This window comes from Ylistrum balloti, unplaced genomic scaffold (assembly GCF_031769215.1).
Source record: "Ylistrum balloti isolate Yb309-2 unplaced genomic scaffold, AGI_CSIRO_Ybal_v1 Utg369640, whole genome shotgun sequence".
NCBI classification, from domain to species: Eukaryota; Metazoa; Mollusca; class Bivalvia; order Pectinida; family Pectinidae; genus Ylistrum; species Ylistrum balloti.
In genome coordinates, this window is record NW_026781901.1 from 1,560,304 (window position 1) to 1,616,577 (window position 56,274).

At 35.9% G+C, this 56,274-nt stretch overlaps 1 protein-coding gene across 1 annotated transcript; it reads left to right on the forward strand.

Moving 5' to 3' along the window:
- The first annotated feature begins 2,991 nt into the window (after positions 1 to 2,991).
- Positions 2,992 to 49,853, forward strand: LOC132553597 (lon protease homolog, mitochondrial-like). The gene is made up of 22 exons (XM_060217856.1): positions 2,992 to 3,510; positions 3,938 to 4,026; positions 5,469 to 5,588; positions 6,436 to 6,500; positions 7,191 to 7,573; positions 10,706 to 10,767; positions 11,166 to 11,236; positions 14,858 to 14,916; positions 15,622 to 15,705; positions 17,905 to 18,036; positions 18,352 to 18,452; positions 22,454 to 22,592; positions 23,216 to 23,338; positions 24,742 to 24,797; positions 25,569 to 25,656; positions 26,003 to 26,125; positions 26,564 to 26,680; positions 36,231 to 36,371; positions 36,535 to 36,700; positions 37,133 to 37,356; positions 41,109 to 41,273; positions 47,415 to 49,853. The coding sequence occupies exons 1-22, from the start codon at positions 2,992 to 2,994 to the stop codon at positions 47,589 to 47,591; spliced, it is 3,204 nt and encodes a 1,067-aa protein (XP_060073839.1). The 3' UTR covers positions 47,592 to 49,853.
- Positions 49,854 to 56,274: the final 6,421 nt, after the last annotated feature.

Below are 56,274 nucleotides of genomic sequence, written 5' to 3' on the forward strand. Positions count from 1 at the left end.
GCTATCCTCAACTGTAACACAAATGCTAATTTTGTAGTTGCTCTCTGAATATTTATTAGATGATGCCATTTTGCACAATTAAGTCTTGTCAGTTGTTGTATCGTCTTTGCCTTAATACAACATCAGTGAACTATTTTCGTTGTGACTCTCACTGTATTTATCCAGCAATAAGACCATGTCTGATAATAAGCCCACCCATATATATTGCGAGATGGAATAGGAATTACTGTTCAATAGAATTACAAACAGATGCTATTTCCTTGTCTTGTAATAAGCTCACCCCCAATATTGAGGAAGAATGTTTGCCCCATTGGCTTATATGCAGGATAAGTATGATTGATTATGTCTTTGTCAAAGCCAGTCAAAAAGCTTCTGTGATATGCTAAAACAAACTAGGGATGAAGGTAGATGTGTTAGATTCATGCAGTCATAGGTATCACAGCATGGTAGCTACCTATATCAGTATTATATACAAATGGTGACATGCACAATTTACAGACGTTTTTGACCAAGTCTAAACTGTAGTGATTATATGTTTATATATAGCCAATACAAAATGCTAGCGATACATACCATGTATATCAAGTTGTACTGATAGGTGTAATAACATAATAAAGACCTTGTAAGATATAGCTGCAATAATAAAGAAGTAAAGACTTTGACATATCTTTGAGTTTTTTTCCTTTGTAGAAATATATTATTATACTGCTGAAGGGACTCCGGGACTTTTTTCCCCTTTGCCAGTGCTGTAAAAAGGGATCAGATTACTGCTACTAGAAGGGATCACTTTCCCCTTTGCCAGTGCGGTAAAAAGGGATCAAATTACTGCTACTAGAAGGTATCACTTTCCCCTTTGCCAGTGCTGTAAAAAGGGATCAAATTACTGCTACTAGACGGGATCACTTTCCCCTTTGCCAGTGCGGTAAAAAGGGATCAAATTACTGCTACTAGAAGGGATCACTTTCCCCTTTGCCAGTGCGGTAAAAAGGGATCAAATTACTGCTACTAGAAGGGATCACAAGTTTGTATTTTTCCTGTTCCCATCATTTCATACTGGTATTATCATGGAGTGTCATATTGTGTGTTCCTTCTTACAACCACCACAACCCTTCCCCAATTTATCGTCTTGTATTTATCAGTTATAAATACTAAATTAATTATTTTTCCTGAAATCAAAATTCCAGACAGATTGTCTTCAGAGCTGTAAAGTTGTTTATCGGTACCTATTTAAAACTAAAGAGTACTGTCAGTGAATCTTATAAAAGCCCTCTGATTTAAGGTTTGAAATGTCTTCCAGTCTGTAAGCATACCAAAAAATACAAATCCCCTTATATTTCCATCTACCTGAGTGCAATAAAGTAGACTGACAAGTGAATTTTGACCAAAACCCCCCAATGAACGAAGCCATTAGAGTGCTGACAAATGGTACCACTGACGTTGACTTGACAACCCTGAAACTCCAACTTGTCCCAGATTGGTCCTTCAGAAATATTATGATATTTGATTAATGTTTCCTTCATGAATTCAGCTGCAAAAGTGCTGATAGTGACAGCAAGTCATTTTGACCTTGATCCTACAATGCTGAAACTGTAACTTGTGCGAGATATTATAGTTCTTTTACGAGTGTAAAGGTTGATTAAAATCCCTTCCATGAGGCCAGAAGGGTGGGGCTGCTTAGGGGAAATAGAGTAAAACATGAAATTGTATTCTGTCTTAAATTGGAGCATCCATTGATGATAGGGAATCAATTTGGTTTAAAAGCTGGGTCTCTGTTACTTGTGGCAAGATAAGTATGATCCAATATGTAAAAACAGAGCAAATTCTTTTAATTCATCTTCTGTAGGAATGTCTGGATTCAGCTCTAATTTGGTTTGAAACATTTTTTGGTGAAGGGAAATCAGTTTTGTATAAACTGAAGATCTTGTTCCCCTGGGACACCACCCCTACCCCACCCCAGGCAATGTTTTTGTTATATATGTGTTTATATGATTGAATCAGGATGAATTGCAAAACAATTGGCGAAAAAAAGTTACTTAGTAAGAAAATAGTGTAATGCTTTACTTAACTATGGTGAAGTGAACCCTTGCCCCACCCTAAATTTCCCCACCCTGTTTTTTTTTTTTTTTTTAATGTATTGAGGAACATGATTATGGTGAAATGAACCAAGGTTCACTCTATCATGGGCTTCACTTAACCATACTACACTGGCTATTCTGATAAGCACATTGAAAATTGACTGAAAATGCCAAATCCCTAAGGGTATGCCAATATTGTATGGTCATCCAACCTGACAAATATATTGTCAGCTATATTGTAAAAATATTTATAATCATATACTTTAACTTACTGTTGTTCGCCTCTCTTGGAAGAAGGAAAACTTGACAATGAAGATACACATGTACATGTATAATGTTACATGAACACTTTACAACAATCCATTTCACATGTTGAAGTACTAGACTAGCCAGTTTACACTCTAAAGGTGCTTATAGTTATTACCCACACCGAGGATTGGAGACAAACACAAGTGTACCGATATGAAATTACTTTTCAATATTATTTCGGGACACTGTCTATTTCAATACTGTCTGAAGGTATGCTTCAAGGGACTGCGATAACTCGCTGAGAGAGAGTAGATATGGCACACAAATTCTGGAATTGAAGAGGTGGGAATAATGATGATAAAATGTGGAGAGATCGACTATCTGTCAAACAACACGTGTGTGCAGGTGGGGAGGGGGTTCTTTTCTAGTTATGTGTTGAATATTAAAAAACACAAACAATGTCTTGGGTCATAGGTTATACTTTTTCTTAGCTTGAAATCCCAAAACCAATCAAAACACCTGACAAGTCTCAAGACAATATAAAGAGGTCCAAACATAATCAAATATATCATACTTTTTCTACCAATGTGCCTAGAATTATTACCGGATATTTTATCCGTTGTGTCATTCGAAACTTAAAATTGTACCGGAAGTAGAACAAGTAAAGATGGCTGCATTAGTGAGAAATGTCGGCACGTGTGCTTTAAAACAAACAAATTTAAGGGTTGTTGTAAAATATAGAAACATCCTTACACATTCGATCCATGGAAGGTACAAGAGTTATATTTGCACAAGTAAGTCATTCAGACATATTGGCTTGCAAACGTTATACGAAGGGAAAAACGCCTCCTCATCTCAATGTCGATTACATCATGTCCAGCGACGAAACATTTGTCGGTCAACGGAGACACGGACCTACAGAGATTTAGTGTCATCATACAGAAGTTCAGCTTTGCCTTCAAGTATTGTACGCAATGGGAGAAGAACATCGTGTTTCCAACATAGGCATTTCTGTAGCAGCACGGACCCGGACCCAGACGAAAAGATTTACCAGGACGAAGAAAGCCCCAGCAAACCACCATTACGGGCACTTGCACCAATTGTTATACCAGATGTATATCCGAAAGTTCCTGTCATCGCTGTTAGCCGACAACCGGTGTTTCCACGATTTGTTAAATTGATTGAAGTTAGTATAATGTCATTTCATGCCTGCAGAGGAATCTGGCGTTCTGTCAATTAGAATATAGATGATTAGCCGTTGTACTTTCAGTATAATAAAAAACACCAGGATTGAAATAGTTTGCTGATCGAAACCGTAATCAGTTTTCATGACCAATTCTTTAACATTTGTTCCATTAATGGAAATTGGGCCATGATGAAAAGATAATAATCCTTTTAATTACAAATATAAATCCTGGTTACCTATTTTTCACACATATCAACAAAACTGCATTCTATAAAATATTAAATCCCAGAGTAAATTTGAAAGTTCATTGTTTTCATGGCCATTTTGAAATCCGTGTACATGTATATATGATTTGTCACTTACCATGGATGTGACACCTGGTTTCTTAATGTTGAGATATTGATCAATCTGTATCATTGAATTTCAGATTAAAGATGAAGAGTTGAAAAAAATTATACGAAGAAAACTTAGATTAAATCAACCATATGCTGGAGTTTTTCTGAAAAAGGATGACAGGTGAATGTGAAGTTTTGTCAGATTTTGCCAGGGGAAGTTGCTGGTGGATTATGTAAATCATAGAAAATGTATAGAAAAGTATATTTGTCTGAACAGATTTGTCAGTTTTATCATTATGACTTCTGAAAGTTAAAATGTAACACCTATCAAGAACTGTACATGTTCTTTCATATTTTACTGCATCTAAACCTGTAGATATTAGGTTAAGATACAGATGATGCAATGACTTATGTTAGTAATTTTCTTATTAGTACAATTTTGATTCATATTAAAAAAAGTTCTTACATACAGTCAAACTTCTGTGAATCAAAATTTTATGATTCAAATTTCTCGATACACTTTTTTGTCAAGCCCTGAATTTTATTCCTATATTACTTCTAACTTAACCCCTTATGAATCAAAGTTTTATAAATCAAACTTTTCGATGTACCAAAGATTTTTTCACTGACCGTAAGCTGTGATAACACAGACACTTCCTGATTTGAACAAAATATTTACCTGTGCTGTACAGATATTTTTGTCCTGCGGCAAAATTTGACACATTTCAATGAAGAGTGCTTTGTTTTATGAGGTTATTTAATGACTGGACACAGATTAAAATTTAATTGCTTACTTACAAGCTGTGATATTTAATCAAAGATAATGAGACATTGTGTGATGTTCACCATCGCCATTGCACTAATGGCATTTAATTAGGTCTATGGAATGGAATTTTGAAAACAATGTGAGAAAATCCTATCACTTGTATGATGATTTCACTCATTCCCAAAGTGCCATTTTTCAGTTTTAAGCATGAAGCATGAGGAACATAGTGATTTATCTGTTAATTTTGTGTTCTCTGATTGATTTAGACTAGTCTTTTGTCAGAACATCGACAATTTTTCATGTAATATCTATGACTGAATGTGTGATGTTTTAGTGCTGTCGTTTCTGGACAGAATTTGTTATGATATACATTGAATTTCTTTTAAATTCATTAGTGCCTATAAAGTTTTTTTTTCAAGTCTTGAAATAATAACTGTAACACTTGACACTACTTTAATGCTGCACATTGTTTCATGTAAAATTGATCCGTAAAATACAAATATTGTGTGACATGAAGGCACAAATGTAAACATAAGCATACACTATCAATTTCTCAATGATTTCTATTTAAAGTTAAGTTTTTTTTCATGAATGAAAATGTTCTGTTATTTAAGATAAAATGCATCTTTTTATTTGTTGTGTTTGTTCAGGTTGAAATATTATGTTATCAACTAATTGGAACCATGAACATGAAAATGTCAATAATATACACCACGAATGATTCAAAGTCTTGACGTATCAAAGTTTTTCTGGTTATTTACAACATTACAAAATTGACATCAGCATTATGAAATTTATGTGTTTTTTTATGATCTATTTTTTTTGGTGTTATAAATCATGTTTTTCTACTTTTGCAGCAATGAGGATGATGTTGTAAAAGACCTGGATGACCTGTACTCTATGGGAACCTTTGTACAGATCACAAGTGTTCAAGAGTTTGATGGCAAACTCCGACTTATGCTTCTTGCTCACAGAAGGTACTAATTCTTTCATAGACATTTCTTCAGTGTTCACAGAAAAAGAACATTTGTGGAAGGATAAGAAAATGAAGTAAAAAAATGGTGTAGATTTGGCATTTCCTTGGTATAAATTGATTTGGATTATATGATCATTAGAGGTAAATCAAAGTTTTAACAAACAATTTTGATATCCATTTATCGCTTATTGTACCCAGCATTCGGAATGTCACTCTATACCACAATACACACTGTTCCATAGGTTCATGATTTCAAGCATTTCTATTTTGGAAGATTTTTGATGATAGATTAAAATTACCAAAAATGAATATTTTGAAAATAAAATTGGTACAGGAAACCATAGTCCACTTTATGATTTTCATGAAAAATACATCTAGTGTATTTTAAGTTTCTTATAAAACTGCAAAAATTTCAACTACAAGAAATAACAACTTACAAACAACACTTTGATTGTTAAAGGATTTCTGATACCTAATTATAACTACCCTTAAAGATAACACTGTGGTTGATGTCTGTTTGAAGGATTTCTGATGTTTAAGAACCCCTGTAGATAACGCTGTGATTGTTGTCTGTTTGAAAGATTTCTGATGTCTGGGTATCCCTATAGGCCATGGTTACTTAGGAATGTCTGAAGACTGGAATCCTCAGAATCCTCTTTATGGTTTCCTGTTGGAATTGTAAGGGTTGAGGATCCTGTTTTCATTATATTATAATACTTTTTTGTGTACAGTGTTAAATTATTTCTGAAGACTGAGTCAGACAAATAACAATGTAATACATGTCTCAAAGTCATAGTAAACACCTAGAGAGTCGCTTTATTTTATCTGATTAACTGTTTTATTACCAGGATCAAAATAACAGCATTGGCTTCAGATAGCATTGAGGAAGACACCAAGGAGGCAGAAAACTTTGGTAAGGAATTTGTGTCAGACTGTAAATTGGACAATTTAGATATTAAGGTAAATATAGAGAATGGAATGCTTAAAAGTTAGATCCAATGTAAAACAAAGGTGTTTATTTATTTAGGGGGGGGGGGAGGGGTTGAGGTTGGGAGAGGGGGTGGAAGAGGGAGTTGTATTTGTACTTTTTCATTCCATTTTAGAAAGTTAAAGAGGGGATGACAAGAAACACGATGCTGCGGAATTGATTATGCAAATTTTTTTTACTTTTTTGTATAGATATATTTATGATTAACTATATTTTCCAGAGTTGTTTAGTACAATGACTATACTGCACTTCTTAAATGAATTGATTTCAGAAATTCTTATTTCAATTTCAGAAATTTACGTATTATTAATGTTTCAACATAGGGAGATAGTGTCATTAAAACATTATTTACTTTCTGAGATGCTTAATATGTTTTTGAAATATTGCATTTTTGTATATAGCAATATGAGATACATAGAATCTTTTCTGCAAAGTCAGCAAAATTCACATAGAAAGATTCTGTAAAACTATAAAATATTTCAAGGTAAATGATTTGAAAGCAACATTTGTATATAAAAATACTCAATATCGTATATTTCATCTGTTGGTTTACACAAATATTTCTTTAGAAATAATAGTCTCACTATTTAAGGTTGGTCTATATTTTTGTTACAGAAGTAATAGCCAAAAACAAAAATAACGGGAATAGGAGAAAGGAGCGAAGGAGAAGAAAGAAAGCAGAGAGTGAGACAGAAGAAATAACAGCTGCAGATATAGAGGTTAACACAAATGACATAGATGTAGAACATGCAGAAGAGGCTTCAGTCTTGTCAGAAGAGGCTGCATCATTTGACGGAACACTTCCAATGGCAGATGATGATGTGTCAATTGAAGATGAGGTGTCCACTTCACCTCCCAATATTGTCTCACCAAATACTTTCAATGAACTGAAGGATGAGGATGTGAAAGTAGTAGGGTCTGGGGCTTCAGAACGAGTCATTTTCGTTGAAGTGGAAAATATTGAACATGAACCTTTCTCTCGTAATGATGAAGTCAAAGTAAGTGTATTTCTGAGGGAATGGTGGGAAAATTTCAGTTGCATGTTTTCTCTTTTTCCTAATGGTGTATCTAGCATCTTTTTTGAGTACATATGGATGCTGAATCTTTAGTCTGTCAGCAAAATCCTAGCCTACTTCTGCTGTTTCTTGGTGAAAGTCAACAATATCCCAGCCTTACTCCTTCACTACTTTTTGGTAAACCAGTGATATCACAGTCTTACTCCTTCACTACTTTTTGGTAAACCAGTGATATCACAGCCTTACTCCTTCACTACTTTGTGGTAAACCAGTGATATCACAGCTATACTCCTTCACTACTTTGTGGTAAACTAGTGATATCACAGCCTTACTCCTTCACTACTTTGTGGTAAACCAGTGATATCACAGCCTTACTCCTTCACTACTTTGTGGTAAACCAGTGATATCACAGCCTTATTGCTTCACTACTTTGTGGTAAACCAGTGATATCACAGCCTTACTCCTTCACTACTTTGTGGTAAACCAGTGATATCACAGCCTTACTCCTTCACTACTTTGTGGTAAACCAGTGATATCACAGCCTTACTCCTTCACTACTTTGTGGTAAACCAGTGATATCACAGCCTTACTCCTTCACTACTTTGTGGTAAACCAGTGATATCACAGCCTTATTGCTTCACTACTTTGTGGTAAACCAGTGATATCACAGCCTTACTCCTTCACTACTTTGTGGTAAACCAGTGATATCACAGCCTTACTCCTTCACTACTTTGTGGTAAACCAGTGATATCACAGCCTTACTCCTTCACTACTTTGTGGTAAACCAGTGATATCACAGCCTTATTGCTTCACTAATTTGTGGTAAACCAGTGATATCACAGCCTTACTCCTTCACTACTTTGTGGTAAACCAGTGATATCACAGCCTTATTGCTTCACTACTTTGTGGTAAACCAGTGATATCACAGCCTTACTCCTTCACTAATTTGTGGTAAACTAGTGATATATCAGGCTTATTGCTTCACTAATTTGTGGTAAACTAGTGATATCACAGCCTTACTCCTTCACTACTTTGTGGTAAACCAGTGATATCACAGCCTTACTCCTTCACTAATTTGTGGTAAACCAGTGATATCACAGCCTTATTGCTTCACTACTTTGTGGTAAACCAGTGATATCACAGCCTTACTCCTTCACTACTTTGTGGTAAACCAGTGATATCACAGCCTTACTCCTTCACTACTTTGTGGTAAACCAGTGATATCACAGCCTTACTCCTTCACTACTTTGTGGTAAACCAGTGATATCACAGCCTTATTGCTTCACTACTTTGTGGTAAACCAGTGATATCACAGCCTTACTCCTTCACTACTTTGTGGTAAACCAGTGATATCACAGCCTTACTCCTTCACTACTTTGTGGTAAACCAGTGATATCACAGCCTTACTCCTTCACTACTTTGTGGTAAACCAGTGATATCACAGCCTTATTGCTTCACTACTTTGTGGTAAACCAGTGATATCACAGCCTTACTCCTTCACTACTTTTTGGTAAACCAGTGATATCACAGCCTTACTCCTTCACTACTTTGTGGTAAACCAGTGATATCACAGCCTTATTGCTTCACTACTTTGTGGTAAACCAGTGATATCACAGCCTTACTCCTTCACTACTTTTTGGTAAACCAGTGATATCACAGCCTTACTCCTTCACTACTTTGTGGTAAACCAGTGATATCACAGCCTTACTCCTTCACTACTTTGTGGTAAACCAGTGATATCACAGCCTTATTGCTTCACTAATTTGTGGTAAACCAGTGATATCACAGCCTTATTGCTTCACTACTTTGTGGTAAACCAGTGATATCACAGCCTTATTGCTTCACTACTTTGTGGTAAACCAGTGATATCACAGCCTTACTCCTTCACTACTTTGTGGTAAACCAGTGATATCACAGCCTTACTCCTTCACTAATTTGTGGTAAACTAGTGATATATCAGGCTTATTGCTTCACTAATTTGTGGTAAACTAGTGATATCACAGCCTTACTCCTTCACTAATTTGTGGTAAACCAGTGATATCACAGCCTTACTACTAGTGATATATCAGGCTTATTGCTTCACTACTTTGTGGTAAACCAGTGATATCACAGCCTTACTCCTTCACTACTTTGTGGTAAACCAGTGATATCACAGCCTTACTCCTTCACTAATTTGTGGTAAACTAGTGATATATCAGGCTTATTGCTTCACTAATTTGTGGTAAACTAGTGATATCACAGCCTTACTCCTTCACTAATTTGTGGTAAACTAGTGATATATCAGGCTTATTGCTTCACTAATTTGTGGTAAACCAGTGATATCCAAATCTTGATACAGCCTTTGCAGATGGATATGTGTTTATGAGGTTCTTACCCATACAAGTTCGGGAAGAACAAAAAGAATGCACATAATGTCTTTAAGATTGTAAGGAGTGACCATTTTGAAAACCTCTAGCAGAATGAGGGATTTAATTTCATGCCCTCTAATTGGTTAACATGAGAATGTCCAATTAATTTGCTACACCCACTGATATATTTAGGACCTTTTTGTTTCCTTATTCCTTTTCTTCACAACTCCACACTTTTATGCCTTATTTGAATGTTCTCCTAAATAAGAAAAGATACCAGAATACTGCTTTAAAGCTTCATACCAGGAACTGTGGAACAAGAAACGTTTCCTTAATAGAGTTTGGTTATGTGAAGTGTCCATTTATCCAAAGCTTCCATATCCACAGTGGGTTTTTTCTAGCTGAATTTTATAGCAAGATGTGGCTGTATAAATGGAGAAAATATACATACAAATTTTTCTGTAAAATTGGAAGGATATTCTGGATAGTTCTAGCTTGAGAAACAGTACAGCATTTTTTTTATCATTTACAGTTCATTGATATCACTGCTCCAGGATCCAGGATAATGATATACTTGGCCTTGGTCACAGATTCAATGAGATTAGATTGATTCTGTGGAAATTTAAAAAATATCTTGTTTGTAGTAAAGTACATTTAAACAAGCACTTTGTTAGTGCCCGGAGTAATAGAAATAGAAGTGATAAAAATGACTGTGTTTTAAGTTTCACCTGAATTGTATGAAGAGTTTTTCTTTTTCAATTTCCAGGCAGTCACATCTGAGATTGTGAAGACTATTCAGGACGTCATCAGCATGAACCCTGTGTATAGGTAAGTGTGATTCAGCCGAGTCAAAATGTGTGTACACTCGTTTTTCATCAAGATGACAAATGTTTGCTTCCATGGTGGTCTTGAAGAGATGTAGACTCCCACACTATCCAGGTCAACATTATAAATTATATGCTTTTTAAATTTGTTTAACAATAAAATACAAGAGGATTTTAGTATGTTCACAAACTATAACTAGACATCAATCATTCCCATATCAAATTGTGATATCACAATGGAAACCATAGATACAGAGACAAGAGGTCTTCTTAGTTAATGGGGAAAGGATGTTTTCTTGCAGTGTTTGCAATTAATTGATCATGTGATGAAAATGATATGAAATTATTTTCCACTCAAGGCATCAGTAAAATATTTATTGTATTTTGTTACATAATTTCCAGAGAAGCACTAGCCCAGCTTTTGCAGTCAGACACTCGAGTAATAGACAACCCAGTATACCTGTCAGATTTAGGTAAGTATGATAGACAACCCTGTATACCTGTCAGATCTAGGTAAGTGTGATAGACAACCCTGTATACCTGTCAGATTTAGGTAAGTATGATAGACAACCCTGTATACCTGTCAGATTTAGGTAAGTATGATAGACAACCCTGTTTACCTGTCAGATTTAGGTAAGTATGATAGACAACCCTGTATACCTGTCAGATCTAGGTAAGTATGATAGACAACCCTGTATACCTGTCAGATTTAGGTAAGTATGATAGACAACCCTGTATACCTGTCAGATTTAGGTAAGTATGATAGACAACCATGTATACCTGTCAGATCTAGGTAAGTATGATAGACAACCCTGTATACCTGTCAGATCTAGGTAAGTATGATAGACAACCCTGTATACCTGTCAGATTTAGGTAAGTATGATAGACAACCCTGTATACCTGTCAGATCTAGGTAAGTATGATAGACAACCCTGTATACCTGTCAGATTTAGGTAAGTATGATAGACAACCCTGTATACCTGTCAGATTTAGGTAAGTATGATAGACAACCCTGTATACCTGTCAGATCTAGGTAAGTGTGATAGACAACCCTGTATACCTGTCAGATCTAGGTAAGTATGATAGACAACCCTGTATACCTGTCAGATTTAGGTAAGTATGATAGACAACCCTGTTTACCTGTCAGATTTAGGTAAGTATGATAGACAACCCTGTTTACCTGTCAGATTTAGGTAAGTATGATAGACAACCCTGTTTACCTGTCAGATTTAGGTAAGTATGATAGACAACCCTGTGTACCTGTCAGATCTAGGTAAGTATGATAGACAACCCTGTATACCTGTCAGATATAGGTAAGTATGATAGACAACCCTGTATACCTGTCAGATCTAGGTAAGTATGATAGACAACCCTGTATACCTGTCAGATATAGGTTAATGTGATAGACAACCCAGTATACCTGTCAGATCTAGGTAAGTGTGATAGACAACCCTGTATACCTGTCAGATCTAGGTAAGTATGATAGACAACCCTGTATACCTGTCAGATCTAGGTAAGTATGATAGACAACCCTGTATACCTGTCAGATATAGGTTAATGTGATAGACAACCCAGTATACCTGTCAGATCTAGGTAAGTGTGATAGACAACCCTGTATACCTGTCAGATCTAGGTAAGTATGATAGACAACCCAGTATACCTGTCAGATCTAGGTAAGTATGATAGACAACCCTGTATACCTGTCAGATATAGGTTAATGTGATAGACAACCCAGTATACCTGTCAGATATAGGTTAATGTGATAGACAACCCAGTATACCTGTCAGATCTAGGTAAGTGTGATAGACAACCCTGTATACCTGTCAGATCTAGGTAAGTATGATAGACAACCCTGTATACCTGTCAGATCTAGGTTAATGTGATAGACAACCCTGTATACCTGTCAGATCTAGGTAAGTGTGATAGACAACCCTGTATACCTGTCAGATCTAGGTAAGTATGATAGACAACCCTGTATACCTGTCAGATCTAGGTTAATGTGATAGACAACCCAGTATACCTGTCAGATCTAGGTAAGTATGATAGACAACCCTGTATACCTGTCAGATTTAGGTAAGTATGATAGACAACCCTGTATACCTGTCAGATTTAGGTAAGTATGATAGACAACCCTGTATACCTGTCAGATCTAGGTAAGTGTGATAGACAACCCTGTATACCTGTCAGATCTAGGTAAGTATGATAGACAACCCTGTATACCTGTCAGATTTAGGTAAGTATGATAGACAACCCTGTTTACCTGTCAGATTTAGGTAAGTATGATAGACAACCCTGTTTACCTGTCAGATTTAGGTAAGTATGATAGACAACCCTGTTTACCTGTCAGATTTAGGTAAGTATGATAGACAACCCTGTGTACCTGTCAGATCTAGGTAAGTATGATAGACAACCCTGTATACCTGTCAGATATAGGTAAGTATGATAGACAACCCTGTATACCTGTCAGATCTAGGTAAGTATGATAGACAACCCTGTATACCTGTCAGATATAGGTTAATGTGATAGACAACCCAGTATACCTGTCAGATCTAGGTAAGTGTGATAGACAACCCTGGTATCTAGGTAAGTATGATAGACAACCCTGTATACCTGTCAGATCTAGGTAAGTATGATAGACAACCCTGTATACCTGTCAGATATAGGTTAATGTGATAGACAACCCAGTATACCTGTCAGATCTAGGTAAGTGTGATAGACAACCCTGTATACCTGTCAGATCTAGGTAAGTATGATAGACAACCCAGTATACCTGTCAGATCTAGGTAAGTATGATAGACAACCCTGTATACCTGTCAGATATAGGTTAATGTGATAGACAACCCAGTATACCTGTCAGATATAGGTTAATGTGATAGACAACCCAGTATACCTGTCAGATCTAGGTAAGTGTGATAGACAACCCTGTATACCTGTCAGATCTAGGTAAGTATGATAGACAACCCTGTATACCTGTCAGATCTAGGTTAATGTGATAGACAACCCTGTATACCTGTCAGATCTAGGTAAGTGTGATAGACAACCCTGTATACCTGTCAGATCTAGGTAAGTATGATAGACAACCCTGTATACCTGTCAGATCTAGGTTAATGTGATAGACAACCCAGTATACCTGTCAGATCTAGGTAAGTGTGATAGACAACCCTGTATACCTGTCAGATCTAGGTAAGTGTGATAGACAACACTGTATACCTGTCAGATTTAGGTAAATGTGATAGACAACACTGTATACATGTCAGATCTAGGTAAGTATGATAGACAACCCAGTATACCTGTCAGATCTAGGTAAGTGTGATAGACAACCCTGTATACCTGTCAGACCTAGGTAAGTGTGATAGACAACCCTGTATACCTGTCAGACCTAGGTAAGTATGATAGACAACCCTGTATACCTGTCAGATCTAGGTAAGTGTGATAGACAACCCTGTATACCTGTCAGATCTGGAAGTATGATAGACAATACATTATACCTGTCAGATCTAGGTAAGTGTGATAGACAATACATTATACCTGTCAGATCTAGGTAAGTGTGATAGACAATACATTATACCTTACAGATTTAGGTAAGCATGATAGACAACCCTGTGTACCTGTCAGATCTAGGTAAGTGTGATAGACAACACTGTACCTGTCAGATCTAGGTAAGTGTGATAGACAACCCTGTATACCTGTAAGATCTAGGTAAGTGTGATAGACAACCCTGTGTACCTGTCAGATCTAGGTAAGTATGATAGACAACCCAGTATACCTGTCAGATCTAGGTAAGTGTGATAGACAACCCTGTGTACCTGTCAGATCTAGTTAAGTATGACAGACAACCCATGAAGATGAATAGGGGATGATGAGGATAAGGAAGGCGAGTGGTATTGTTTGGCTAGATTAATTATTTAATGTTCTTATATCACTAATACTGATTTATTTGAAACAATAAATATATAATCTTTGGAACAGGGGCTCTTTAATAAAACTTTTGGAACAGATCTGATGTAAGCTTTAAGGTCATTGATATATAAGTAATTTTATAAAATAATAGATTAATATGTTGTTTAAACCAGCCTTTTGTTTTCTTCATTCAGGATGTGCAATGACTGGTGCTGACTCTAAAGATTTACAGACAGTCATGGAAGAAACTAATGTAGGTATACACACCTTGTTTTGTGGTAAATTCTGTTATTTTGACTCACTTGACCTGAAGATCCTGTTACTGGATCTGATGTCACATGATCATATATATAATATAAGTAATGCCTTCCCAGGTATGACTGAACCAGCGAGTGAAACTAAGATAGTAAGACTCGGTGTGCTGTGGCTGCTAAGTGTTAGTATTGCTGAGTTTTATCAAATTACCTTGTGATCACAGTTAGACACAATTTCATAGGCAAACATTTATCTGATTTGATAAAAATTATCCTACAAGACCATTGATACTATGTAGGTGAATATAAATTTCAAATGGTCATTGTTCTGGCCAGATTTAAACAACTTGACACAATCTGTACCTAGAACTCATACAATACTTAAGAAAAGTACTTTATTGTCCCCTATATTGATATTTTTACTCTTTTTTAACACCTGTATTCTCTTATGGTTTTAAGTCCTCAGTTACGTGGATTTTATTTATGAATATGTTTGTAAATATATAAAACCCTGGTAAATATTAGCTGCAATATACTGCTTGGCTTGAGAGAACTTCTCTTTATCTTGAGCGGTTGAGCGTTAGACTAGTAAGCCAAGGGTCCTAGGTTTGAATCCTAACAGAGGCTTTGAAATAAATAATGACCTATTTTACATATAAATAATGCTTGTAATTTTGTTGATGTTAGCTATTTTGTAATTTTAGATATTAAAACGACTACATTTGACTCTGTCACTGCTAAAGAAGGAATTACAGATGATTAAGTTACAGAAAAGTATCCGTGAGCAGGTGAGAAAACCATTTACTTTTTCAGTCAGTTGACAGTCGCTTTCTGCTTAAAGTACCATCTGCTTCAAAAATCTTTCCCATCTGTGGAATGATTTTTCAATTAATATCCATGAAACTTCATAAGGTCTTTGGGTTCCATTACCTAACGTAGCAGGAAAGGTTTTGGGGTAATTCGGCTGACTGTATGGTCTATCATATCTTCTCTATACTACCCAATTATATAACATTCGCACAGCATAAGTTGCTTCATAACTTAATAAGTAATACAATAATATCTGGAAGAGTTTTGGTTGCCAATGTATTTCTATATATAAAGTTCAAAGATTACATTTCTACTCTCAGAATTTTTCTTGAATTTTTTTGTCAATGTACTTGTTTATGATGAAACAGATTCTGATGAATAATCACGGTAGTTATACTAAATCTAGTACCAAAACAATGCACTGATTGATACCTGTCCTGATTGTCTCTGTACTGATTGATGTCTGTCCTGATTGTCTCTGTACTGATTGATGTCTGTCCTGATTGTCTCTGTCCTGATTGATGTCTGTACTGATTGTCTCTGTCCTGATTGATACCTGTCCTGATTGTCTCTGTACTGATTGATGTCTGTCTTGATTGATATCTGTACTGATTGTCTCTGTCCTGATTGATGTCTGTCCTGATTGTCTCTGTACTGATTGATGTCTGTCCTGATTGTCTCTGTACTGATTGATGTCTGTCCTGATTGATATCTGAACTGATTGATGTCTGTACTGATTGATGTCTGTCCTGATTGATATCTGAACTGATTGATGTCTGTCCTGATTGATCTCTGTCCTGATTGTCTCTGTCCTGATTGATGTCTGTCCTGATTGATATCTGTACTGATTGATGTCTGTCCTGATTGATGTCTGTCCTGATTGTCTCTGTACTGATTGATATCTGTCCTGATTGATATCTGTCCTGATTGATGTCTGTCCTGATTGTCTCTGTCCTGATTGATGTCTGTCCTGATTGATATCTGTACTGATTGATGTCTGTACTGATTGATGTCTGTCCTGATTGATGTCTGTCCTGATTGTCTCTGTACTGATTGATGTCTGTCCTGATTGTCTCTGTCCTGATGGTTGTCTTTCCTGATTGATATCTGTACTGATTGATATCTGTCCTGATTGTCTCCGTCCTGATTGATGTCTGTCCCTCTAGTTTTCTGGACCGCATTGATGTCTGTACTGATTGATGTCTGTCCTGATTGATATTTGTACTGATTGATGTCTGTCCTGATTGATGTCTGTCCTGATTGATGTCTGTCCTGATTGATATCTGTACTGATTGATGTCTGTCCTGATTGATGTCTGCCCTGATAGATATCTGTACCGATTGATATCTGTCCTGATTGATGTCTGTGCTGATTGATGTCTGTACTGATTGATATCTGTGCTGATTGATATCTGAACTGATTGATATCTGTCCTGATTGATGTCTGTCCTGATTGATGTCTTTACTGATTGATATCTGTACTGACTGATGTCTGTCCTGATTGATATTTGTACTGATTGATGTCTGTCCTGGTTGATGTCTGTCCTGATTGATATCTGTACTGATTGATGTCTGTCCTGATTGATATCTGAACTGATTGATGTCTGTACTGATTGATGTCTGTCCTGATTGATATCTGTCCTGATTGATGTCTGTCCTGATTGATATCTGTACTGATTGATGTCTGTTCTGATTGATATCTGAACTGATTGATGTCTGTACTGTTTGATGTCTGTCCTGATTGATATCTGTCCTGATTGATGTTTGTACTCATTGATATCTGATCTCTGTCCTGACTGATTGATGTCTGTCCTGATGTCTGTCCTGATTTGTCTGTCCTTTGATGTCTGTACTGATTGATATCTGTCCTGATTGATATCTGTCCTGATTGTCTCTGTCCTGATTGATGTCTGTTCTAATTGTCTCTGTACTGATTGATATCTGAACTGATTGATGTCTGTCCTGATTGATGTCTTTACTGATTGATATCTGTACTGATTGATGTCTGTCCTGATTGATATCTGTTGATATTTGTACTGATTGTATGTCCTGTCTGAACTGATTGATGTCTGTACTGATTGATATCTGTACTGATTTATGTCTGTACTGATTTATGTCTGTGCTGATTGATATCTGTCCTGATTGATATCTGTCCTGATTGGTATCTGACCTGACTAGGTAGAGGAGAAGGTGAGAAAACAGCACATGGAATACATGCTACGAGAGCAGCTCAAACACATTAAGAAGAGTCTGGGCATGGAGAAGGATGACAAGGATACCATAGAGGAGAAATTCAGGGAGAGGCTAAAGGTCAGTACAAGGTCATCCACCGTCTAAACTAATGTTTATTTTCAAATTTCCAGGGTTATTTTTTTCAAATACCACAACAGAACTTGCAGAATTTTTTCTGAAAAGAGGATACATGCAGTTAATTATAAAGTTGAATTCACTACTTGTACAGTACCCAGTCTTTTAACGCGTTTCCACAAAGCAATATTACTGAAATTATTTGAAGTTCAGTCTGTGTTTCTTGCTACTAAGTTTTATGGTTCATAGTTTCATGCTAGATGCTACCAAGTGAGGTTTTGTTTCCCAATAATTTTACTTGTACTTTTTATGTATCAGGATTTGGTTATACCAGAACATGTGAAGACTCTGATAGATGAAGAAATGGCCAAGTTTCAGTTCACACACAGATTATCAGTCAATCACACACAGAATACACAGTAAGTCTGACACATAATATTCAACAATTACTATCAAAACACACACAGAATATGAATCAGACACAAATATCCAGTCAATCAGACACAGAATAGTCAATCAGACACAGAATATCCAGTAGACACAGAATATCCAGTCGATCAGACACAGAATATCCAGTCGATCACACACAGAATATCCAGTCAATCAGACACAGAATATCCAGTCGATCAGACACAGCAGTCGATCAAACACAGAATATCCAGTCCATCAGACACAGAATATCCAGTCAATCACACACAGAATATCCAGTCAATCAGACACAGAATATCCAGTCCATCAGACACAGAATATCCAGTCAATCAGACACAGAATATCCAGTCGATCAGACACAGAATATCCAGTCAATCACACACAGAATATCCAGTCAATCCGACACAGAATATCCAGTCGATCCGACACAGCAGTCGATCAAACACAGAATATCCAGTCGATCACACACAGAATATCCAGTCAATCAGACACAGAATATCCAGTCAATCAGACACAGAATATCCAGTCAATCACACACAGAATATCCAGTAAATCAGACACAGAATATCTAGTCAATCAGACACAGAATATCCAGTCAATCAGACACAGAATATCTAGTCAATCAGACACAGAATATCCAGTCTATCAGACACAGAATATCCAGTCAATCAGACACAGAATATCCAGTCAATCACACACAGAATATCTAGTCAATCACACACAGAATATCCAGTCAATCAGACATAGAATATCCAGTCCATCAGACACAGTCCATCAGACACAGAATATCCAGTCAATCACACACAGAATATCCAGTCAATCAGACACAGAATATCTAGTCAATCAGACACAGAATATCTAGTCAATCAGACACAGAATATCTAGTCAATCACACACAGAATATCCAGTCAATCAGACACAGAATATCTAGTCAATCAGACACAGAATATCTAGTCAATCAGACACAGAATATCTAGTCAATCAGACACAGAATATCTAGTCAATCACACACAGAATATCCAGTCAATCACACACAGAATATCCAGTCAATCACACACAGAATATCCAGTCCATCAGACACAGAATATCCAGTAAATCACACACAGAATATCCAGTCAATCAGACACAGAATATCCAGTCAATCACACACAGAATATCTAGTCAATCAGACACAGAATATCCAGTCAATCACACACAGAATATACAGTCCATCAGACACAGAATATCCAGTCTATCAGACACAGAATATCCAGTCAATCAGACACAGAATATCCAGTCAATCAGACACAGAATATCCAGTCAATCAGACACAGAATATCTAGTCAATCAGACACAGAATATCCAGTCAATCACACACAGAATATCCAGTCCATCAGACACAGAATCAATCAGACACAGAATATCCAGTCAATCACACACAGAATATCCAGTCAATCACACACAGAATATCCAGTCAATCAGACACAGAATATCCAGTCAATCACACACAGAATATCCAGTCCATCACACACAGAATATCCAGTCAATCAGACACAGCAGTCGATCAAACACAGAATATCCAGTCAATCAGACACAGAATATCCAGTAAATCAGACACAGAATATCCAGTCAATCAGACACAGAATATCCAGTAAATCAGACACAGAATATCCAGTCAATCACACACAGAATATCCAGTCAATCAGACACAGAATATCCAGTCAATCAGACACAGAATATCCAGTCCATCAGACACAGAATATCCAGTCCATCAGACACAGAATATCCAGTCAATCAGACACAGAATATCTAGTCAATCAGACACAGAATATCTAGTCAATCACACACAGAATATCTAGTCAATCAGACACAGAATATCCAGTCAATCAGACACAGAATATCCAGTCAATCACACATAGAATATCCAGTCAATCACACACAATCAGTCAATCAGACACAGAATATCTAGTCAATCAGACACAGAATATCCAGTCAATCACACACAGAATATCTAGTCAATCAGACACAGAATATCTAGTCAATCACACACAGAATATCCAGTCAATCCGACACAGCAGTCAATCAGACACAGCAGTCAATCAGACACAGAATATCCAGTCAATCAGACACAGAATATCCAGTCCATCAGACACAGAATATCCAGTCAATCAGACACAGAATATCTAGTCAATCAGACACAGAATATCTAGTCAATCAGACACAGAATATCCAGTCAATCAGACACAGAATATCCAGTCAATCAGACACAGAATATCCAGTCAATCAGACACAGAATATCCAGTCAATCAGACACAGAATATCCAGTCCATCAGACACAGAATATCCAGTCAATCAGACACAGAATATCCAGTCCATCAGACACAGAATATCCAGTCCATCAGACACAGAATATCCAGTCAATCACACACAGAATATCCAGTCCATCAGACACAGAATATCCAGTCAATCAGACACAGAATATCCAGTCAATCAGACACAGAATATATCAGACACATCAATCACACACAGAATATCCAATCAGACACAGAATATCAGAATACCAGTCCATCAGACACAGAATATCCAGTCAATCAGACACAGAATATCCAGTAAATCAGACACAGAATATCCAGTCAATCACACACAGAATATCCAGTCAATCAGACACAGAATATCCAGTCAATCACACACAGAATATCAGTATCAGACACAGAATATCCAGTCAATCACACACAGAATATCACACACAGAATATCCAGTCAATCACACACAGAATATCCAGTCAATCAGACACAGAATAATATCAGACACAGAATATCCAGTCAATCAGACACAGAATATCAATCAGACACAGAATATCTAGTCAATCACACACAGAATATCCAGTCAATCACACACAGTCAATCACACACAGAATATCCAGTCAATCACACACAGAATATCCAGTCAATCACACACAGAATATCCAGTCAATCAGACACAGAATATCCAGTCAATCACACACAGAATATCCAGTCAATCAGACACAGAATATCTAGTCAATCACACACAGAATATCTAGTCAATCACACACAGAATATCCAGTCAATCAGACACAGAATATCCAGTCAATCACACACAGAATATCTAGTCAATCACACACAGAATATCCAGTCAATCAGACACAGAATATCCAGTCAATCAGACACAGAATATCTAGTCAATCAGACACAGAATATCTAGTCAATCACACACAGAATATCTAGTCAATCACACACAGAATATCCAGTCAATCACACACAGAATATCCAGTCAATCACACACAGAATATCCAGTCCATCAGACACAGAATATCCAGTCAATCAGACACAGAATATCCAGTCAATCAAACACAGAATATCTAGTCAATCACACACAGAATATCCAGTCAATCACACACAGAATATCTAGTCAATCAGACACAGAATATCTAGTCAATCACACACAGAATATCCAGTCAATCACACACAGAATATCTAGTCAATCACACACAGAATATCCAGTCAATCAAACACAGAATATCTAGTCAATCAGACACAGAATATCTAGTCAATCACACACAGAATATCCAGTCAATCACACACAGAATATCCAGTCCATCAGACACAGAATATCCAGTCAATCAGACACAGAATATCCAGTCAATCAGACACAGAATATCCAGTCAATCACACACAGAATATCCAGTCAATCACACACAGAATATCCAGTCCATCAGACACAGAATATCCAGTCAATCAGACACAGAATATCCAGTCAATCACACACAGAATATCCAGTCAATCAGACACAGAATATCTAGTCAATCAGACACAGAATATCCAGTCAATCACACACAGAATATCCAGTCAATCAGACACAGAATATCCAGTCAATCAGACACAGCAGTCGATCAAACACAGAATATCCAGTCCATCAGAATATCCAGTCAATAAGAATATTGAGTTACATTGTATTGATGCTGTAGTTGTAATATTGTATTCGATGTTTACAGTGTTACACGGAACTACCTGGATTGGCTCACATCTTTACCCTGGGGAAAGCATACTAATGAAAATCTAGACCTAACAAGGGCAAAGACCATTTTAGAGGAAGATCATTATGGGATGGATGATGTGAAAAACAGAATTCTGGTGAGATATATAGTTCAACAGAAAATCTAATCATGATGCTTAACACTTAGTAACAAGAGGGGAATATAATGGCATCTTTTTGTACATTCTTACATCTTAGTGGTCATCGTTAACAAAGAGATAAAGATACCATTAGACAATGATGTAGTAAAGCTTATATACCAGGTACTTGATAAACTCCTTATTAGGTTTATTTTACATGTACACAATAATATAGTAACATCAATTGTTACACAGCATTAAATAATATATCAGCATTAAAGGTTTGTCACTCTTGGCCTTTTCTGAAACTTTCTTTGAGCTCTTATAGATAATCACATTACATTTCCTGATAAGGGGATTGGGGGTTTTCCTACGTCAGCCATTACTTACATTCTTGGCAAAGACTTTGTTAATTTGATATTTCATAGTGGAAAAATTTTCTTTGTAAATTGGAGCAGAACTTGTTTCCATTTAGATTCTGTTCAATGATTTGTAACAAGGTTAAGTTGTTGTTCTTTGGGAGTTATTCTGAAAAGCTTCTTCAGAAATATTTGAATATTTAGTATTTTGGGGCATAAATGGGTCCAGGATTGTGAAAAGCATCATAATAGTATGTTTGTTATATATACAATGTGTTACAGGAGTTTATTGCTGTTAGTCAACTTAAGGGTGGTACCCAGGGAAAGATCCTGTGTTTCTATGGTCCACCAGGAGTGGGAAAGACCAGCATAGCCAAATCTATAGCACGGGCATTGAATAGAGAGGTGAGTAAACAGACACTGACAAAGTTTTCTGGGAGAAATGTACCACTGACACATCCTGAATTAGGAAGCTTATTAAGATGACCATAACGTAGACCGTATTTTCCAGGTTATAAGCTGCAGTTTTATCTCATGGGACAGGCATGTGGCTTATATACCAATGCAGCTTATTATATATGGATAACAAAAAGGTGATTGAAAAAAATTCAACACACTATCAAAATTAATTTTTAATAAGTCTGAGGAATGTTTTTATCAAACATTAGTAGCCTCGTGTAACCCTTGTTTACGAGTATTTTGCCCATGCCGTCTTTATGACTGAAAAAAGGTCGTGTAAAACTTTCTCGTCTAACTGTATACAGGATTATTTTAAAATTGCAATAAAGATAAGATTTTCCTGGATTTTAATTAGTCATGCCTTTTAATATGAATCCCAAAAATATCTTCTTTGGATTTATGATTACTTCATAGCAATTACAAAAAGACATTGTGGAAGTTTACAATAGGCTATTGCACCCTGGGATTGATAGATCATTAAGAGACGATGTCAACTTCTAGAACCACCACTTTGTTTGTTTATGGTATAAATAGCTCTGCAGCCTATATACTAGTACAACTTATTACCTGGAAACTAGGGTATATTTATCAGTATGTCCTAACCTGTTTCTGAAGAATTAAACACAAGTATTGAGTACAGAGTCTGTGACATGTGACTGGATTGTAATAATATAGTAACCACATGTGACAGTAAAATGTTTAAGTTGCTGTTCAAACCCTTGATACTGTAAATCTCCTCTGTATTAAAGTTAAACAATTAAATATCTCTTAGCTTTCAAAGAATTAATTTACCTTGGTATGTACATTTGCCAAGTGAATTTATTGTGTTATAATTTAAAAGTAAATGATTGATAATATTGTAATATTAAATTGAAAATAAGATTGTACAGTTAATACTCATTTATTACTTGTATTTTGTTTTAATATACATAAATGAAGATTGAATGAATATGAAATAGTAAAAATATCAATATAGGGATGATAAAGTACTTCAATATAATACAATACAGGTGTTAAAAAATAGTAAAAATATCAATGTAGGGGAGGATAAAGTACTTCAATATAATACAATACAGGGGTTAAAAAATAGTAAAAATATCAATGTAGGGGATGATAAAGTACTTCAACATAATACAATACAGGTGTTAAAAAAAATAGTAAAAATACATAATACAATATAATACAATACAGGTGTTAAAAAAAATAGTAAAAATATCAATATAGGGGATGATAAAGTACTTCAATATAATACAATACAGGTGTTGTTCCATGTTTGATTCAGTACAACAATGATGGCTGATCTGTTTAGCAGAACTAAGACATCCTACTGTATTATATATATTTTATAGTATTTCAGATTTAGTGTTGGAGGAATGACGGATGTGGCTGAGATCAAAGGTCACAGGTAAGTTTTACAAATATATATCCTTTGGCATGATGTCTTATGTTCAAACTGCCTTAAAAATGGATGTCAGGATTTATCAATGATGACTCTGTGCAAGGATGAACCTAAAGGAGGGGCAGTGGATGTCTAGGATCAGATTCATCATGGGAAGAGGAATGGTTCTAGATGACTGAACATCTAGGTCAAAGAGACTGAAAATCTGGGTCAAAGAGAAAGCTGGCCATGTGAATTGGTTGTTGTTTGGTTACCTTCAAAATTGGAAATTTTCTCCTGCTGGCCCACATAACAAGATAAAAATTGAACTGCTGTTCCCAGAGAAACACTGAGTAATACAGGCATCACATTAATGAATTGTCTGTAACTCTTAAATCATCTAGACACATCCAGGATGGTGTAAAAACACAAACGGCTAACAATAAAACTCTTATTACATTGATTGTTGTTGTATTTTTCAGACAGGTCTGAACACCATTTAAAAAATTTTGATGAGTTCCATTACCAAGAGAAATAGTAGGTTCTTGAAATTTGGGCAAGTCCAACAAAAAATGCACAAGCTCAGGACTCAGATATCTAGATGCTGAAAAATCACTGAATTAGGAACATAATTATACCTTGTTGTTTTTCTTTACTGTCTTTAATTAAGTCCAATCAACACATTATCTCCAATTCAAAGGTTAGGGTAGAAGGGTAGATATAGGTTAGCTTATACGGCTGATAGTCAGCTATATACAACAGTATATAGTGTAAAAATGTTTCTGTATTGGGTTGCAGGAGAACCTATGTTGGAGCCATGCCAGGAAAGATGATCCAGTGTCTGAAAACTACCAAGACAGAAAATCCTTTAGTTCTTATTGATGAGGTGTGTAGGATGATGAATAATGAGACATGTAGCATTAATCTTTAAACCAGTCACAAAATTTAGATGTGCTGATGAAATAAATTCAATATTTGATGTTTTATCACTCCACAAAATAAAGTCAGTCTCAGTGCCTTCAGTAACATAGTTAAGACATTGATTTATAAATTTCTGTAGAAGTGTATATACTGTTGGCATGGAGATTGATTAGAATTAAACATTTTTTGACACAATATTCTAAAAATAAAAACAACCAAAACCTTTTTCTGTTTGTTCTAAAGATGACAAGGCGTAAAGCTACCATCTACCATGAAGTCTAATGTTTGTTGTAATTTTTTGTTTTTTATAGGTAGATAAATTAGGTAGAAGTTGGCAGGGTGACCCATCATCTGCATTGCTAGAACTTCTAGACCCTGAACAGAATGCCAATTTCCTTGATCACTACCTAGATGTCACAGTGGACATGTCCAAGGTAACAAAACTTGTACCTGTATAACTGATTCAATCTCTTTACATGACAGACTGTGGACATTGATAATTTGTTTAGTTCATGTTCTCTGGTTCAATGAGTGTCAACTTGCTATTTGCTGGTTTGGTGATAATTTGTCTAATTCAAATTTGCTGGTTCAGTGAATTCTTGATTATGGTTCACAGGTTCTGCATTACAATGTCTGGTTCAGGTTCTCTGGTTCAGTAAATTCTTGATTATGGTTCACTATTTCTGCATTAATCTGTCTGGTTCAGGTTCTCTGGTTCAGTAAATTCTTGATTATGGTTCACTGGTTCTTCATTAATCTGTCTGGTTCAGGTTCTCTGGTTCAGTAAATTCTTGATTATGGTTCACTGGTTCTTCAATAATCTGTCAGGTTCAGGTTCTCTGGTTCACTGGTTCTTGTCATTACTGTTTCAGGTTTTGTTTATCTGTACGGCCAATGTGACAGATACTATACCAGAACCGTTGAAGGACCGGATGGAAATGATTGATGTATCAGGCTATGTGGCAGAGGAAAAGCTGGCCATCGCACAGGTAACCTTAATTTATGTATATGCTGGTCTGACATTATCAAACATTTTATTTTTGAGATAATTAAGGAGCTACTGGCATCCTTATGAGGTTTCGGCTTTAAATAGAAGATGTTGAATAAAGGGGGACTTTGTATTTAGTACTGTTTCTGAAGGAAGGCATTGCATTTTTTCAAATGAATAAAGCTAATAGTTCTCCCCCAGCCCTTCTGACAGGAAGAATTGATATTTTTTGTTGAGTGAAGGGAGACTTTGTACATATTTATCAGCAAATGAACCCCTGCCCACAAAAAGGCCCCTTCTTATTATTTTGTAGAATTATAAATTTTAAAATATTAAGCTACGAGTAGTTCACAAACAAGCCCTCCCCAAACTTTACTAGTAAATTTTTACACTAGGATAAATACAGTAATAATTCCATGTCCCTGAAGGATAAATGAAAAAGAACATTATAAATTAGAGACATTGTAAATGTATCAACTATTTCGAGAAAGGTTTCTACACTCAATACGAAAAAAAAGTTCTGAAAAAAATTTCTCTTGTATTTGTTGTTGTTTTTGTATGTAGAGAACAATACTTAAGATAGTTGTATGTATTCCTTGTCTTCATTGTCTGACTTAACTGGAAACATGACTCAATCAGAGGGATTTGATAAATGTCTATAGGACTAACCAAAAGTTCCAGGGGGTAGAAGCTGTTGTAAGGTATTACTGTGATCTCTCATACTACTCTGATTCTTAAACCTATAATATCTAGAAGTTATATAGGGCAATTCATAGAAAAACATGAGTATCATTATTTTACACTAAATCATAATGCATTCTCCTTTTTATAAAAACAGGGGTTATTTATTCATTAACAATTAAGTATTTTCAAAGCGTCATCTGTGGCATTTCCATCACACTACAATACTGTTGTGTTATATTATCAGAGCATTTAATTCACTCTACAATACCATTTGTTTTATATTTCACACTATAGGTTTGTGTTATATTTATCACACTACAGTTGTACAATAGATTTGTGTTATATTATCAGAGTATTTCCGTCACACTACAATAGGTTTGTTTTATATTATCAGAGCATTATATTATCAGAGCATTTACGTCACACTTCAATACTGTTGTGTTATATTATCAGAGTATTTCCGTCACACTACAATAGGTTTGTGTTATATTATCAGAGCATTTCCGTCACACTACAATAGGTTTGTTTTATATTATCAGAGCATTTATGTCACTCTACAATAGGTTTGTGTTATATTATCAGAGCATTTATGTCACTCTACAATACCATTTGTGTTATATTTTCAGAGTATTTCCGTCACACTACAATACCATTTGTGTTATATTATCAGAGCATTTATGTCACACTACAATAGGTTTGTGTTATATTATCAGAGCATTTATGTCACTCTACAATACCATTTGTGTTATATTATCAGAGCATTTATGTCACTCTACAATACCATTTGTGTTATATTATCAGAGCATTTCCAACACAATAATACCATTTGTGTTATATTATCAGAGCATTTGCTGACAAAAATTGTTTTCATTTTCATGCTGTTAACAAACATTGTACGGTAAAATTTCTGGAAATCTACTGATTGGATTTAGACAAATACATTATGTGATGTGGTCATTTTGTATTTTCCCCTGATCATACAACTTATGAGTACACTTTTGTAATAGTGTAAGAACAACGAAGGTTCAACATTGTAAAGTGTGTTCAGGAAGTGTGTTTAGCCTAGAGGTGAACCACAAAGTCCTATATTTAGATCAGGTTGGTTTATTGTTGCTTCATGTCGTATAAACAGTCAGCATTATTTAAGGATTTGGTGGTGGAGGAAAGCTCCCAGAGAAGAACCATCAACCTGCATTCAGTACCTGTGTGATATCTAGACAGATCAATGTGGGTCTGTATATACACCTGGTATTGAAATATAACTAAACAATAATTCTAGGTTGCCAACACAGCATTCAAAGTCAAGGAATATACTTATTAACAGAACAATGAGTAAACAAGGTAAATGATTATATTGAACAAAAGCATGTTAAGATAAGCTTATTACCAGACATGGAAATGTTGTTGGATATATATGGTATAATTAGATGGGCTTATTACCAGACATGGAAATGTTGTTGGATATATATGGTATAATTAGATGGGTCTATTACCAGACATGGAAATGTTGTTTGATAAATATAGTATATTTAGATGGGCTTATTACCAGACATGGACATTTAAATGGATATATATGGTATAATTAGATGGGCTTATTACCAGACATGGAAATGTTGTTGGATATATATGGTATAATTAGATGGGCTTATTACCAGACATGGAAATGTTGTTGGATATATATGGTATAATTAGATGGGCTTATTACCAGACATGGAAATGTTGTTGGATATATATGGTATAATTAGATGGGCTTATTACCAGACATGGAAATGTTGTTGGATATATATGGTATAATTAGATGGGTCTATTACCAGACATGGAAATGTTGTTTGATAAATATAGTATATTTAGATGGGCTTATTACCAGACATGGACATTTAAATGGATATATATGGTATAATTAGATGGGCTTATTACCAGACATGGAAATGTTGTTGGATATATATGGTATAATTAGATGGGCTTATTATCAGACATGGAAATGTTGTTGGATATATATGGTATAATTAGATGGGCTTATTACCAGACATGGAAATGTTGTTGGATATATATGGTATAATTAGATGGGTCTATTACCAGACATGGAAATGTTGTTTGATAAATATAGTATATTTAGATGGGCTTATTACCAGACATGGACATTTAAATGGATATATATGGTATAATTAGATGGGCTTATTACCAGACATGGAAATGTTGTTGGATATATATGGTATAATTAGATGGGCCTATTACCAGACATGGAAATGTTGTTGGACATATATGGTATAATTAGATGGGCTTATTACCAGACACGGAAATGTTGTTGGATATATATGGTATAATAAGATGGGCTTATTACCAGACATGGAAATGTTATTTGATATATATGGTATAATTAGATAGGCTTATTACCAGACATGGAAATGTTGTTGGATATATATGGTATAATTAGATGGGCTTATTACCAGACATGGAAATGTTGTTGGATATATATGGTATATTTAGATCAGCTTATAAGCAGACATGGACATTTAATTGGATAAATATGGTATAATTAGACAAGCGGCTTAGTATATCTGGATAAATAATGTATATTTAAATGGGATTATTACCATACATGGGCATGCTGTTGGATAGATACATTATCTTTCAGGAGCTTCATAGATTAAATGGAAATGTTGCGAGATAAAGATAGTATATTTAGATTGACTTATTAGCAGACATGGACATGTTGGATAAATATGGTACATTGGACAACAACAACAGCAACTTCTAGCCTTATTAATGCAACAGGTCAATACAGTTTCTATATACATAGTCAGACATATCTATTTTAGTCCTTAGGGGCAATTATACGTCTGCTGAAAGTCTGTAATGGTCATTCAAATGATGTATTTGTTAGTGGTTCTTTCGTCTGTATTGGTCATTAGATTCATGATTTTGTGGGTGATTCTTCAGTCTGTTCTGGTCATTATAATGATGTATTTGTGGGTGGTTCTTGAGTCTGTTCTGGTCATTATAATGATGTATTTGTGGGTGATTCTTGAGTCTGTTCTGGTCATTATAATGATGTATTTGTGGGTGATTGTTCAGTCTGTTCTGGTCATTATAATGATGTATTTGTGGTTGATTGTACAGTCTGTTCTGGTCATTATAATGATGTATTTGTGGGTGATTGTTCAGTCTGTTCTGGTCATTATAATGATGTATTTGTGGGTGATTGTTCAGTCTGTTCTGGTCATTATAATGATGTATTTGTGGGTGATTGTTCAGTCTGTTCTGGTCATTATAATAATGATTTTGTGGGTGATTGTTCAGTCTGTTCTGGTCATTATAATAATGATTTTGTGGGTGATTGTTCAGTCTGTTCTGGTCATTATAATGATGTATTTGTGGGTGATTGTTCAGTCTGTTCTGGTCATTATAATAATGATTTTGTGGGTGGTTCTTGAGTCTGTTCTGGTCATTATAATGATGTATTTGTGGGTGATTATTCAGTCTGTTCTGGTCATTATAATAATGATTTTGTGGGTGGTTCTTGAGTCTGTTCTGGTCATTATAATAATGATTTTGTGGGTGATTGTTCAGTCTGTTCTGGTCATTATAATAATGATTTTGTGGGTGATTGTTCAGTCTGTTCTGGTCATTATAATAATGATTTTGTGGGTGATTCTGCAGTTCGTTCTGGGCATGATAATGATGCACTACCGTTACATGTAGATATATATTTTGTATATAGTAGATCAGCTGATTCCTTCCAAACAGTTCAAGTTCTCTCAGACTAACATAGTCTGCATTTAGCAGCTGATCTAGAAAATTACCTGCCTATAAAATCGATCTTCTTAAGAGACAGACATATCTGTACTGGTAGATTGGGATTTGTGGTGATTGATAGACAGATAGATTCAACTGAATCTATTAGTTATGAAGAATTTTCATGTAAAGAATTTTATTCAATTAAATCAATTGGTTATATAGTAACAATGTCTGCCAGGCTATAGGTTACATGAACTTTTCAATCTATTAGCAAAATAGCGTAACATCAAACTATCTGATGTCAAAGAACGTGATAATATTTCCTGATGATGTGTGTATTGGTCAGTCGTATGATGTTTAGAAAACACACTGACATTACTGAACACAATCAGGTCTCTATAGCCGCTGTCATTGACAGCTTGTATTACTTACTCCCACACTGCCTGCTGTAAACGACATATGGGACTTCAGTTATAATCAATATGCTATCCTATGAAATTTTGCCTCAAAACTAGATATTACTGAGATGGTTTAGATGCAGTTTCACACTTGATTAAAACCACATTGATATGACAATAAGTGCATGAAGGACACATATTTAGAGAGAACAGATTTTCTTCTGATGATGGTTTGGTTCCTAACTCATTCAATAGTTGTCTCCCTTTGTACAAGTTCTTGGTACAATTATTTGTGTCATTCATTGAAGTTTTCCAAGGGTTGACTAACTGGTCAGAAATTCTTCCCTGTGATGATTTTTTGCTAGAAATTATTTCATTGACATCAACAGATAAAGATTCAGTTGCCTGTATTGATATGCCAGGTCATGTTAAAATGTAGTGTTGATACTAAAAGTTACCTTCTTACTGTAACTTAGCATTAAAAAGTAGTAGAAGAATTTGGATGGGGAAACTAGATAGTTTAGATGTTTAGCAGTTTGATGTCTCTGGGGAATGATCAGCGAGGTTGGGGAATGATCAGCGAGGTTGGGGAATGATCAGCGAGGTTTGGGAATGATCAGCGAGGTTGGGGAATGATCAGCGAGGTTGGGGAATGATCAGCGAGGTTGGGGAATGATCACCGAGGTTTGGGAATGATCACCGAGGTTGGGGAATGATCACCGAGGTTGGGGAATGATCAGCGAGGTTGGGGAATGATCACCGAGGTTGGGGAATGATCAGCGAGGTTGGGGAATGATCAACGAGGTTGGGGAATGATCAGCGAGGTTGGGGAATGATCAGCGAGGTTAGGGAATGATCAGCGAGGTTTGGATGTATCATATAATATGCTTATTCAATAAGGTAATTGTCTTTGTATTTTGTTGTCGATATGATGCAGTGGTATTTCAACAAGACCATACAAAGTAAATACATATACAACATTTTCTGATGTTGATAATCAGGCAGTGTCATTCAATATGTTTTGGTTCATGTATGACCTTGGGTAATGACATACTAATTAATTGCAATGTTTGTGTTCTGGTGCCACTTCACTACTTATAGGCAAGGCAATACAAAACAAATGGTATGTTTATTTCATGCCACTTATTAGACAAGACCATACAAAAAATAAATGGTATGTTTTATCTGGTGGCCCAGAAATGATTAAGAATGGCCTTATATCTGGCTGGTTCTGCTGTTCCTGGTTCTAAGCTGTTTCTGACTTGTGGAGATACTTACAGTGGTAGGGATTCAGGGTGATTGTGTGGGTGGGAGCTTAGATGAATGGCATGGCCTGTCTGCTACAATAGAAGAATGTAGTCAGGTCCCCTGGTATTCCTGCAGTCTGTAGCCTTATCACCTACAAAAACAGAGTCTTTAAGCCTAATGCCATTTTCCTATGCTTTATTTTTCCCCCTGTCATTTTATTTTTTTTTTCAGAAAATATGACAAATGTATGCTTTTATATAGAAAGCCAATTAGATGAATCAGTTAGGCTATATTTAAACATTGTCTATCATTGATTCTGTGAGGGATTCTGTGGATGACAGGGGATTGGATTATGTAATAATTTCAGTCTGAAGTTCTGTATAAACTTGATTTCCAGCACATCAGCAGGAAGGTCTACTACCTGTATCATTCTTGGAGGGATCATTTATAGAAATAAGATATGTGGGTGTAACATTACTTCATCCAATACACCATAGGGTTGGAAACTCTTTGAATGGTTTCCTATCAACATGAATGTACATTTCTGCCACACATATATCTGACTCATCCCATTGGATATGAAGAGAGATGTGAAAGATTCCAATATTACCAACCAAGAACCTAAAGTATGATCTTGTCTTTCATATCCCCAAATTGAAGTCCTGCCAAGGTTAAGAGATTTTATGTAACTTACAAATAGCTTGTTATTGACTAGTGGGGACATCAGAAATGTATTTCTGTAAACATAGATATTTTTCATGTGCGCGTCAAAACTTTTTTCAGGACATATTATGGTATTGCGTTCATCCTTCCATCATAACCTTATTTTTCCAGAGATCCTCTTCCACAAATTTCAACCAATCTCTTCCATCTTGGCAGGCTTAATTACCCTGACACAAAGTTGTGTTTTCCTTAACGTCAGTTTGATGTCACCATATCTGGAACAGTTACTGCCCTTGGTCGATTTTATGATGTTAATCTCATTTGGAGATCTCTCTCAAGGCTTAATACCATGACATGAAATTGTATTTTCCTGAATGTCAGTTTGATTTGACTATATGGAAGAATTACTTCCCTTGGTTGTTTCCATAGTGTTAGTCTTGTTCAGAAGACACTTTTCTGTTTTTAAATGATTTCTTTAAAACTTGATAGGTTGAATGATCATGGTCTTACATTTCCCTTGGGGAGAAGGTAAAGTTTACTATAGTTTATATCAGAAAAGTACATTTTTGGAGTAATTTGTTTAATTTCCATTTGAAATCTTTCAGACTTTGTTAGAATTATGAGTCAAGGAGGACAGCTTGATAATATGCTTATATTGATCCTGGCTTACCCTTAAGAGCTGAAGGGAGGGGCCATAATTGACTCAAATATGAAAAATATTCTTCTCAACACCCATATATAGAAGGATAACTTAACATCCTCTTCCTGGATGGGAGAGTCTTAAGGTGCTTAACCAAAGTGAATTTTAACCCCCCAGGGTGTCACATTTGTCTTTGGGGAGGGGGTAAAGTTTATTATAGTTAATATAGGAAAAATAGATTTTTGAGCATAAAAATTTTTTATTATTTATTGGAAAATAAATTTACGAGAACTATTAGTATCGGATGGCAGTTTTGATGGTATGTATGTATTGACACTGGATTGCTATCATCAATGTTGTAGTTTCTTTTTTCATGATACTTGAAAGCTATTTACCCTGTAACTTTATATTTAGTATGGTTTATCTCAGGTGACAGTCATGGCCTCTTGTCTATTTTTCACTCTAGGACAGAGTAAAATCACGAGAAGTAGAATTATTGAAATATAGGATTCTTCCACAAAACCTTAGTCTATTTCATGCCATCGGTGAAATGATGTGATCTTTTCTGCCTCAAGCATTAAGAAAAACTCTGAACATTTTCACCATTGACAAAAAGATGATGTTGACAGTGTGTACTGCATTGTGATAATACTGTTAGTGTTTTACTTTTGGTTTGTATAACTTGATAGAGCAAGTACATGACTCTAGAAATTGTGATTATTTAAACTTTCTTTACTGCATTACATGAAATGTTATAGGTACTTCATATTTTATACATCATTGGAAGTGTAAGGACCTCCGTGGATACCTTTATTCTTTCATTTGAAGTTCTATTTTCGATATTTCCATAGTTTAACATATATACTCATGATAACAACAAACGTTTCTATACAAAGAGTCTTTTTTTTTAAAAGTGATATATAAGGTTTTACAGTGAAGACATGAGCGATATTTTCATCAAGTGAAAGTAACAAGTTTTGATATTTTCACTGCTTTTTATCAACCAATCATAGTATTTAAAGTGAAAATATTGATTTTTCCCAAACTGCTACTTAATTGTGTGAATTTGAATTCAATTATATGTGTTTCATGTGTTGCATTTACTTTATTTGGAATTATTTCAATATTTGTGTCTTAAATAGATAGAAATTACTGTATATTATCTGACCAGATAACAATACCAGAACATGCCTATAGACAATACCGTAAATTCTAACTGGTTTCAATGAAAAGTAAGAAAAAATGCATTAGATAGAATATGCCTTGTTTCTTGACAAGTAACAGTTATATTTCGTCTTACAGGGTGCAAGCTGTCATATTTTCACTTGTGCTGTGAACCCATGAAGTATAAAAATAAGCATGCCACTTGATAAAATGAAGCTGTTATTCAACCAGGAATATTTTCTATTTATGTTTTACAATATCAGAACAAGTGATGATATACGAATACAGAATGGTGGGCACCACTGACATGGTAGAAATAGAGGTCCTTAAATCTGCCAGGAATGTGACAATCGTATATATTCCTTTAGGGCTTTTGTATTTACTTAAGACTACATTTTGTTAGGTCCTCTGATCTGAAGGGTCAGGATGACCTATAACCATCATGTTTCATCTTCTTCTCAATAACCGAAAGACTGAGGAATCTTCTGTTTAGCTACCAAATTTTTTCATATGAATGACCTTCACAGATTTTCAAGGCCACAGGGGTCAAATGTGTTAAAAGCTTTAAAAGACTATTTCTCAATAACCAAAAGGTCCAGGCTGTTGATATTGGTTCTTTAACATACACATCATTGGATGATTGGCTAACAGTTTTATTCAAATGATTGACTTTGACCTGCAGGTACTTTCAAGGTCACAGGGTTAAATATGTTGAGATCTTATTATTTCTTCTTACAACAAGCAATAGATCCAGAGTCATGGTATTTGTATAGTGTATAAAGAACAGGATTTCAAGTTTGCAGAATTTTTTGTGATAAACTGTCAATGTCTTTTTAAGCTGTAGGGAAGTTGAGCAATTTAAGCCCATTTTGCCTCTTTCAATATATAGGTATTTGTAGTCAGATGACTGTTGAGGACCATGGGCCTTTCATTTTTTACAGAGATACCTGCTACTATAAATTCAGAATTGTGTTGATTTATCTCATTCGAATGTTTGTGGTTTATTTTGTTATCAGAAATACCTAGTACCACAGACTCAGAAACAGACTGGAGTGACAGAAGACAAAGTCAATATCACGGATGAGGCTATGACAACGCTGATAAAATCTTACTGTAGGGAGAGTGGGGTTCGAAACCTTCAGAAGCAGATAGAAAAGGTATCATATACTTTCATGTATTGTAAAAATAATTTGATGTTTCACATATTTCTCATTTCTATGAAGTTTTAACATTTTGCAAATATTTCATTTTTCTGTGAAAATTTTGTGACTTTGTTATGTAACGAGAATATATAAAAATTTTTGTCTTGGTAATATGCAGATATATAGGAAAGCTGCCCTGAAGATTATCACAGAGTCTGCTGAACATCTGAAGGTGGATACAGAATCTTTAAAGGATTATGCTGGCAAACCACTGTTTACATCTGACAGAATGTACCAAGTTAACCCTCCAGGAGTTGTTACAGGCCTAGCATGGACAGCTATGGGTAGGTCTACTGGGTTTTTTGTTCATTATATGTCAGTTTATAGTTATGGACAGCTATTGGTAGGTTTGGTAGCTCATTTCAGGTCAATACAGGTCAGTATTAACACTGCTTACTTAACATACTTAAACGTATAGAAATGTTGTGTTGCCTATTGTAAACCAACTTTCTTTGTTATGCTCTTAAACTTTGTGAGCTTCACTGTCATAATTATATAAAAGCTTATCTCTATTAATTAAGACAGATGGTGTACAGCAGTTATGGAATTGCATGATATTGTCTATTTTGCAATGATCATTCCCTGTAAACTTGTTGCAAAGTTGATTTACAGCAATGATTCTAGACTGTCAAAGCCAAGAAGGAATGGAAGTTCAAACTCTAATTTGAATCTGAATATTTTGAAAACTTATAAAAAACTATCCTCTTTAATGTCAGGTGGATCTACCCTGTTTATTGAGACGGTGCTGAAGAGGCCGCTGGACAGCCCCAGTACTGGTGACAAGCCAGAGACTGGCAGTATAGAGGTGACTGGTAACTTGGGCAATGTGATGAAAGAAAGTGTACAACTCGCCTACACTTTCGCCAAGTCTTTCATGGTCAGCGAGCTCTCCAGCAACGACTTTCTTCAGAAAGGTCTAGTTCACCTTCATTTACCTGAGGTAAGTGTTGGATACACCTGTCCAAAATATATATTAATCTACAGTACATTTATTTTTCCTTGATCATGCCCCTCAGCAATTTCATGGGGGGCATATAGTTTAAACCATATTGGTCTGTCCTGTCACGTCCTCCTCTAAATCAATGTCAAGCCATGAAAATCTCTCAACAGATTATGTTCATGTGTACCCCATATGATATCATAGCATCATGTTCTACACCCGATCTGATTCTTATTTGTAAACGAGGGGGCAGTCATTATCACTTTTCATTTGTGTTATCACTACTTGTTACCATGATGATAAATTTCGCCTTTAGAGAAATCGTTTGTTATAGATTCAGGTTTTCTATTGTGTGATCAGCAGAGGTATTTTACTGTGTAGGTGTATATAGTATATAAAGACTTGATTGGCCTAGGATTGTTACATGTTACATCAGGAAGGAGTGCTAGAATGTAATAGAAAAAGGCAAGGTGTGAGTGTATGATCCTGGCAGTACACACAATGCTTTCATTGGGGATTCTTATTAACTGTCATTATGTATAGTCAACAAGACTGATGTGTCTCTAATGAGGGTTACTGTAACCGAGTGGTTACAGTATCTGACCGTCTTTATAACTAGCCCTCCACCTCTGGGTCACAGGATTCCAGGCCTACATGAGGGCAGTCACCAGGTACTGGGCCGATTTCAACCAAATTTTGGCCTGAAAAATCATGGCAGATGACCCTGAGGGACCTGGGGGTGGTCTGAAACATTATTAGGGAGTGGCAATGATACCATACCTGCATGAACTGATCATGATATTGTCCTGACCAAATCTAATATTTAGGTTTGGTCCAAAATCGAGCATAGCTCATCTTGAACAAGAAGTCTGAATTACTTGTCCAATTTCATTCACACATTTGACAAAAGATATTTGTTTAATTTTTTAAGGAAAAGAAACACATGATATGTTGTTATTTTTCAGCTAAGTCAAAGCTTCGAATTGGTAGGCACAGAAGTGAATTTGTAACAAAACAAAACCAACCATTTATGAATTTCTGGATTCTTCTGAAGAATGTTCAAAATATGAACTTGCTAGGCCACCATCATCAATACTCCAGGGGTTATGATCATGTTCACTCTCTGCACTGTGGAATCATGTCATGGCAAAATTGAAGGCACAAGCTAAGTAATTTCAATGGTTCCAGGGAAAAAACTGACCAAATACAAGCTGATACTCACCCAACTTCAAAACCATTACAATATACTGTTAAACGGCCTCAAGATTCATTTGATGATTTCCTGTACATCAAAGACTCCGACTTTCAGTCATGTCCAAAAGGTGTCGCAGATAGAACCTTCAATTTTGCGCTGACATGTTCCAGGGGTGGAGAGAGTGAAAGTGATGATAACCCCTGGAGTATCGAGGATGGTGGTCAGTCTAGCAGTGGATGTCAGATGACTGTGTTAAGGGCCAAGATCTCCTTGTCTCTGGTTTCCCTCAGTCACCGTAACCTGTCACATCCTTAAATGGGCGTGGCTGTTAATAGGATGTAATGTTCAAAAGACAAGTGGTGGCCTTATAACGAAAACACACGCCATTCCATTGCATTTTAACTAACAACAAATTTCATATGTTGGATTTAGGAAATTTAAATAAAATTCAAAAAAAGAATTCGGCCTTTCATTTGTACTTAAGTAAAATACAAAAAAATTTATGATGATATTTATACGGTTTCTTGAATAGCAGTAACAAATTATACAATACAGATATATATATTTAAACTGCAGCAAACTATGTAAGACATGCTCTTGAATAGCAATCACACATTATACAATATAACATATAATAACCGAAAGAAATGCAAGTTTGGTTTTTGTAATAGAACTTTTAAACAGGTGGACAGAATTTAATTAAATTTGACCCTGAGCTACCTCTGTGCACTGTGAAAATGTTCTTGGGTTAAAATTCAGCCGACCTTGACCCTGCTCGACGCTACATGTTTTTAGCAGATTTTTCAAGAAAGCATGCATCTGGGGTACTCCTACACCATATGTTTCATTTAAGGCCATAACGTCCCTATCTTGGTCCACTACATACAAATGGAGACTGACAGATTCAGGGAAAGGTGTGTTATGGTATGGGCAGGGATATCTCAAAGCATGAAAACACCTCTTGTGTTTTTATCCATGGCAGTCTTACAGTAGTAACCTAATGGGATCAGGACTTGACACCACATGTCATTCCTCTTATCCATCAACGTAACCTTACGTTGCAGCAGGACAATGTGAGGCCCCATGTTGCTAGAGTTTGTTGTGACTTTCTGGCTCAAAACAACGTCCCAGTTCTTGATTGGCAACCATACAGTCTGGATTTGTCCCTAATTGAGCATTTGTGGGACAAGCTGGACAGGGTTAGGAAGCGCATCAACATCCCATATAATGCGCTAAACTCACACAGACCCTTACTCAGGAGTGGAATAATATCCCTCAAAGGGCAATAAACACTTTGATTGGGTCAATTGTAAGGAGAGTAAGAGCAGTGACGTAAGTCAAAAATCAGGATAAAATAATCGAGAAACCCAAACATTGAACTAATCATCAATCAGGTAAAATGATAACCATTAAAAATAAACTTTTGTTTCTTTTTTTTGCTAATATATAATTTCATTCTATCACCAGTTTCCCACTTAGTTCTATGTAATCCAGGTGTGTATTACGCTAGGAATGGCGATCTGGTGAAGCGTACCAGTACGCAATCGATGGTCAAGTTGAGATGTCCACCATAAAGTAATCTTGGTGGAAATAAATGTAATAATTACATTCTGTGATGCATTTGCCTAGACATCATTACTCTGCCAAATTGTAGTCTACGAGACTGTATACTATAATTTACTGTGATTTGGTCAGAGTTGAAATTAATAGATCTCGATGTCTCCTTGATAATCAGTAACTTTCACTACGTTATCATTCTACAGTGTACTGATATATATCCGAAGTTGTTAGAATGAGTATTGTTACAAGGATATAAGTTATAACAGAACAAGTTATTGTGAATTGTGAAATTTTGCCACAAAATCATTATTTTCGCAATAACATACTAGATTAACAAGTACGTAAACTTTGTCAGCTAGACATCGATCTGACAGTCCAAATTACAAATGTAGGATCTGTTATAAACAAGATGTCGTCACTTACTGACAGAATTGACTTCCATTGATAATTTCAGTGCTTATTATAATCTGGAAATCACTCCAATCTTCTGAAAGACACAAAAACATAGATAACTCCCGATAAAACACTAGACACATTGTTTCATGAAATCTGGCTGAGAGATGCATCACTTTTTCATGTAATATCATTGGGCAATTTTATTTCAGACAAACAAAAAAAATACATTGTAAAATAGTGCAATTATTCCAAAATTGCTAGAGTTTACACTTTCATATCAATAATGAAATTAAATTTGTGACACTACTACTTCATACAATGGTTGATAATGACGACACACAGAGCTATATTATTACGACTGTTCTCGGCATTGCTGACATCAGTATTTAGTTAAGTGGGAAAGTTAAGCGACCTGTTCTTGGGTTTTGTTTTATTTTTGTTTTTTTTTTTGTAGATATTTGAGAACAGAAATATCAATATATATATATATATATATAGAAGCTGCAGCCGTCTATCAAAGACTTATGTGCAGATAGCTGTTATAATGATAAAAAGAGATTCTTATGACCAAGGTTGATTTAAGGATAATGTATCGTTACAGGGTGCAGTACCTAAAGATGGTCCCAGCGCAGGGTGTACCATTGTGACTGCTCTACTTTCACTTGCCCAAGGAAAGCCTGTCCGACACAACCTGGCCATGACAGGAGAAATCTCCTTAACTGGTAAAATCTTACCTGTGGGAGGCATCAAGGAAAAGACCATAGCAGTAAGTATATCAATGTTAACGGAGGTTGAGAAAAATAAGTTGTGCTTTGTGGTGGACAGATCATTCTCAAATTTTGTACACATGATTCATGTCATGGACCATGTTTTTTGTCTGCTTAAGTGAAGATCATGTGTAATAGGAAGTCATCTTGGTCTTCAGTGTAATTTTAGATATTACTCTCAGGTAGTGGGCTGTTTAAATTGCCCTGCATTAGTCATCCATCCTCAACTTTGTCCTTGTTGTGGCTATATCTATATCAGGTATATCAAAGTTATGGTCATGGTCAGATGATTAAGGTCAAGGTTAAATGATGAAAGTTCAATGTTATGAAGGTCAAATATAGTGTTCTCTTTGTCTTTATGTAAAAATCACACAATGATATCTTTCCTTGTTAAAAAGATCAAATGAATAAATTCAATATTTTCCCTATAGTAATAATATAATTTTACCCAATATTTTGGAATAAACATGGTAAAGATTATAACCAGGTGTATGGTTGATAAATTAGGTCAGTATGAAGGTTACAGAGGTCAGGTATGTGTGTCAGTTACCTGATGATATTAACATGAAGTACTTTAATTGTGATATATGTTTAGTGACTTGTTGATGTAGGATCATAATATTAAGGTCATCATCAGGTTTTCTTGTTTATTGCAGTATTTTAATACAATTTTGTAAAAATGGATCCAAGTGTCCAGTGGTGTATGTTTAAAATCAGACGTTTTGAGGTCTAGCTGATTTCTTTCTAGAGAAACCATTTGGTTCAAAATGAGCGAGATTCTTGGATTTGTACTGCTCTTTTTCTTAATATAATCCTCTTCCAACCATACACACTTCCTCAGGTAGTTTGCCTGTCATTTGATACCAAGTCTATAGAACTCAACTTCCTGGTCCACTAGCACTCCTCAGCAGCACTCAGCTCATCACCATCATCATCATCAAAGCTTGGGGCCAAAGTATTTTTTCTGTCTGGAAAAAGAGATGAAAGTTGTTGGAGTCTAAGTCTAGAGAATCGTGGAGACAAGGATGGAAGAAGGAACTCATAACCACACACACACAGCTTCCATTGCAGCTTGGTGAAGCGGAATCCCTCAACAGATTTGATATCTGTGTTGTGTCTCCTTGCTTGATTGGCTTACCTGCTTCAGTTGGTTATTGTAACATTCTACATTAATTGTGGTTCAGTGGGGCAGGTAGTCAATGTGAATCAATCCTTTATTATCCCAAAAATGTTGGTTGCCATAACCATATCCTGATGGCTTTGAACATATCTGACTTTCTGTTTACTCTCTGGATCACGGTGATAGAGTCAGGTTTCATCCCAGGTTACAGATATCAGATGATTAGCAATGCACCAAGCTATCAAGGCTTCACTGATAGAAGTGATGGAGACTCAGATGCTTCATGCCAATCTGACATTGTTTCTGCTAACTCAAATAGAGTAGTACTGTGGTTTTCTATCACTAAATTGAGCACAGTGTCAATGTTTTCTGGGCTAGTACTAGTTGCTAGATTGAGCACAGTGTCAATGTTTTCTGGGCTAGTACTTGTTGCTAGATTGAGCACAGTGTCAATGTTTTCTGGGCTAGTACTAGTTGTTAGATTGAGCACAGTGTCAATGTTTTCTGGGCTAGTACTAGTTGTTAGATTGAGCACAGTGTCAATGTTTTCTGGGCTAGTACTAGTTGCTAGATTGAGCACAGTGTCAATGTGTTCTGGGCTAGTACTAGTTGTTAAGTTGAGCACATCTTTGCTACACTGAAATTCCGTCACCTAGCCATTGATAGTTGCAGAAGAAGGGGTAGACATCCCCATTTATGTCAGTCACTTGCTCTTCAATCTGTTTTGCAGTTGACCCTCAAGGACTAGAATCCTTTTCACCATTCTATACAGAGTTTTGTCCATTTTACCAAATCAGGGGAGTGTGAACAGTAGCCACCAGTAACATGATTCCATATGAAATCTATACTAAGAACAGCAATGTATATCAGATGTGGTGTATTCTGATGCTCCCTTCATAACAAGGGCAAACAATCCCCATCTGTAGTATGTTCATAGGACATTAGATGGTGGATTCCAAGATCCCTCTGGGATCTCTCGTTGATAGTACTGTCGTGAAACCAAACAAAATGAATGAATGTTACACAACTAATTCAGTTCTCAGATTATCCTTGCCGACAAACTTCCAGGTCTGTACAAGGTCAGTAAGTCAGTAAGTCATCCCATGTCTAAATCTACAAGTCGCTGTCTCATGACACATGCCAGCCTGTCATTGATTCAGTTGACCGATTTCCAGCGTATCGTAATCGTCCCTAATTTGACATGAAGCTGTTAGGGAATGAGTTTGAATGATGATACGATGATACGTGAGATAACTTGAGTGATCTGTTGTCGGGACATATTCATATTTCGTTGAGTAGGACATGATCTGCTGCACAGAACTGTTACGTGTACTTATAACTCTCTGGGACAACACATGCCATGGCTCCCATGAATAACCCACCATTGATATTCAGGGCCAGCTGTCTCATTGCCACAAATTTAGGTAGCCATATACATCATACATATTGACCATCACTAGAGACTGTTGTCATATCAATACCATTACTACAGACTGTTGTCATATCAGCACCATCACTAGAGACTGTTGTCATATCAATACCATTACTACAGACTGTTGTCATATCAGTACCATTTCTAGTCAACCGGTATTCCAGCTAGAACAAGACAGCAGGTCCCTTTGCCCTGCCATCTTTTTCAAAAGATTAAACTGTGTCCTGCTCTCTTTTTGTTCACCAAAACTCAAATATGGAAGCCAAGGTATATTCTTCCTGATCATCCTACCATTGATTGACTCATAAGAATGTTGTCAAAGACTAGGACTTAATGCTGGTATATCTGCTTGTGGTATATTTGACTAAACCTCTCTCACTAGAGTCAGGAGCTGTCTTTATTGTATCCTAAACAATAGATTGTTAGTTAAATGTGACCTTTGAGCCGTGGGCGAGGTGGCCCCTTCAAAAAAGGCATGTTTACACAAGGAAACTAGTCATTGTTTTTGAAGGTTGCAAGTACTGTTATTTATAGACCAAAGAGACTTTCTACATTCATAATTAATGTGGATATTTTGGTCGTTCAAAACCTCAGTCATTCCTGACTAAAGATACATTTACATACACAGTTACCATAGATAATTTAGTCGTTCAGATGTCAGACTTTCCTGACTAAAGATCCATTTACATACACAGTTACCATAGATAATTTAGTCGTTCAGATGTCAGACTTTCCTGACTAAAGATACATTTACCTACACAGTTACCATAGATAATTTAGTCGTTCAGATGTCAGACTTTCCTGACTAAAGATACTTTTACATACACAGTTACCATAGATAATTTAGTCGTTCAGATGTCAGACTTTCCTGACTAAAGATACATTTACATACACAGTTACCATAGATAATTTAGTCGTTCAGATGTCAGACTTTCCTGACTAAAGATACATTTACATACACAGTTACCATAGATAATTTAGTCGTTCAGATGTCAGACTTTCCTGACTAAGATACATTTACATACACAGTTACCATAGATAATTTAGTCGTTCAGATGTCAGACTTTCCTGACTAAAGATCCAATTACAGTTGTTTGATTTATCTAATCTATAGATAAATATTTCTTTTACAGTTCTGTGGTTAATTATTGCTTAAACGTATATAGATTTCTGTATTTCACTTCTCAAAGGGAAAAAATAATGAGATATTGCTGTAGTTTATTGGAATAGATTCAAGGTTTTGTCCTAACCATCCCTTTTGCAGGAACTCAGCTGTTATGAATCAGAATCATACATGTTAAGCTTTCACATGAAAAGTCTAATTTTAGATGATCAATACGTTGTGTTACTTTTTATCTGATGTTGATTTCCTTGTCGGGGATTACATTTACTGATCATGATGTGTCTAGGTTTGAAGAAGCCAAAAGCAGATAACAGAATTGAAATCGGTTCTGTGTCAGTACAGACATGTTTATAGTTTCGACATGACATGTTTGCTTTGAATCAATTTTCCAGATAAAAGCTTCTAACAGTGGAACAGTTTCTCTAAGATAATGTATATTTCATGACTCTCGTGGATCTTGTTTAAATATTCCTTCAAAGAAAAAAAAGTCATTTTTCATTTTCTAGAATGATATACATCCATTATTCACATCGGCGAAAAACAACTCATTTAAAAATCTTTTAGTCTTGTAGTAGGTGACCTTTATATATATTCTACCAGAGATACTGAATTCTGTTTTTGTTTGCCTGGGATTCTATAAGTCAGTTATAAGTTGTCTGCCCCTGACGTTTGAGAATAGTAGAAACAATCTGATGAGTTCCTGTTATACAGGGTGTCTCAAAAGAAAGGTATCACTTTGAAATGTTCATGATTTTGTGAAAAAAAGTTCCATTTCAAAAAATTGTGTCCAATCGGAGGATTGACAATAAAAGATTATGTTAATTTTCTTAGTTAATTATGTCATGTAAAAATAGAGTTAGGATGTCATAATAGATTAATGTTATATCAGAGATGACAGGAATTATGTCAAATTAGCAAATATTTGATGTGTTTCATGAGTGTGGCTAAGGACATGTATTTTCATGAATATGACACACAAGAAGAAATATTGAAAAAGTATTAAAAATGACTGATATATATGATTTGAAAGAAACTGGAATATATTTTCTACATTTTAGAAAATACCACTTCTCAAAATATATGAAGGTATATTGTTGAAGGAATGTGTCTGGTAATACTGTAAGTATATATGCTAATTGTACCAGCTTTCTGGTGCTACAGTTGTTACATGGTTGCTGTATCCTATTACGAATGAATAGTGAGCGAAAATCTTGACATTAATGACCATTACGTTTACTTCCAGTAGGGTTTGATATGCGACATCTATTTCCTATGTGTAAGGTGCTTCTGGGAACACTAACAGAGCGGGATGGAGGGAGATGGCTGGAAATTGGCATCATTTTGTGGACATGAATATTCATGACATTGATTACATGCACTTGATGTTTTAGCTTACAAAATTTTACTGTATCAAGGCTGTTTCTTTCTATTGCAGCTATAGAATAGTGCTGTAATATGGAGTTAGAGTGTAATAGTTTCCGACAGTAATGTTGCCTTGTTAGAGATAATTGTCACGAGGACAAAACTCACCCTCATGCTGTCAAGGACATCAAGTGTGTTCCAACAGTACCTCATCAGATACTTAAGATTTTATATTGTTACTCTGAAAGGTCCGCCAAGTTGTATGTATAGATATTATATGGGTTTTTTCGGATGCTTGTTGGAATTTATCTCACAGAACCACAGATGAGAAGCCCCTTTCTTTGGGGACTTTTACTCCAACCGTTGTGAAAATTCAAACCCAGAAGTTATGAAGCATTTTAGAGTTTATTCAAAATAAAAACTTGCAGAAAATCTTCTCAACTTTTTGAGGATTTTATTTTTCTCGTTGGATTGTTTCATGCAGCCAAATAGCCTCAAAGTCACAAACACTCAATTCAGTGATTTAAGATTTATTACAGGTAAATTGTATAATATTTATACCGATTAAACCTGCCTTCGCTAAGTATCACAAAGTATCCGTGGATTTGCCCATCAAGGCAGTGTTTATACAATAGTACATTTATATCTACTTCATTGATCATGAATCTTATCAGTTCATCACAGTGTTCTGAGGAAAATTAACCTTGCAGTGATGTTGTGACAGATTTCTGTACTGAGAAGGTCTATTCAAAATTATTTGTCTGCATTATGCAAGCCACAGTTGGTTAAGAAATGTCCTCAGTGAGATAGTGTCAGGGATTCCCTGCTGCTCTGATGTTACCCATGATTATATACTTTGTTTTCCAGGCTAAGATACCTGATGTTGATGTTACCTGTATAATATGTAATTGACTCCTCTTATCTTTAACAGGCAGTTGGGCTTAAATGTCTGATGTTAGATATGTAGAATAATTACATCCTCTTTGCATTCCTAGACTCAGAGATCATGTGTTTCCATTAGGATATAATTACCTCCCTTTTGTTTTTGCATTATAAGAGGTAAAGTGTATAATGTATAATTACATCACCTTTGTTTTACACAGGCTAAGAGATCCGGTGTTACCTGTATCATACTGCCAGATGAGAACAAACGGGACTTTACAGATCTTCCTGACTATATCACCAAAGACTTGGAGGTACACTATGCCAGCGAATACAAAGATGTGTACAACATAGCTTTTGGCTCACAGGAAACAGACAGTGCAGAGACAGGAAACTGAATATATTTTTTGAAAATATTTTAATGAAGGGGAATTACCAGTGTAAAAAGGAACTTCCAGTTTGCTGAAAGTAATTAGACAGTGTGGGAAAACTAGAAATCAGAGAACAGGAAATTTTGATTTAGGGATGACAGGAAATTGTCCTTGTGATGACAGAAGCATGGAATTGTGGGTAACTAGAAACTATCCTTGTGGTGACAGAAAAGTGAAAATACAAATGTATAGGTTCAGGAATCTGGCATTAATGTGATTAAAAATGACATGACAGGATATTAAGTGTGAATTGATAGAAAACAGAGAGTTTTGGAAGAATGGTTGTAAATTTCTTTTTGATTTAAAGTTGTCAACACTATCTAATTTTATTTTGATGATGGCATCCTTTTCTTTTATCTAAATAACTTAAAACTTGAGTTGAACTTTAGGTCAAAGCTGTTACACTATATGGGATAGTAAATGGATACTAATATTTAAAAACACATTTAAATCGATGAAAATCCTCTACTGAAACACATGTTTTTCAGTTTATGTGAACCTGTTATTTTCACCCTCTTTTTTTTTGTTACAAACTTTAGGAATATATAACACCATATTGTGAAAAGTTCAGTGTTATCCAAACTTTCAATTAGCAAAAAAAAAACCCAAACAACATGCAAAATAAGAAATTTATTTGAAACAAAAACAAATTATTATAATTCACTTCTATTTGAAATAAAAGTGCCATCATAATTCATATGATGTGTAAAGTGGATAGCTGTTATGAGATAATTGTGACAGAACCAAGTTTAACTCCGAGAAATTTTGCCAGAGTCTAACTACAGAATGTGTAAGTACCTCACATTTATTCCTAAAGCAAACCTTTTTCGCAGAGTAAACTACTTTATTTGCCATCATCCATAATTATATATGTTTTAAACAGAAAATGGTTGTGTATCATTATGACTGAAGCCAGTTTCCCTATAAAACATCAACTACACATCATTATGACTGTAGCCAGTTTCCCTATAAAACATCAACTACACATCATTATAGTAACCTGATTTGACGACATCACCATCTCTATAACGCCAGTATTTAATACTCCACATTCACTAGACTTTATTCCAGAAAATCACCATATACTGAAGTTAACATATTCCTTTTATTGTTTCCAAATATCCTGAATTAAGACAATATTGTGTTTAGTTTCCCCTTCGTATCTTTTTCAGTTCTTTATTGTGTGCCTGAAGTCGATATTCTCTATATTTATATCTGTATTTATTGTTTGGATGGATGTGAGTTGATATAAAACAGGATTAAATTGATAGCACCATGAATTAATCCAGATGGAAATAGTTTTTCATAAGTATTAATGTAAATGTGAAGTCAATTCAAATTGTTAAGCTATATTATTGTTTTAAAGAGAGATGTATGTTGTTTGAATGACCTAACAGACAGAAATTAATGATAATGAGTATAATTTGATTGAGAAGATGTCTGTAGCACTATCAGTCTACTGTCAATTTGGCAGCATATCACCATCAGAGAGACATAATTTTTTAACTTGCCAGTATCTCATAGTTATTACATCTCTATGCTAATACCACCAAATGGTCAAAGAAATACAATATTTTGTTCCGGAAATGACTTTGAGAAAGTTGCACGTTTCGGTAATTAAAATGACCTATGTGATAACGATTTCCTTTTTCTGATCACAGAATTACATTAGCATAAAAATAATTTTGTAGTCATTGTTTTGTCTTGAGAGAATTATGACTGGACCTACTTTGCCTACAAGCTAGTAGTATGATGTGAGTTGGTACACATGCAGATGTAGGGAAAGATTTGTACAAATTTGAGTATTGCTTGGACCTGATATTAAAAAACTGCACTGCCTCTCATCTTTATAATGCTTTACAAATTAACACCTATGCTATATGATCCATGGGCAATAAACTAATTAACTTCTTTCGCTGTTTAAGATATCACTAAACTCTCTAGGAAGAGTAGAGATAAGCAGTTTTGACCTACAAGAGAAACAGACCTAGGTATCAATGTATATTTGTAGTATATCACACGTAGTGTCTTGGTCGTCACTAATGGTGCTGATAGTATTGCTGAACTTTCTGTATTAACTTTTGTTTATTATTTATTTCCTCTCTGAGTAAGCTATATACACACTAATCATCTTATGTAAATATTATTAACCATTGTTAAAGCTATGTGACTTATGTTTGTGTCCTGGCGTCCATTATTTGTGTATGAATAAATGTAGATACATGTTAACATGTCTGTTATATTTCTGTATATACACTAAACACTTCAATCTTCTACAGTAATCTGGAGTCTGATTTCAGCATGTAAAAGTTTATGTAACAAGTGATTTCCAGACAGGCAATTGTTTCAATACTTATTGTCATATCAAGTAGACAGTTTCATTGTAGTAAAAGTAAGTTTAAGCACCTACAAGGTAAACTCTGTTGTGTATCTTGTTACCATTCTGAGAACATGGTATCAATTAGAATTAACATTACTTGTTGATTGTCATCCATGAAACAAAAGTTACCTGTTATAAACACCGACTTATTCTTCTTTTCAAGGGTCGTGGAGTAGATTTGACTTTCTATCTTAGTTTCTACTTTGCTTTATTGATTTCCAGCTTGCATGATGGATGCTTATGGTTGATATTTTATCACAGAACACATGTAGATGTAAATAATTATACTGTTATCTATAGGCATAGGAAAATTCTCCCCACCCCATCCCCACCCCTTTTGGTTTTTTTAGTATTCAAAATTTGACTCTTTATGAGTGACCTACAAGTGTTATTCAGTAAGTAGTCAATATGATAGACAAAGATATGAAAAATTATAAGGTACAAAAATTAAGAACAACATTGTTCAGACAACCAGAGGTTAGGGACAGACAACCAGCGGTTAGGGACAGACAACCAGAGGTTAGAGGCAGACAACCAGAGTACCAGAGGTTAGGGACAGACAACCAGAGTACCAGAGGTTAGGGGCAGACAACCAGAGGTTAGGGACAGACAACCAGAGTACCAGAGGTTAGGGACAGACAACCAGAGGTTAGGGACAGACAACCAGCGGTTAGGGACAGACAACCAGAGGTTAGGGACAGACAACCAGAGTACCAGAGATTAGGGACAGACAACCAGCGGTTAGTGACAGACAACCAGCGGTTAGGGACAGACAACCAGAGTACCAGAGATTAGGGACAGACAACCAGAGGTTAGGGACAGACAACCAGAGTACCAGAGTTTAGGGATAGACAACCAGAGGTTAGGGACAGACAACCAGAATACCAGAGGTTAGGGACAGACAACCAGCGGTTAGGGACGGACAACCAGAGGTTAGGGACAGACAACCAGAGTACCAGAGTTTAGGGATAGACAACCAGAGGTTAGGGACAGACAACCAGAATACCAGAGGTTAGGGACAGACAACCAGCGGTTAGGGACGGACAACCAGCGGTTAGGGACGGACAACCAGAGTACCAGAGATTAGGGACAGACAACCAGCGGTTAGGGACGGACAACCAGAGTACCAGAGTTTAGGGATAGACAACCAGAGGTTAGGGACAGACAACCAGAGTACCAGAGATTAGGGACAGACAACCAGCGGTTAGGGACGGACAACCAGAGTACCAGAGTTTAGGGATAGACAACCAGAGGTTAGGGACAGACAACCAGAGTACCAGAGATTAGGGACAGACAACCAGCGGTTAGGGACGGACAACCAGAGTACCAGAGTTTAGGGATAGACAACCAGCGGTTAGGGACGGACAACCAGCGGTTAGGGACGGACAACCAGAGGTTAGGGAATTCTCTGTAATCAATGTATATATTCCTTGTCACTAAATATTATTCTGTATAAGTTCTGGTGTATGTTAGTAATTTTTGTAAGTTTATTATTAATTTTTTTTACATCTATTTTTATAATAGCAATAATAACTAGCACAATATCTGTTGAATAAGTGTGTTGAATAGAGTGGAAGATAAAACACATGCTATCAAGCTGATATCACACAAAACACATGCTATCAAGCTGATATCACACATATTGGGTGATTTGACAGGTATGGCATTCAACTCAGTTCTGTTTGAAAAAGTCTTTGTAAGACTCTTAAGTAATGATATTTGCCTAAAGTGTGGAAATCTAGAAGGGAACATTGTCTAAACAGATGTTAAGGTATAGTATGCTATATAGATGTACACATGCACTAGTGCCGGATTCAACAAAAAATAAGAATTATCAATATATCAAAATATTCATTCATACACATGTACTTAACATTTTGTTGAAATTATCAGATGTATGTGAGAAACATCAAGTAAATGCCAACATGGCAACATAATCATTATCCAAACTCAATTTCAATAAAACTAGTCAAAACTTTTAACATGATAAAGGTCTACCAGGAGACTCGTGAAAATGTACAAGGAAAATAAGGCCAGACATTCCGAAAGAGTAAGCGTATTCCGCTTCATAGACGACAGCCGCCATGTAAATCAATAAAAGTAAGTAATGTCACAAGCTCAAACCAGAGCAAGGTATACAGACAAGCCAACGAGCATCAAACACGTCCAGCTCCATATCGCACAGAGATATAGAGTAGTTCTTAGTGATATCACTTTGATGTCCATAAAATTTCCCGATATCCATCAACATCCATTATTTGAATCCTTGTGTTACGAGGTTGTCTGTCAGTTGACAACTTTCTGCACAAAAATCGTGATAATGGAACAGGCCCTTGAATATCGAATCAAATGCGAAATGTTAACACCATAAGTTTGGGACGCAAGGGTGTTGCTATACTGAAATGGAAAATTCACAGCAAGAAAATTGAAATCATGCTTATCATACAGCTTGGTGGACAGCTTTCCATGTTGGTTTCACTGTAGGAAAATATCGAGACAAGCGACTGATGTAGAAGAGTAAGTATTTTTTTATGAAAATAAGATATTTATTGAAAAATGGGGCTAGTGTATCTACCAATCCTGATTTTGACGCTTCTTTCGGTTGATTTTTCCCCAATGGCCTCCGAGGTTTCAGTATCTGAACCCTTAGCATTACTGACGAGTCCTTGAAGGATAAAATAATTGTACTTTTAATTCATTATGTGGTTCTACTGTACCTAAATCTAAAATTGTATTGAAGGGTGTTATTTAGGCAAAAAAGATTATGACTTCTAAGATTGGGTGGAAGACTAGCTTTGAATTCTGTTTTTCTGTGCATGCCTCGCCCACGTATCCGGAACTAACACTATGTGGTCTACTCATTTTCGAGGACAGAAAAAGTAATTACAGTCTGAAGTAATTTGCATTTTAGTAGTTTTCATACAAAAATCAATAAAACTCTGAAAGCTTATACAGTGTAATTTGGAATGAAAAGACGCTGAACAAAAAATGCTGTTCTGTCTCGAAAAAAGGCTTTTGATGTGCGGGTCAATCTCAAGGACGCAGCCAGTCTGATCAATTAAAGGTTGGGGCTAATCATTGAAGTCAATAGTTGTAAAGAACAGTAGTATTAATGGAACATATATATACTCCGAGGTTTAATACGGTAATGTTATACTTTGTACAATGTACACGTCTCTATAGTAACGTATTCATATCTATTATCTATATGTCTTATATATAGGTCCATCTATATTTAAGTCCGTGATTTATGAAATAAAGACTATCGATTTTTGGAGCTGTTAGAATTCAGAAACATGAAATCGCCCTATACATAAAGTCTCGACTTCAACGTATTTTACTTACAACAAACAATAGATACATATATAATGCACGTGGAACATATCCATTAGTGAGGATGATATGCCATGAACGTACAGAATCATGTGTACGTCCTTTTGACTTAAATTAGTTTCTCGTCAACACAGAGATGTTCGGAAAGACCAATATAGAGGTATAGGACTAATCGGATCGTCTGAAAAATGTCGACCTCAACAAAAGACAATACGTGTCGAGAGTGCTCCATCAAAGCCAGTGTTGGAGATTGTAATACTACAATATCCTCGTGATATACAAACTGTGTCACGTACATAGATAAACAACACTTGAGAGTCACAAGAGCTTAGGTGTCAGAAACGTTTATAATGAATAGAAATGCATTAAAGGGGGGAATAAACTGCAATATGACAGGAAATTCTAGGGAAAACCCCGACGTCTTCACACACAAAGATACTTATTCTATGTAAGAGATTACCATTCAGATAGGTACATCTACATACACCAAGACAATACTGAGGAAAAATCTCCCGACATTTACATACACAAAGATAATGCGGAGGAAAATCTCCCGACATTTACATACACAAAGATAATGCTGAAGAAAATCCCCGACAGGTACTTACACAAAAAAACTGCTGAGAATAAAACCCGAAAGCTCCTAAAAAAAATACGGAAGAACAGCCCCAACAGGTACCACAGGAAGAAAATGCTGAGAGTCCACCGACCCTACCTCAACAACTACTTCACAGAGAAAATTCCGAACCCCACCCTAACAGCTTGCTGTCTGTTACATCCAGCACACGGGCATGCTGTAAACAGGCAAACAAAATACATCGAAGTGAATGACAAACAATCGTTTTCAAGAGTTTAACAGTTCTTTTATTTCAATTTATGTTGCTTTTAACTTCTCAGACTCTTCTCGAGAACTGAAACTCCTTTCTATAACACTCAACGGCCTAATGAAGCACATATCACATTCGAAATACTGGGAAAGAAATTGTTAACATACAAAAGTCCGATAACGACGACCACACTAATCAGACAATGTGAATAGTAGCGGCAAGACCGATAGGGTCAGATCAGATCAAAGTTTGTACCAGATCAGTGTACACAGTGTGTGACGGGTTCATATACCCCCAGAAGTGGTCTTTACGCACAAGGCAACTGGCTGGGCCACTCCACATTCCATTGAGCATTTATTTAAAAAATCATATAGTTTATTTTCCATTTCTTACTAGTTTCACATTAGAGCTGATTCGGTATTCAAAGGTTTGCGCGCAGAATGTTTTCATTGATAAATACTAACAGTTACGGGTAGTCATGCAACAAATAGTTTTCATTTCAGACCAGAAAAATTCTCTTACACATATCGGGTAAAGTCTTCCGGAACATCTGGTCTATTTCTTCTTGTACTTTAAAACTTACTCTCATTGTATCACTTTTGAGTTTGAACTATTATTTTATCTTCATTCTCCTGCTTAAACAATTTTCAGGGTCATTTTGGTAATACATACACTTTACATGTCGATTTCAATAATATCAATAACATAATAGGAGTAGCATTTGATACGTGGCTTATCATAAATGTTTGTTCAAGATTCTTCCCAGCACAGCAGTTTTATATATCACGTTTCGCATATCTGTCCGAGATACTTTATACCTACCTGAGAACACACGCAGATACGCTCACAAGCAGGGATTCGAGAGGTAAATCATCCTCGATAATAAAGGGTTTACGTTCACTTTCGATCTCTGTACCTCCGGAACCATCCTCGATAGTCCAGGGTTTATGATCACTTTCGATCTCTGCACCCCTGGAACAATCCTCGATAGTCCAGGGTTTACGATCACTTTCGATCTCTGTACCCCTGGAACCATCCTCGATAGTCCAGGGTTTACGATCACTTTCGATCTCTGTACCCCTGGAACCATCATCGATAGTCCAGGGTTTACGATCACTTTCGATCTCTGCACCCCTGGAACAATCCTCGATAGTCCAGGGTTTACGATCACTTTCGATCTCTGTACCCCTGGAACCATCCTCGATAGTCCAGGGTTTACGATCACTTTCGATCTCTGCACCCCTGGAACGATCCTCGATAGTCCAGGGTTTACGATCACTTTCGATCTCTGCACCCCTGGAATGTTTCATGGCAAACATGGAGGCACAAGCGAAGTGACTGGATTGTCTAGAGTGGGATTCAGGATTTAAAAAGAGTGACGCCCAACTTCAAAGTCAGCTCTACATACCGTTATGCGACCTCGAGATTCGTTTTATGCGCATCAAAGGCTCAAGCTAGTCTTCTCGTCTCATCCAGAAAATGTAACACATGGAACCTTTGATTCTGCCATAACATGTCCCAGGGATGCAGAGAGCGAAAGAGACATTAATCCCTGGAGTATCGAGGATGCAGGTTGACAAGATTATCGAAAATATCTACATTGTTTATGTAAATATGACATCAACTAATAATTTATGCCGGATCAAGCAAAAGACGCTTACCTTTCCTGAACACCTGATATTTTTCTCTTCGTGCTTTTTCAGGGGCCTACTGTAAATCTTTCTTTCATTCGTAGTTTGCCCTATTTTTATCAAGTATGAATTTGAATGAGGATTCTGTGGACGTGTTGTAATAGTCGAAAATACCAATCATTTTGAATAGGAAATCTTAGTTACTAGTACCAGGTCATTTATCTAAATTTTTATTTCCCCGTATTTCACAAGTTTATATCAGACTAAGAAGGTTTATTCTAATCAAGGATAGCTCACGTGCTTTTAGTCGTATTTCTTTATATGGTTACCGTGTCAGAAAGCGATCATCTCATCAGCCTAGTCAGTCCTACATATAAAAATAAAAACTAAATTTGAATTACAGGAAAACCTTTGTCGTTTCTGGTCTGCATCACTCGTCTTCTCAAAGGGCTATGTTTGACAGTAATAGTAGTGGAAGG

Bases quoted from the DNA above. Each gene is read 5' to 3' on its own strand.
- LOC132553597 (XM_060217856.1), top strand. From the start codon at position 2,992: ATGGCTGCATTAGTGAGAAATGTCGGCACGTGTGCTTTAAAACAAACA. The intron at 5,589-6,435 runs GTACTAATTCTT...TTTTATTACCAG, and splicing joins ATGCTTCTTGCTCACAGAAG to GATCAAAATAACAGCATTGG. The intron at 18,453-22,453 runs GTAAGTCTGACA...CGATGTTTACAG, and splicing joins AATCACACACAGAATACACA to TGTTACACGGAACTACCTGG.